Source organism: Equus asinus, chromosome 13, assembly GCF_041296235.1.
Source record: "Equus asinus isolate D_3611 breed Donkey chromosome 13, EquAss-T2T_v2, whole genome shotgun sequence".
NCBI classification, from domain to species: Eukaryota; Metazoa; Chordata; class Mammalia; order Perissodactyla; family Equidae; genus Equus; species Equus asinus.
This window is the reverse complement of record NC_091802.1, coordinates 36592625-36663153: the sequence shown is the minus strand read 5'-3', so window position 1 is coordinate 36663153 and position 70529 is coordinate 36592625. Positions and strand designations below refer to the sequence as shown.

The 70529-nt window shown below is 46.0% G+C and overlaps 2 protein-coding genes across 9 annotated transcripts; one reads left to right on the top strand and one right to left on the bottom strand.

The window, feature by feature from the left end:
- The first annotated feature begins 11250 nt into the window (after nucleotides 1-11250).
- Nucleotides 11251-43137, top strand: KAT7 (lysine acetyltransferase 7). 2 transcript variants are annotated; one of them, XM_014833562.3, is made up of 15 exons: nucleotides 11251-11475; nucleotides 13941-14088; nucleotides 16401-16577; nucleotides 18249-18488; nucleotides 22332-22414; nucleotides 25947-26036; nucleotides 27463-27561; nucleotides 30160-30270; nucleotides 31771-31962; nucleotides 34340-34429; nucleotides 34663-34803; nucleotides 35920-36013; nucleotides 38031-38177; nucleotides 39185-39291; nucleotides 39937-43137. In XM_014833562.3, exons 1-15 carry the CDS (start codon nucleotides 11461-11463, stop codon nucleotides 40036-40038), a joined length of 1836 nt encoding a protein of 611 aa, XP_014689048.1. In that variant the 5' UTR covers nucleotides 11251-11460; the 3' UTR covers nucleotides 40039-43137. The 2 variants fall into 2 exon arrangements, with proteins under 2 accessions (XP_014689048.1, XP_014689049.1); XM_014833563.3 differs by lacking the exon at nucleotides 25947-26036 and having other exon boundaries at nucleotides 11277-11475.
- Nucleotides 43138-49220: 6083 nt separating this feature from the next.
- TAC4 (tachykinin precursor 4) lies at nucleotides 49221-57383 on the bottom strand. 7 transcript variants are annotated; one of them, XM_070483047.1, is made up of 5 exons: nucleotides 56879-57383; nucleotides 53808-53846; nucleotides 52066-52098; nucleotides 50827-50886; nucleotides 49221-49541 (listed from the first exon to the last, which is right to left on the bottom strand). In XM_070483047.1, exons 1-5 carry the CDS (start codon nucleotides 57303-57305, stop codon nucleotides 49360-49362), a joined length of 741 nt encoding a protein of 246 aa, XP_070339148.1. In that variant the 5' UTR covers nucleotides 57306-57383; the 3' UTR covers nucleotides 49221-49359. The 7 variants fall into 7 exon arrangements, with proteins under 7 accessions (XP_070339148.1, XP_014689051.1, XP_070339150.1 ...); XM_014833565.3 differs by having other exon boundaries at nucleotides 53753-53846; nucleotides 56820-57356; XM_070483049.1 differs by having other exon boundaries at nucleotides 49276-49653; nucleotides 56820-57383.
- Between the last annotated feature and the right edge of the window lie 13146 nt (nucleotides 57384-70529).

Here is a 70529-nt window from a genome sequence, read left to right as displayed (position 1 = left end):
CTGGGGGACTACCAAGGAGGAAAGGCTTGGGGAATTCTAGAAGATCAGAAGATCAGCAGGGAGGCCTTATCCTGCTGACTACTGAATTAAGAGAAGGCTGGGGTCGTCATAGCTGAGAGAAGCTTTCCAGTTCTGACGGTGCTGCCAGGCCCTACTTCCAGGGCACTTTGACCCTTGTCCTATGCATTTATGCCACAATAACCAACAAGATTGGGAATTCCAAATCACCATTTTTACCCTCCAGAATCTGATACTCAGTAGCAATTGTCCAGCAGAGAATAGAGAAGTATTAATATTCCTTGGTACCCGGGGGACTCTCTCTGAACTTCCTGGTAAATGTCTAAATGCTTACATCTTTGACCCCTGGGTTCCAAAATAAAAAAAACAGAAAATAAGATGACGCAGACGCACAGCGTCTCTTTTCCGACCTACCTCCTTTCCTCAGCCTCTGTCTGAAATGTCAGGCCCGGCTCCTCAGGGAACGAGATCCTGAGGAAATGGGGTCAGAACTGAAGAGCGGAGCAGCCTGAGAGGGATCAGGAAGGAGGGTTGAGGGAATGAATGAGGTTATGAGAACAGAGTAGGGAGGGGGTCCTAGCCCTCAACATCTCTCCCATTCATGTCCTCCCTCTCCCTATATCCCTTCCCTCCTACTCCCCTGGTAACCAGATGGCCTGGATTTTGACCTTCGGTACTTTGTCTGACACATTTTGTCCCTTGCTGCGGCCCACCGCTTTCTGTCTTCTGGCTTCGTTATCTCACTTGTTCTTTCTCCTTCATTCAGACTGGATGACGTTCACCCCTTACCTCTTCTTTTCCTCTCAGTGGGAATTGAATTTTCTTGCTAAACTGCAGCCTTTTTCAAAAGAAGATTCCTCATCCTTAACAATAAAGGGTATGGTAGGAAGCAGCTTGGCCTTGCTCCTTCCATGCTACTCTGAGAATATCACACCAGTTGGCACCCTCCCTGGAAGTCTCACCCAGAAGCTCCTCCAATTCTCTGACCTCCTGGGTGTTTGCCCAGAATGTCAAGTGAGGCTTTAGATACCAACTCTCTCGATTTCTTAGCCCTATACACCCAATTCTGAATTCTTCCCCAAACAGGTTAGAAATCCTGGGATCCCTGAACCCGTGGTGGGTCTGCATTCCTCAGAATGCCCAAGAAGCCTGCACCACCTGTGGAGACAGTAACACCAGGGCCCCAGGAAGGAAGTAATATAATCAGGATGCTACATGCTATGTGTCCGTTCTATACAGCATAGAAGAAAACTTCCACTGACCGGGCGCTTACTATAGGCTAAGCAGTTTGCACACATAATCTCATTTAATCCTCAGTCATGGTTATTATACCTTATAAGAGGGTATAATTATCCCTATTTCACAAGTGAGAAAACTGAGGCTTAGAGAGGTTAGGAAATGTGTTGAAGGTTATAGAGCCAGAGGCGACAGGTCCACCTGCTTTCAAAGACTGTGTGTCTAACCACTGCTGGGGGGCTCAGTGGACTAGGTTAGAGGGATGCAGACCTAGGGGTCCACTCCTTACCCAGAGGTTGAAGGTCAGGGTTAAGAATAAAGGCCACAACCCAGTCTTCTGCCTCCTTGTCACCTCCCCCAGCTCTACACTCTCAAGAACTCTGACTTTGTTTATATTGCAAGGAAGCAGTGCTCAGAAATTATGGAGGTGAGTCTGGCAGGTTCCAGCTGTTCCTGGTGCGGGAGTTGAACTTTTTTGGAACTTCTCCTTCGCAAAAGCATGCCTCTCCTTCAGTGGAGTAGCCTAGGACCAAAACCATTCCCTCTCTCCAAGCTTCCTACCTTGGGGGAGGACAGAGAGATGGGGAAGCTAGGGGATTTCCATTAAGAAGAAACCAGAGAAGATTCGAGGAGGTAGAAGGATGATACTGCCCTTTAAGGAAGCCTGCCAGAGCTCTGGAGCCAGGACTCTTAAGACACTTCTGTAGTGTGCCAGGTAAAGTGAGAAACCTCTTTGTGGGGTCACAAGAGAAGCTACAAGAGGAGGAAGGACTTGGCAGAAGAGGGTGGCTAGGAGGTAAGAATCTATCCAGGATTGAAAGTGTGTTTTAATTCTGAAACTACCAAAATCAAAAAATAGAGACTCACCCCTGGACTCTGTCTCTTCACCTCTGGTAGGGAGAGGGCAGCTAAATAAGGGAGACTGTTCCTGTACTGTGCTCTCCATTGCCAGAAAACACTGGCTGCACTGCCTGCCCAGCCTGTGAGAGCGCAGCTGGAAAGTGACTGACCGCTGCATTTGGTTGATAAATGATGGGCACCCCTGCCTGCTGCCCATTCTCTCTTTTCTCCCTGCTTAGTTTGCAGCCTTCTCCCTGGCAGGGAGCCCCAGAGTAGGGGATGGGGAGGAAGGGTCCTCCAGACAGTGTTTAATACTCAGTGATTTATAGGCTGCTGGAAAGGGAGGTGGGGAGCCAGAGAGGGGAAGCCTCTGGGACTAGTTTCCATGACGCATCAGCACACCATTGACAAGAGTCAAAGTATTTTCTTGATGTCTGTGCCTTCAAGCACAGCTTTGGGACAAGATATCACCCTCACCCGTCCTGGGGCCCAAGACCACGGTATCGTCTAGGATGAGCCCAGTGGAGCTGGCTGGAGTGAGGCTAACGGACACACATCCCAATCGTCACCCTTTTCTTTAAGCCCCGCACTGCTGGGAGAGGGAAGAAATAAGTGAGGTGGAGCAGCTCAATAGCTGTTTTTGGAGGATTTATTTTTTTAAAGTACAAGAATTCTTTTGAACCCTCCATGGCTCCATGACAAACTATTTGAAATGTCCCTGCTTAAGGGGCCAGGGGGTTAAGTGCCAGGGATGGTAGGCTAAATGCCAGGGATGCTGGTTGCAGGGATTCTTGGGACCTGGGCTAATGGCCTCCCTGCTGTGGGCCCAGGAATACCAGGCCCGGGCTCTGGTTGCCCTGAGAGATGCAGCCATTTTTACTTCTGATTGAAGGGCACCCCCTTCTGGGATTTTCCCTTCTCTGGTGAAAACCAGAGTAGAATATGCCCAGGGGACCAACAGGGCATCTGCCCAAGAGTCTGGAGGGCACTGACAGAGATAACACCGTGAGGGAGGGTGAGACCAATGCTTTATATACGTAGTTTAGAATTTGATCCCTGCTGGTAGAAAGAAGATGTGCTTTGTGAGAGCCTGTGGTAATTGCCCTTCGTAAGGATGGTCTCAAAAGGTCAAGGGATGGGCCTTGAATAGCCCTAATGTCCCTGAAACGGTCTATTGTATAGCTATTGTCTCTACATGGAAAGGAATACTTGTCTTTTTTTGCCTCTGTGGTTTCCTAAGTGAATAATTACATACTACCTTATCTCCAGACCCAACTCTACCTCCTTTAAGCTTCAACAACAAAAGAGTTCAACACACATTTCTTGAGCTCCAACTATGTGCCAGGTATCAGGCTATGTGCTGGGGATACAGAGGTGAATAATACACAGTCTTTTCTCTGGGGAATCCACAGTCTAGTTTTCGAAAGATTTTCCTTCACGCTGACCTTTTGGCGTTTTGTAAACAAATCTGCATCTAGCCCCTTTATATTTTCGTATGCATGGATCATATCCTTAGCCTCCATCTTTACAATCTTCTAAATTTTGCTTCATCTGCTAACCGCTGCTTTTCCCTTGACCAATTTAAATGACTTTCTCTGGACTCTGGTACATCTTCCTCTGGAGCTAAGTGACCAGAACTAGGCACTGTATTTCATATACAAATGCTGTATGAATGTGTGTACAAGAGTAACACTATGTTTTCTAACTTTGTTTATCTACTTGCCATTTATTCATACATCCAGTAGTGACTGAGTGCACACCGACCACCATGCACTGTGCCAGGTGCTGAGGGTGCAGTGGTAAAGTAAAATGGACACTGCTGTAGAAGGTAAAGAATCCAAATAAATGTCACACCAATAGATGCATAGTTACAAACTGAGACAAGTGCTATGAAGAAAAGTACAGGGTACTATCAGAGTGTAGGAATAAGGGCCTTGATCTAGTCCGGAAGCCTCAGGGAACATTTCCCTGAGGAAATGACATTTGACCTGAGATCTGAAGGATTACTGGAAATAGGTGAAAAAGAGTATGGGGGAAGAACATTCCAGGCAGAATAAAGAGTATGTGCAAAGGTCCTGAGGTAGAAGGAACCAGTACACTTCTGGGGAGTTGCAGGAAGGCCAATGAGGCTGAAGCACAGAGAATGAGGTGGTGTGGGATGGGCTGGAGAGTTAGCCAGAGGACAGATCAGGAAGGACACTGCAGGCCAGGTAAGGATTTCAGTCTTCATCCTACAGAAACACATGGAATGAAAGTCTTTACAGAAGAGCCGAGAATGATTCTTTGATTCTTTTCCCCAGATTACTAATGCTGCTTATACTTGTCTTGAAGGAGAACAATTACAACGGTCTGAACAGCTCGGAACTTTCCCAGTGTCCCAGCATGATGTGGCTGTGTCTGGCTGGCACTTGGGAGGCCAGCCCCAGCCTAGCAGCCCTCAGGTGAGAGATGGCCCCCACCAGCATGGACAGAGGGGCAGGGGTGGAGGTTGGGTGGAGTACTTTCCCTGAGTATCAGCGCCACAGTGACATTTGGAACAGCCCCAAGACGATGGCTCTTGTTCTAGATAACTCTATCATGTGTGCCCCCTATTTAAATGGCCTGCTCACTCTGCCGCCTTCCTTCAGCAGCTGTGCTCCCCACCCAATCTGGGGAAGCCCCTGAATAATAACTCTGACTCTGCCCAGAACCTGGGGTCTTGACCTGCTGAGTTCAGGCCTTAGTACTGTCTGGAACCATGTGTATTTACCTATCCTTGATAGTTTGCCAGGGGTATTAATGGAAGCCATGGGAGAAGAGGGTCACGATGGTTGGCCTTGGCCTTTCTGAAGCCCTCTCCATCCTTCCAGGCCCTTGGAGAATGTGGTTTGGTGTGGTGACATCTACTGGCAAGGCTAGGCAGGTAAGAAAATGAGCAGATGCCCACTCATCCTCACGTAATTTCCAGACTAGTAAGGAAATCATCCTTACCCCCTAAGACTGGGTTGGGATTGGTAACCTCTGTTGGTTAGAGCAAGACTATGAAGTCCAAGGCTGTGGGCTTAAACCACGTATGTACTGGTTTGCCATAAACAGAGAAATGTTTTTCCTCATTGTAGCTTGCATCCCTCACCTTGGTCAGTTGATTAACATTTGGGTACAGATAGTCACAAGGGAGATTGGGTAAGCACGTGTAAATGACTCAGAGGGACCCATTCCTAGCCCCCATTCCTTGGAAAGCATCTCCCAACAAAGAAAATGACCTGCAGTTTACAAATGGCACAATACAGTGTCAGTTTTCATCCTCTTGAAGTTGATTTGGGAAATTTTTTTCTGGAACTCAGTTTCTCCTAGGTCACTAAGAAAATAGTGTCCACAAACCATCTTCGAGCTTTCTCTAGCAGCAAGAGTGACTAAAGCTCTTAAAGTGGCCTCTCAACTCTTGCTAAGGTAGGATACAACCTGTCTCCACATTCTGTTCACAATCTCATTCTCTTTGTCAATAGCACTTACACCTGACAGAGTTTACCACCAGACGTAATTGGGGAGTTGGAGTGAGAGTGAGGAGAAATACTGGAGAAATAATTATGAAGCAAATATTCTGCCTTCTTAATAACACTGACTTTATAACTGAATGTGGCTCAGACAAAGCATCTATCTATCTATCTCACATTTAAACTTAAAATCATCAAGACCCTGCTAGAGAAATGCGTAACAAATAAGATTTCAAAGAAGAGGAAACAGAACTAGTAAATAAACACAGGAAGATTGAAGTATGTCCTAACTAGAAATAAAATCAAAAGCACTTGTGAGGTATAGTTTTCATTTTTACTAAAATTGCAATATTTTATTAAGTAGTAATACTTAGTTCTGGGAACAATGTCTTTAAACTGGCACCATCACACAATGATGGTGACATTTTAAATTTGGGCAAGTCTTTGGGGAAAGAAATAAAACCATATAGAAGTGGTATAAATAAAGACAGGAGAGAGCTATGGAAGCAGGCAGACGCTCAGTGCAGCATTATCTGACATAAAAGACCCTCAGTGACCCCAATATGAGAATGAAAGCACATCATGTCACAGTACCACAATGCAATGTCACACAGCGGTTAGAAATACAATTATGAAGACTACAGAGAAACACGGGAAATGTTGAGAATGTGTAAAAAACATGAAACTTCATGTAAAGAATGAGTGCATCTATACAAAATCATGCGTGTTTAATAAAACGTATGCATGTGGAGAAAAATTGGAAGGCAATATGCAAAAGATAGAAATAACTTTGTGGCAGCAGTAAGATTAAGGATGTCTTTTATTTTCTCAAAAATGTATTTAGTGTTATTCACCGGATTAATAATCTTGGAAAAAGTGGAGAGGGGTGGGACAGGTGAAAGTCATACTCCCCTAGCTCCCGCCGGTATACATTTGTCCTACATCATCAGCTCTAGAGGGGAAAGACCACGTCTGTGTTTTCACCGTGGGCACTCGGCTCCCAGCCCAATGCCTATCACTTATCAGATGCTCAATAAATATTTGTTGAATGAATAAATGAAAATGTCTGCAGTCTAAAAAGTTCCAACCCATGATCACTGGGTACATTCTATCCTGGGGAATAAAGAGGAATTTGGTTTCGCTGGAATAAAGAAATGAGGTCCCGTCCATAATGGCAATTCCTTGGTCTTCTTGATAAGTGAATTTGGGCATGGAGAACCCAGGGAGAGACAGTCTGTTAAAGCAAACCCAATTACCACCCAGGAACATATGTTGCCCTGAGGCCTTTGCTGCCATAACAACATTGTGTAACTATAACTACAGCCCTGGAGGGCTTTGGCCCCGTCAAATATGGAAAAGGATGTCTTCATCATATAATGGTTTTGTGCTCAGATTGACTTCCCTAGGGAGCTTGGATCAGGGAGAAGAGGTAGATAAATGGAGGAAAGGGGGAGGTGAAGGGCAGGAGTGGGAGAAGAACTGCTATTGAATCAGGATCAGAGTAATTTTTTTTAAGCAATTTTCAAATGCGGTTATTTGACTGTTTAGTTTTTGTGGTTATTTATAACCCCAGCTGCAGAGGCAGGGAGCTGTGCCTGAGCCTGCTGGGATCTGTCCAATACCTTCCCCCAGGGAGGGGCTAGGGGTGGGTGGTGGATAAGGGTGACACAAGAACCAAATGAACAAGTGGCCAAGAAGGTAAGAGAAGATCCAGGCTATCTTAAGCAAGAGTAAGAAAGGAGGGACCATTAGTGACTGTGCTGACTCTATATTTAAAGCAGATGTAAATAAAAAGATTTAAATATGAATTGTGGTCATATCGGCAACCTCTCAGATTTTCCCCAAGGGATTTTCCCAAAGACTAGGCCAATACTTTTACTCAGAAGTTATAAGACTGGCCTGGCTACACTAGCATTGTCTTAAAAAGGTCAAGACATGCTTCCCCACCTTACAGGACAGGTATCTGCACACAGAGGAAACTGCTGTCCCTGACCACCCCCCCTCCAAGGACATCACGGGTCAAAAAGAGGCTTAGAGGAGAGAGGACAGCGGGTTCTGTGCAAGTTGTTCCTAACTGAGCCAGCACCTGGCAGTGGCCATCCCATTTACTGAGCCCTTTAGATGCCAGGCAGCAAAGGAGAAGCTGGAGATGGTATGGTCAGCCAGGCAAGGCTCTCAACCTCTGGGAGCTCTCAGGTCTTTGAAGCAAACAACGGACAACTACACTTTGTGTCTGAGTATCTATCATTTTACTGGCAAGGGGAGCATTTTAAAGGAAATCAAGGGATCTTTTAGGCAGCTTACAAATGTAAGTGAGGAGACAAGATACAGATACAAGAAAGAAAATGCACAGGGACATACACAAAAGATTGCTCCCACTATCCCTACCCGGTTCAGTTCCTCCTCAACTCTGGGTAAGGTTATTACCAGTCTCCCTGACACTCTCATCAGTGCCCCACACAGCTCCCAGAAAGAGATCTCTAAAGTGAAAGTCTGGTCATGGGACTCCTCTGCTTAAAGTCCTTCAGAGATTCCCCATCCCCTCCAGCCCAGGCTCCTTAGCAGGGTGTTCAAGTCTCTGCATGAACTGCTTCCCTAAACCATTCCTGCCTCTTCTTTTGGCCACCACCCGAACTCCACCATGCCACTGGTCACCCCCCATACACAATGCTGCTCCACACGTCTGTACATGCTGTTCCTTTTGTGTGAAAAGCCCTTATTCTCCTTGTCCACTAGCAAACTTATTTGTCCTATGAAATTCCACTCATTTCACCTCTTTTATGAATCCTTCCCTAAACCTTCCAGACAAAATACTCCACTTCCTCCTCTGTATCACTTCTGAACCTTGCTCTTCCTTCTATCTTTCCATTAATACTCCACGGTGTTTTGGAACAACGAGCTTACTGGCCTGGAGAAACACAGTGTTTTGTGCATACTGGTGTGACTCAATGCCTGGTATACAATGCCTGGGTAATCATTCTGTGTCTCTTAGCGGAAGTGAGGTGAACAGACAGAAGCAAACCACCACTGAGACAATGTAAAGATATATTCACAAACATTAAGCTGTTAGTCCCCCAGCCATGGCCAGGGGGACTAGAATTATAAACATCAACAACAGCCATTTATTGAACGCTTACTCTGTCAGGAAACGTACTAAGGGCTTTACAGCAATCATCTCCTTTAATCCTTACAACAACACTGTGAGGGGGTTATTAGTGTCTCCACTTCATAGATGAGAAAACTGAGGCCCAGATAAATTTAAAAACTTGTCCAAGAGCAGTGCAGATAAAAAGCGACAGAGCTGAAATTCACATTGAGATCTGACATCAAAGCCCTGTACACGACACTAGTAGAACTGACGAATAAAATAAATAAGAATTATGTTCTATTATTCATTTGGGAAGGAGAGAGGGGAATAGGACATCTACTAAATTGTATAAGGAAAAGTATAAATATGACAGTAATTGCAAAATAATGTGTCACTATGCCCTTCTACCTTAGAAAGAATAAATCAGGAAAGATTTTTGGAAGAAAGTAAATTTTAAAGAAGGTTGGGAGACGCATCCAGGCAGGAAGAAAAGCCTGTGCAAAAGCATCAAGGCAAGAAGAACAGCAGAGCCACCCACGTGAAGTCTTGGCGGATGAGGATGGGCAGGGGGGCAACGGGTCAAAGGCTTTGAAACCAACATCAGCTCCTGCTTCCAGAGCTAACTGTGTCATGATGCAAATGACACCCAAAGATTATATTTGGTTCAAAAAGAGAAAGGAAGAAAGAAAGAAAAAAGCTTTTAGGAGTCCCCCTTTCCCATTCTAAATATACCTAGCTGTTTTACTTTCACCTTAAGTATATGCGTTCCTTATGATCGTATTTCTATCCTATTGGTTAGTTTTTTCATCTTTCCACCAGAGTGTACACTTTCCAAGGACAAGAACCATGTTTAAAAGAAACTATAAACTCTTTTAGCGTTAGCTGCAGTGCTTGAAAATCCAGTGTAAGAGATTAACCAGTGTTGAACATTTGTAATGCTGGTATTTGTCTGATGAATGGTTAAGTGGGGATAAGATTCTAAAATACTAATTTCCAAGGAGGGATACTTAACCATCTTTGAGCGCTATACACTCAGAGACTGTGAAATGGGAAACATATTCTGATTGACTAGCAAGCATTTTCTGTGGGTAGAGCACGGTCTGGGTGCTATTAAGGATGGTATGAAAGAATTGATCCATGCTCTTAACGTAAGAGCCCCTTACCACTAGTCGAGGAGCCAGAACATCCAAGAGTGCCCTCAGGAATACACCAGTAAGTGCAAAATAATAGTAATAGTGTGAAATTAAATGCTTAAGTGCTGAAGGAGTACGGAAGAAGAAATGTGAACACTTTTCAAAGAAGTTCTTAGGTGCAGTTTAACCTAAATAGGTTATTCAAAGCTATTTATACTAAACACTAAAAGCTAAATACTAAATACTAAAAGCTGCTTGTGTTAACACCAGCCCAGGATATCCCCAAGGAGAGTGCTGGCTACGAGTCTGGAACTTTAACTCTTCAGAGGTCTCTGTTTAGCACATCAATCAGATGTTTACCTTCGGCTGCTTTGCTCTTTAGCTCTGCTCCAGGGGGAAATCTCCATCTTAGTTGGTCTCAGGTGGAACTGGGGTCTAGGATCCTAACTTAATGACTGAGCTTGCCTGGATTCCACCCAGTGGCTCTTGGCCAAGCTTTGGTCCTCTCAAGGCTTTTCCTCCAGCGAGGTTAAATCCTGAACGCCTGCTCTCCACTTCCCAACGTTTGCTTATGGCTCTTCTTCCGGCCTTATTTCCTTGACTAACCTCTCCTTTCCAGGTCCTCTCAAAGCAGGCCCTATCTGTGCCTCTTTTAGCTGCAGCTTCACTAAAAATATTTCTTCCTCTTCTTCCCTCCCCCAACTCCTGGTTCAAGCATCTGGATTTCCCGAGGTCACTTGGGCTAAATGGGGTTCAATGCTTTTCAGACTCTGGTACGACACCCACCGCCACCCCCGCGGGCCGCCCAGGGCTCTCAGACCCACACAGAATGGGGGAAAGAGGTGGGTGCTTTCCACAGAGCTAAACTGGGAATTCTTTGGAGCTACGGCTTCTGGAGAATGATTTTGCCTCCTTCCGCCATGCGAACGACTAACTTACTTGCTGTTCGCTAAGGGCAAGGACAATGTCTCCTCTACCAGACAGGAAACTTCCTGATGATGGACACTACCCTTTCGTTCCTTTCACAAGCCCCCATTCCCACCACTTTGAGACACAGGATGGTTCTTAAAATACAGTTTCTTGAGCAAAACATCCCTTCCCAACTTAGAATTTATATGATAAACGGAGACGTCCTTTAGCCAATTAGGCAACGAATGGGTTAAATCTCAGCAACCTGATGGATTCTGGGGGTTTCTTTCCTCGACTTCAGAAATCAAAACGACCGGGAAGGGGAATTCTTGCCCAAGGTAAAGATGAGAACCGTTAACTTCAACTGTCAGGCTTCTGCCCCAAACAAGAATGGCTACCCACGCCCACAAAGGGCCATTCCCCTACCTAAAAATGGCTGGCCCGGGTTTCTTCAATCGGTGCCACTTTCTGCCCAATTCCAAAATGGCGCTCACTGGCGTCACCCGAAGGAGCAAACCTCCCAGCACCCTCTCTGGCCCGTAACGTCAGGTGACGCGAGCCCCAGCCGGAAGTGAAGGAAAAAGCGCCTCAGCCCGCGGCGCCTGCGCAGAAGGCTCTAGACGCTGTGAAGCAGGAGGCACTTGGGATCGTCCGCAGACTTGGGACTGCTACAGAGGCCGCCACGGAGCCCGCCGGAGCCACCGTTCCTACTGCTGCTGCCGCCGCTGCCCGAATCGGAACCGTCGGGCCGCAGCCGCCGGCAATGCCGCGAAGGAAGGTGAGAGGAACGGGACGGGAGGGGTGGCGGGTTTCTAAGGACGGTCGATTGAGCAACGTGACGCAGTTGGCCACGCCTCGCGCTGGTTGGGTTCCAACTTCCCGCTCGCCGGAACCCAGATCAGCAAGCTTCTCTTATGTCCGTACCCAACGGAAAAATGTGGGCCCGACCCTGGCCTCGGCCTATGCCTGCGACTATTCCCGCCCTCTGCTTGCCTGGCTCGGAGGCGTTCTTCTTGTTAATTGGTCGCTGCAACGCCTAGGAGCATATTGATTGGCTGGTGACACCGCCCATTTGGGCCCAACGGTCACCTCCCCGCGTGCGGGGGCAGTGTCTCGGCCCGGCCCTGCGGCGCTCGGACTGGCTGTAGAGAACGATCCCTCCTTGTTGATTGGCTGCGCTTGGCAGTCTGTCCCGTGGGGGCGCGGTTTCGCGGGACAGCGATTGGGTGGCACGAATCGCGGCCCTTCCGGCTGGTGATGCTGATAGGTGGAGGGGCGGGGTTTTGGAGCATCCTTCCTTTCCGGGCAGGGGGGGTACAACAAAGCAGAGGACCGGGTGGTAGGGAAGCAGCGCCCACTCCCAAGGGATCCCACTCTGGCCTGTTGCCCCTAAGCAGTAATTTTTCCTTATTTGCTTGGTTGGACAGCGCCTAGAGAAATGCAGTTCGTAAAATCAGCAACTTTCTAGAATTGGGTGGGACTTATGAGATCACCTAGGGACACCCTCGTCCCTTCTCTTTGCAGCTAAACAAACAGAGGCCTAATGGAGTGCTTCAAGCCGCTCAATTAGGCAGTGGCAGAGCCAGGACTACAGAACAAATCTAATTCAGTTCGACAAATGTTTATTGATTTCTTGCTACGTGCTGGTTGCTGGGGATTCAAAAATTAGATTTGATCCTTGGGTTAAGGAAATCACAGTCTCATGGAGAAAACAGACATTTAAATAGCTGTGGAAGGATCTAGTAAATTTTCTCCTTGGAAGTATGTATACATAGCGTTATGGGAGGGAAGTGAGGGAGCGATGGTCTGTTCTGGAGTAAGACGGGAAGTAGATGGTGAAAGCCTGAGAGAAGAGCTGAGTTTGAGAGTCAAGCCTGGAAGAGATGGTCAGAGATGATTGGGGATTCAAATATTTGGGTAATTGGACTAGGTGACCTTTAAGACTCCTCCTTCATCCTATCAATTTTCTGTGACTCTTTCTGGGGCCTCTGCTAATTTCTGGGCAGATTACTCTTGACATTTGGAAAGCTGGGTGGTAGTCTTGCTCATTTTTACAGAAATCTTTCTCTTCACAGAGGCTTTCAAAAAAATATTTACCCTTCTTAATATCTCTTAAAATGATCTACACTGGTAGGTGGTATTTCTATTAAGGCTCAGCAAATGCAGGAATAGTATTGGTGCCTTGGAATAGGTCCACTAGTCCCCTTTCTGCAATTCCCAACTACAAAGAGCTCTTGAAAATGTAAGTTTCTTTAGTAATTTATTTGGTGGCCAAACCTATTCTAAACTGTCCTGAGACTACTTAGAGTTTTTGTGTGTCTCATTTACTGTGATTCTTTCTATAATCTTGCTGCAGAAATAGTAATATGTTTGATTCTGGGTGTTATTTGCAGAGTATTTTCTTTCCAAAAACCTAAAAAGTTATGAATTCTAACCACAACTGGCTCTGAGGGTTTTTGAATAAAGAGTAGGGGACTTGTGGTTTGAATCTTTGTATTGTTTTTTTAGCAAATACTCTTCCTTTTCTGGTTTAGTAAAGAGTATAGTGTTAATGCTCAATTGGTAAAAGTTATCTTTCTGGCTAATCATGCCTCGGGAGGCAAATAATTGACAAATAATTTTTAATAAAAAGAAAATAAAAAAGCCCTCTGTGTTTGAATACTTACGAGTCTTCATGTGCGAGCTTTTTTTTTTTTTTAAAGTATTCATGTAGAGAAACTACAAAGGTAAATAACGTAAGAAAGAATTTTACTGTTTTTCTGCTTATGTTCTTTTGTGATCAGAGTTGTGGACCATGATATTTTGAGTTTGTGTATGGTTTTTAAAAATGTGATAGCTGTTTATGGAGACTTTGAACAAAAGCTACCCTAAAGTTAAATGGAGTCTAGCACTAACATTTTTCTCACTACCTTGGACTTTATATAAAGTGCATGGTTACCGTCAGCCAGACTATTTGGAGTTAGATACTTTTATTTCCAGTTTGTGGTACTCGCCTTCAAATGGACTTGTTTCAGAATTAGTGATAATACAGTAAAAATTAATTCTCTTTCTTCATTTATTTAATAAAGGTGCATTATTTGTAGGTTGTTCCATTTAAATGCTCTCAGTAAAGGGAAGTTGGCTGTGGAATCCTTCTTAGGTTTGAACTTGGTGTTTTGAGCATCATGGTTGATATTTCCAGTGTTAATACAAACCCGCAGAGTAAATGCTTCTGTGCTAATGTCTGGATCTATGGTGTTACAGAGGAATGCAGGCAGTAGTTCAGATGGAACCGAAGATTCCGATTTTTCTACAGATCTCGAGCACACAGACAGTTCAGAGAGTGATGGCACATCCCGGCGATCTGCCCGAGTCACCCGCTCCTCAGCCCGGCTGAGCCAGAGTTCCCAAGGTAAAAGGCTTCCTTCTTCCTGACGGTGCCTCATAGCTCACTGACTGGTCATCATATTATTGTGCTAGTTAACATGGAAACTGATCCCTTGCCTCGATGTAGATGACAGAATCTGGTAAAATGCAGAATGAGTGACTACAGAAGTATCAGGTCTTTCAAAATAATGGGAGTGCTGTCCAGTTTGTAGACCCAAAGAAACTATGTCTGGTATAATGGATGGGTGTCACATGTACGTCTTGAGTCATTTAATTTTTCTTAGATTACAGTTTTCCTGTCAGTAAAATGGGAATGTTACCTTTTCACTTTCTGTTACAATGGTTTAGGCTTAGAGACTTAGTCTCTTGAACTTTATTGGAAGAGGCCCAATATTTCTAAAACTGTGTTTAATTCTGTAATATAGTCAGATACACAATTAGTAGATGTAAATAGTTGAGCCAACTATCAGTTGTAAATACCCCAAATTTTGCTTTGGTAGTAAAGAATAGAGAGTCTCGGTCTCTTGGAGGTTTCTCTAGTCTAATTGGCCATCTGGGCTTAGATTGGAGGGTACCCCTGTCCCCTCCTGGCTTCGCTCTGGGATTCCCTGGGGGAGGAAAGAAGGTTGCAGTTAATACAAAAAGATGGTAATCAATAGATGATAATGGATTAAAGGGGAAAAAAGTGTAATATACTTTGAGCTCTTAAATAGTGCTGCTTTGGTTACTGTTGTGTGCACATGTTGCAAAATGAGAGAGAAACATCAGTTTTTCAAGCAAGAAAGTGGTAACATTGTCTCTCAACAACTGTTTCTAACTTTATTTTTGAATTTAACATTTCAGCTAAAGTATAGCTGTTGTCTTTTGATTTCTCAACTTTTTTAAATTTTTTAGCACAATGGGAATATTAAATGGCTACTATAATTCTGAGACTGTGCTATGTACTGGAATGCCATGATAGAACAATCATAGTTCCTGCCCTCAAGGAGCTCACAGTTTAGTGCGAGATATAGAAATATAAACTGATCACAGTAATGCATTGTGGTAAGGGCTCTGAGAGAGGTTTGCATAGAGTACTATGGAAGCCCAGAGATGGGGCAGCCAACTTAGGGCAGATCTCCTAGATGGAAATCTTAAAGAATCTAGTAGGAATGTATAAGTTGAAAGATGGGAAAGTGTTCTTATAGGCAAAGGGAACAGTATATGCAAAGGAAGGGGCATAATGTTCTTAGAAAGTGTAATTGACCAGGCTCTGGACACCTGAAAGTTGTAAATATTTAGGATGTCTAGGAAATACATGAGCTCTGGGTCTCTTTCTAGTTATTTTACTTCACGACCACAGAGTTACACAACCCCTGGGGGCACCATTTACAGTGTGTTCTGTGTAAGGGGTCCCTCTGTAAGCGAACGTGTGGACTGCATTATAAAGGGAGCCCCCTGGAGTGTGCGTACTGACAAGCTAGCTGTGTGCTAATTTCACACAAGTTTGAGGATTCCACTTGTTTTCTTTGGAGAATCTGTAACATTTACATATTAAGATTTTTTTATTGTTTAAAATATACTTTAATTTTGGCTTCGATTTTCTTTTATTCTTTGTTTAAGCGTCATCACATTGGAGATGTAAAAAGGCTACTTGGGCGCTTCAGAATAGGTTTTGCCATCCAAAAAAATTGTAAAAAGCTATGTTCTTGCCTTACCCTTTGTGAATCTATTACGATTTTGCTTTGGGGTGTCAGAGAGGGTAATCAGGAAGAAGAAAAGATATCTCTGAATAAAGGAACTATTTTTATGTTGTTACACCTTTAGTAGTAGAATATCTGTGTTATGGTGGATTAGAGTAAGGGAAGAAAGAGAGGATGCAGCTAATATTTATAAAGCACTAGATCTACATTAAGTGCCTTCCATGAATTAGCTCCCTTATTCCTCACAACAGATGTATGAGGAATGTGCTAGTAGTATTTTCCTGTTTTTATAGCTCAGGGAACAGGCTTGGAGGGATGAGCTTGCCCAAGATGCCACGGCTAGTTGGTATGATGGAGTGGGGTTGAATCACGTTCAGTCTTGGTTCCAGAACCTAAGCTTTTGATTCTACACTATATTACATCTCTACACCTGATCTAGGTTCTTTTGCTTATATTTTACGTAATAAATAAATAGGATTTGTTTATTTTATCTAGCTAATAGTAACTAATACTTTATTCGATAAAAATAATTTGTTGGATTTTGTGAAATATAAAGAGGAAGGCCTGCATGCTGATAAATCATATGGTTGGAAAATAAAAGAGATACCCTTCTTTTTTCTTTAATTATTTTATTATTTTTTAAAATCGGGATCAGATTCCAGCCCTGTTCGAAATTTGCAGTCTTTTGGCACTGAGGAGCCTGCTTATTCTACCAGGAGAGTGACCCGTAGTCAGCAGCAGCCTACCCCAGTGACTCCGAAAAAATACCCCCTTCGGCAGACTCGTTCATCTGGCTCGGAAACTGAACAAGTGGTTGACTTTTCAGATAGAGGTGAGTGGGTATGGTATGATTTGCACCCATTACAGAGAGAGTGTGGTCAATTTCCTTTTTTTTTTTTTTTTGAGGAAGATTAGCCCTGAGCTAACAGCTGCTGCCAGTCCTCCTCTTGTTGCTGAGGAAGACTGGCCCCGAGCTAACATCCATGTCCATCTTCCTCTACTTTATACGTGGGACACCTACCACAGCATGGCGTGACAAGTGGTGCCATGCCTGCACCCGGGATACGAATTGGCGAAACCCAGGCCGCCAAAGCGGAACGTGCACACTTAACTGCTGCACCACTGGGCCGGCCCCTCAATTTCCTCGTAAGGAAGGCATGGGGCCACTGCAGGTAGATGCCTAATACTGACAAAATCCAGCTAGGTGAATGCTGTTTGCCTGATTCCTTTCTTATGTCTTGCTGAGGACAGTTTGGTACTGGTGTATTCTTGAGGGTCAGAATAGCTAGAGTGTATTAGATGGGACCTGCAATAGGCAGAAGAGACTGGGGGACCTCTCACCCACAGATAAAGAAGGCTTGAACCAGATTTTCTTACAGCCATGCTTATCAGTTCATTTATCCCTGAATTTCTGAGGAAGAGTGACCTTCAGTAATGGGGAATGGCAAGCCCGAATCAGAGGCCTTAGAGCAGAGGTTACAGACTGGTGAGCTTCTAGCCTGCCAACATGGTCGGTTGGTTTGCTTGCATAGTACTTACATTAAAAAAAAAAATTGTGGGGCCGGCCCTGTGGCCGAGTGGTTAAGTTTGTACACTCCACTGCCGTGGCCCAGGGTTTCACTGGTTCAGATCCTGGGCACGGACATGGCACCACTCATCAGGCCACATTGAGGTGGCATCCCACATGCCACAACTAGAAGGACCCACAACTAAGATATACAACTATGTACGGGGGGGATTTGGAGAGATAAAGCAGAAAAGAAAAAGAAAAGAAGATTGGCAACAGATGTTAGCTCAGGTGCCAATCTTTAATTAGAAAAAAAAAGAAATATTTGTTGCCAGTGTTTGAAAATACAGCGATTTCATATAAAAACATGGGTTACTAGTTTCTTTTAAAAAGTGGAAAGATCTGGGAACAGTAGGTGGCCTTTCACCCACAGTAATAATTGCTTGCAGCTGAGTAGTGGTTGTCACCTGGAGATGGACAGTCAGCTCTCTATTTGGCCTTGCTCAGTCCCTGTAGGCATTTGGTTTGCAATCCCTGCTTTAGAGTCGAAATTCTTAGATTACCACAGCTAACTCAAGAGTCAGGCACGTTCAACACTCTCACACCAAGTGTGTTCAATGTCATCCAGAAAGACAACCATTTGAGTTGTCTTCCATCCTCTGTATCTCCTGGAAGGAAAGTGGATGGTAATGCTTTTTAAAAATTTATTTCCATCGGTTTTGATTACTCATGATTGGGAGCTTAGGAGAAACACAGATAAGTGCAATATGTATTAGGTAAACTCCAAATTTAATTTTAGTCAGAATGTAAACTTGCACAAAAGGAATGATGTTAGTTTCTGTTCCTTTTCCATTTAGCCTTAGAGCAGATAAATGGCTAAAAGTTACTGGTTATATGATAGAAAGAGGATCTGGGAAGCCCATAACGTCTTTTAAGTGATAAACCTTTAGGTAAATGAACCCCATTCGTGAGTTCTACCAATTGCTTTTACCATAGAAACTAAAAATACAGCTGATCATGATGAGTCTCCACCTCGAACTCCAACTGGAAATGCACCTTCTTCTGAGTCTGACATTGACATCTCCAGCCCCAACGTGTCTCATGATGAGAGCATTGCCAAAGACATGTCCTTGAAAGACTCAGGCAGTGATCTCTCTCATCGCCCCAAGCGTCGTCGCTTCCATGAAAGCTACAATTTCAATATGAAGTGTCCTACACCAGGCTGTAATTCTCTAGGTAAGTGTGCCCCAGCTTTATGACACGTGTGTTTTGTGGTTCTCTATCCCTCTGGAATTGGGATCACCGAGAAATGTTTAGTGTTCTCTTGCAACCTAGCTTCTTAGGCTCTTCAGTGATCACATGCTCAGAGTAACAGTGGGTTGCCTGCTTGAATAAAAGCATTTCTGCTTATTGGCCTATTGTCCATAGTAATAGATCTGGGTGCAAGGAAATTAACTGTGATGCACCATTCAGTTTATTGAGAGCTTTTCCCAGTGAAAAATTCTCTTTCCAGCAAAAACAAAGCAGAAGACCAGTTATCTCCAAATACCTCATTGCATGGTACATAGTTCAAGCTTAATGAGGACTAATAGAGCATAAGCTAGTGCAGAATAGTGGTTGGCCATACCTGTGGAGAAAATGAGAAAAACAGATTTCTCCTCAAGAGGGTAAGACACTGAAAGAGTACAGATGAGACCCTGGCCTTTTGTGACTTCAGTAGCTTTAAGTCTTGTGGCTTTGTGTACTTAGGAAGTGTCAAGTAGATAAATGTTTCGTCTCAGATAAATGGACATTTCATTGTTTTCTTATGACTTTTACCCCCTTACTGAGAGATTTTTGTAGTGGTTTAAACCTTATTGCTCCTTAGGTAAACTTAGGTGCAAATGTGGGGCTTGAGCTTTTGTCTAGAGTTGGAAGGCGGTGATTGAGAGATAAGGGGCCTTTTACTATGGGTCTGCATCTCAAATTTAGCCTTAGAATGTGGTCCTCAGACTCAGAAAAAAGGTAGAACAGAGTAAGTTGCTATTTTGCAGGGCACCAGTACATTGTCCCCAGTATTTTACTTATTTGGATCCTTTCCTGGTCTTAGCAGCAGTTTCTCAGATAATTTCAGCCCATCAAAGTGCATAAATAGAGTAGGAATTCCCCTGAACGCCATGCCAGTCATCACTCACGGTACTTATTTCAGACCTAAGTCAATTTCCTTGGGATAAATCATGAAAAACCAAGAACAGATGACTTCATTGTATAAACACTAGTACAAAAGATAGCTAGTATGCTTTAAGAGGGCAAGGGGATCTACTTGCCACAGAGCAAGGAAACGAGCCTTATCCCTGCATCCCTAAATTGTTACTTTTATGTACTATGTTTAATCAGTCATTTAATTCTTACTGAATATTTACCATGTGCTAGACACTGTTTTAAGTCCTGGGGATGTCGTTGTGAACAGGTCAAAGTCTCTACCCTCATGGAGCTTGCAGTCTAACTGGGGAAAGCAAAACAGATAGATGCATGATACATCAGCTAGACATATGTGCTATGAAGGAAAATAAAGTAAGGAGTGCAGAGAGGGTAGGATATTGTGCACGTGCACACACACACACAGTAGATTAGGAAAGCGACTCTGATATGATGACATTTGAGCAGAAACGTGGAAGAAGAGAGAGACTGAGCCATTTGAGTATTTGGGGGATAAGCATTATGGGTAGAGGGGACAACAAGTGCAAAGGATCTGGGGCAGGAGGATGTGTAACCAGTTTGAGGCATACTTAGTGCCAATATGCCTGGGGCAGATGGAGATGAGGTCAGAGTAGGGGCCTGGTTGTGTGTTATTTGTGCCCAGGACTTAGCCTCCTTAATGGGGTAGATGAGAGGGTAAGTGTAAATCTGTTGCATCAGAGGAAAGTTTACTGTGACTTTTGGTTTTAATGTACTGGTGAAGTTTGAAAAGTATGAACCTGACCTTCCAAAATTATTCTTGATCCTATTCCACTCCTTATCTTAGGAGAAACAATGTCATTAATTTTTCTTGATAATTTTGGTATAAAAGTATCATGTGCTTTTGATAAATTAAAACCCTACAGGAGGGTTAGAAGTGCACAAGTAAAAGTTCTCCACTCACATGCTCAGAATCATGCCCCAGATGTAAAACTACTGTTGGTAGTTTTTTATGAATGCTTCTAGTAAGTTTCTGTACATATATAAGCACATGTTTATATACATATATTTCTTTTTTGTTATTCATAAAAATGAAACTATACAATGGTTGGTTAGACATCTTGGATATTTTACGTTATTAGCACTTAGAGGTCCATCTGTTTAAAGGATATAGAGAATTCCATTATGTTGCTAGTTCATAAATTATTTAAATTGTCCCATATTCTTTGACTTTTTTTTTTAAAGATTGGCCCTGAAGCTAACATCTGTTGCCAATCTTTTTTTTTTCCTTTTTCTCCCCAAAGCCCCCCAGTACGTAGTTGTATATTCTAGTTGTAGGTCCTCCTGGCTCTGCTATGTGGGACGCCGCCTCAGCATGGCTTGACGAACAGTGCTAGGTCTTCACCCAGGATCTGAACCGGCGAAACCCTAGACTGCCCGAGTGGAGCCCACGAACTTAACCGCTCGCCATGGGGCCAGTCCCTATTCACTGACATTTTGATTATTTCTCATGTTTAGTTCTTTGAACAGTACTGTAATGGATAGCCTTGTATGTACATATTTTGGTGTCTTTCTAGAAAATCTGTTGGATAAATTCATAGCAGTGGAATTACTAGGTCAATTGATCAGCCGTCATTTTTTAAACTTTTAATATAGATGCATTAGATCGGTTTTAGCTTACATAAAATAATAAGACATGACTGGAGTAGTGTGCTTGGAAGTGTAGATGCATGATACCTCACAAGGTGTGCTGCAGCCGGGATCTTACATTTTACATGCGGTCTTTGATTTCTGAGGGTAGTTTTTTGTGTCCAAAATCAATTGTATGGATCTCTGAAATTACATTTCTAGTAATACACTCCCAGAGAAATGGCAGCCTGTATATCCTATATTAATTCCCCCCTCCCTCAGTGCTTGGATTATTTTTGCCCTTTAAAGCTTACTCTATAAATCATGTTGTATAATTTTTAAATCCCAATGTCTCCTTTATCCAAAATTGTCTTTTTTCCATGAAAGAAATGTGAAGATTTTTGTAGACTTGCAATTTAGGTTAACTAATTTATCTTCTTATCTCATTAGCATTGTCTCACCATTCCTCTCAATCTTAGGTATTTTATAAACCTGCTGGTTGAAGAGACATATAAAAAGGAAATAATGTGTGTTTATTCAGTTCCCTCTGTCTTTTCACAAACCACATGAAAAACAAAAAAATGAAGAGATACTCCTTTAGATAAAATGAGCTTTCTCTATTGTTACTCCTAACACTTTCCCCTCATAAGAGGGCCTGGTGCAAACTGCCTGTTTAAAAGTTTGATTATAGAAGAAGCCTAAATCTTTAAACAAAACCAGCCCCGCCTCCCCCCAAAATGAATATATTTCATCTGGTCCAAAATTATTAAAATGTATTTACTAATATGATAGAAAAGGCCATTTCTTTCTCCATTTTTCATGAGGTGTTTTTGATTGTTAAAAAGTTCAATTCAGATTGAATAGCATTGCAGAATAGAAAGGAAAGTACACTTATTATACATATGACTTGATCACTTTAGCATAGGAATGTTAAAGTCCACCAAAAGAAAATAATCCTGCTTGTAATTTTGTGCCTTTTTTATAAATGTATGGCTTTATAATATTTTGGAATTTGAGAAATATATCATCCGAACAGAAGGAACTACAATTTATATCGAACATACACGAGTACATTCAAAGATTGCCAGATCCAGCTTGTGGAAGAAAAGAATTTATTGTTGGTGCAGGTTATGGCCCTAACAGCAGTTGCCTTTGATGGATTCAATCTGTGATCAGACATATATTTGATAAAAATGATAGAGCAAAGAAAGAGGTTTGTCATGGAGAAAAATATCACTTTCTAAGCTTAAATCTTGTTCTATCTTGAGATTAAGTTTTTCCCTCCTTTAACAGGACACCTTACAGGAAAACACGAGAGACATTTCTCCATTTCAGGATGCCCGCTCTATCATAATCTCTCAGCTGACGAATGCAAGGTAATTGTATTCTCATTTATTCAGCATATACTTATTGAGTGCTTACCATCTGCCAGGCACTTTGCTAAACCGTGGGGATATAGTGTGAACAAAATGGGCAAGGTCTTTCTTACATTCTAGTGGAGAAAACATCATAAAAAACAACTTTTTTTTTAAAGAGCCAGTTAAACGGACAAATAAAAGAATTATAATACGTAATGGGTGCTTTGAAAGAAATTAACAAGGAGGTTAAATATGAAATATTTGCAGCATCACCTTCTAGTGCATTGATACTTTCCATTGAAAATTAACTTCAAAGACTGCTAGGAACCTTTTCCACTAAGAAATAATTTGCATAAATATATGATCTCGATATTTACGTATTAGCTTCTCTTCTTATAAATCTATGAAGACATTTTACTTTTAAAAAGTTTTTCATAATTCTTCTCTTTCTCCATTTATTTCTGCGGAATACTTTTCCTTTTTTGTTGTTACTTTCAATTACACCTGCTCTTGGCTTATTCTTGTTTTAAATTCTTGAAAAACAGAGTCCTGGATAACCTTTGGGTTTTTGGAATAATGGGTTTAGGAGTAGAGCCTAAGATCCTATTGTGTATGTTCCTGCGTGGGTTGCTGCTGCCAAGGATAGAACCAAAAACTAATTATGGGGAAGCAAGAATTGAAAATGTTATTAATTAAATGGATTGCTTGGGTTGTATTTGGACAGGTTATCCAAGCTGGTTAGACCAAAGTATTAATTGTTTTTTTTGTGGTTGTTGTTTTGCTAATAAGGCCAGGGTCATGGGTTTGTTCCTGTCTGAGCCAGTTTCATCCTGCGAGGAGTTAGATTCCCCAGCTAAGGTCAACTCTCCCTGATTCAGGAATTTGTTCTCTTGTTTACAAGTAGACACCGTGATAGAAAGTTTGTGTGTTTAGTGTTTCAGCAAAGTAGTGTATTTTCAGTGCTTATGTGGATTTTAAGGTTGAGGACACTTACTCTTATTCTTCATTCCAAATCTCTTGTGTAAACAAGGCAGTTTCTTCTACTCTGTGTGAGACTAAGTGGTAGGGCTTCCCATTGTCTTCCCTTAGTCTGAGACCACATAAAACGGAACAGCTCTGCGGACATCTGCATCAGATGCTGACAAGGTGTTAAGTACTTCTTTCTCTGAAAATGACTGTGATCTCTGTTTTTTGAGAGTTGTTCTCCAACACTTCTCTTTAAATCTAACCATCTGATACTGTGGATGGTTTTACGTAAAAGTCTTCGTAAGGTCTAACTTTAAAAATTGTTGGCGGGGCCGGCCCCTTGGCTGAGTGGTTAAGTTCGCACGCTCCACTTTGGTGGCCCAGCGTTTCGCAGGTTAGGATCCTGGGCGAGGACATCGCGCCCCTCATCATGCCATGCTGAGGTGGCATCTCACATAGCACAACCAGGGGCACTCACAACTAGAATATACAGCTGTGTACTGGGGGGCTTTGGGAAGAAGAAGAAGAAAAAAAAAAGATTGGCAACAGATGTTAGTGCAGGTGCCAATCTTTAATAAAAAAAATGTGTCAAAAAGCTTGTTGGCTTGTAGCAATAGGACCATGTTACCTTGAGCAATTTATTTTTAAAAAAGAAAAAGAAAAATTTCAGTTTGGGCAACAAAAATCTGAAGAAAGGAAAGCATTTCCTGAATTTTTCCTCTTTTGTGCTCTCTTCTTTACAAGGGGAATCAGGGCAGCGTAATCCATCTTTAGCACTGGAACATGTGCTTGGAGGATCAGGAGAATTTTCTGAAAGATACATATTTTTATTACATTTGGAACCCCAGTGGAAAGATTAGACTAATGATCCTCACATTTATTAAAAGCTCTAGAATTTTTTAAGTACTTACATGTACATGATTGCTCTGAGTTTCCTGGTAAACAATTACAATCAATGATTTTACCATTTTTATTCAGTCAGATTTCTGTGACTGTATGTGCCAAACACTGTACAGGTATCTGAGGATGCTGTAAATGAGATGAAAGACTGCATTCAAGGAGCTTACATTCTCATGGGGGAGGTAAAATCAACATATGAATTAATCAGTAAATGCGAATTTCACGTAGTGATAAATCCTGTGGGGAACAAACAGGCTATAGATACAGAGAGTGACTGGGGCTAATGGGGCTATGGCATTGCTTTTGCTTGGGTCGTTAAGGAAGACGTTCTGGAGTCGGCATTTGATCTGAGTCATGACTGATGGCAAAGAGGCAGTTTGGTTGCGTCAAGATCTAAGAGAAGAGATCTAAGTAGGGTGAGCAAGTGCAAAGGCTGTGAGGTGGGGATAAACTGTTGGGTTTGGGGGACTGAAAGTATGCCTGTGTGGCTGGAGCATGATGGGAAATGTGGAAGCAAGATCCAGGTCATGAAGAACCTATAGGCGTTGGCACAAGGTGTATGTTTTTATTCTGGTGGCAATGGGGAACATTTGAAGGGCTTCAGCAGGTGTGATGTAATTTCATAAACACTTTTTAAAATCACAGCTTGCTTGTATGTGGGGAATGGACTGGAAGGGGCAAGAGTTGACCCAGGGTAGACTAGTTGGAAGGCCGCTCTAGAGTTCAGGTAATAGATGGTGGCCTGGACTAGTGTTCTATCAGTGGGGATAGTAAGAATTGATTGGATTCAGGATGTATGTTAGAGGGAGCAACCTAATAAATTTGATGTGAGGTGTGAGAGAAAGAGAAGAATCAAGGGTGGCATTCAGGTTTTTGACCTGAACAGTTGTTTAGAAGATGTTGCTGTTTATTGATACAGGGAAGATTTGGGTGGAGTAGATTTGTGGGAGAATATCAGTCATTCTCTTGTGACCATGATGAGTTTTAGTGTTGAAGTTGAATAGGCAGTTGGATATGAGTTCTTCACTTCTGAGAAGATGAAATTGAAACTGTTGGAGAGCTAATGTAATTTAAGAACACATAACTACAGATTTAAGTTTCCCTATAGACTTGACCACAGGTATTCAACCTTTTCTTTGTACTCTTCCCTCTGTTCTTGCACTTCTCACACTGTTTCTTATCCCTTGTACAGTGGAAAGAGTCCAGGCTCAGAGTCATCAGACTTAATTAAAATCTTAGCTTGACCATCATTTAGTTGTACAGTCGTGCGCTGCATAATGATGTTTCAGTTAACAATGGACCGCATGTACGATGGTGGTCTCATAAAGTTAATACCATATGGCCTGTGTGTGATAGGCTAGCCCATCTCGGTTTGTGTAGGTACACTCTGTGATGTTCAGGCGATGACGAAATTGCCTAATGATGCATTTTTCAGGATGTATCCCCATCGTTAAGTGGTGCATGACTGTAATTATTTCACTTCTCTGATTCTCAGTTAATGGCTGAGAAAACAGAATGTGAAGTTTGCCTTATCTGTTTCTTCTAGAGATTGTGATATAAGTGTGAAGACCCTTTGAAAGTAAAAGCAGAACACAAATTCAAGGGATTACTATGGTATTCTTATGCTTTAAGTAAACATAGTCTTAGAAGCAGGTGGATTTATTGACATTATTGATGGTTGCAGGTGAGAGCACAGAGCCGGGATAAGCAGATAGAAGAAAGGATGCTGTCCCACAGGCAAGATGACAACAACAGGCATGCAACCAGGCACCAGGTATGGGCCTTGTTAAAGCTCTGGCCGTTCACAGTTTGAGAGCCAAGTCTTGGCTCTCCTCTGCCCCATGACTGTCTTTAGGTATATCCATGTCTCTTGTTTCCTATGGTATGTCTGAATGACTGGTCTTCAGTCATAAACTCAGAATCATATTTGTTTTCCAAATGGTAAATTTTAATGAAACAAACACTTCTACCTCATAAATGAAGGAGTCATGCTATCTTTAGTAATAATAGTAAGAGAATAATTATAAAGGATAATCCTGATTAGTTGAAAGATTGCACTTGCTGGTTTATTTCTTCATTTTGCATCCACTTTTTAACCCATTGTAGTTTACCTTCAGACCCTTCCACTCTGCTGGCATGTTTCCAAGGTCATCAGTGGCTTTTCCTTAGCATTTGACACTTGTTGATTATGTCATTTGTCTTCCTTTTCCCTCTTTACTAGGATTCTAAGATGCTGCTTTGCTCTAATCCTTCTTCTCTGAACATTCATGCCTGTTGATTACACTTAATTCCTTGTTCCTCTCTGAATGCCTTTGGTCTTTGTTCTTGCTGTTTTTCTGCCTAAGACTCTATACCTGTACCAAGAAGAGGTTGTATTTATCCCTCAAGGTCTTGTGCAACTCTCCACTGTTGTAGGAATTCTTCCCAAATCTTCTCCTTCCTCATGTATTCCCACTATAATGTTCTCAGAATGTTAGTTTAGCCCCTGTCACGTGATATATACTTAGCTCATCATATGGGTGTCTGTTGTGGTTAGATTATAGGTGGATAGCACAGGAAACATGGTGATGAGGGAATTTGGCTTTGGAGCCAAACAGATCTGGATTTGAATACCGTGACTCTGTTATTCTAACTGTGTGGTCTTGGGCAGGTCAGCTGACCTCCCTAAACATTATTTCCTTGTTAATAAAAAGAGTAAATAATACCTCCCTGGTAGGGTAAATTATGCACATAAAGTACCTATCTGCAGTGCTTGGCAGGGAATAAGCACTCTTTAAGTGGTAGCTACACTTTTCTTCATTGTCTATCTTGTGTTCTATTCATAATCAGTTTTTAAATTTTTATTCATTTTTGTATCTGTACTTGGAAAATGGTAAGCATTCAATAAATGCTTATTGAATTGAAGCAATCTTTATTTTATTCCTGTTGCTTTGATGGGAACTTGCATCCTTGATTTATGTTCTGTTTGGGTTAATATTAAAGTAAGTACATTCCTGAACTCATATTAACTGACAGTAAGGGTAGTGGTCTAGGTGATGGGGGAGCCCAATTTGGAATTTTAAAATTGCTATAGTATTTACAGGGTGGTTGTAACACATCTGGCATCCCTGCCTCCTGCTTTTTGGTTGCTTTCATTTTGAAACTTAATTGCACAATGGGTTTTCTAGCTAGCTTCTCAGTTTTCTCCTTTTTCATTTTAGGCCCCAACAGAGAGGCAGCTGCGATATAAGGAAAAGGTGGCTGAACTCAGGAAGAAAAGGAATTCTGGGCTGAGCAAAGAACAGAAAGAAAAATACATGGTGAGAAAAAGTTAAATATTTAATTAGCATGAACTCTTGCTCTCACGTTTGATTCGTTTTGGTTTCTAAGCTTCTGCTTTTCAGATTTGCCCTTTAGTATTCTCTATAAATAGAAGGACTCTTCTCTGGCAGTTAGAGTTTACTATAATCCCCCAAAAGTGGGTTGTTAAGACTAGAAACAGGAGGTCTTTGAAAAATAAAATACTGTGAGAATTTAGATGAAAAAAATTCAATCCTCTAGTTGTTTGTAAACCTCACTATAGCTTTAAAGGGTTAAATTCACCCTCTCCAACAAATATTGGAGATGTCTGTACAAGGAAAAATATTCAAGTGAAGTGGTAGTCCACTTATTTTAAGGAAAAATAATATTTCTACATGATAAAAGGTATTAATTGGGTAATATGTTCTATAATAGATCTTTTTGTAGTATTTTAACTTTTTTTTCTAGTTTTAAAAGTAATGCACATTTGTAATAGAAAATATAGAACAGTTAAGAAAGGCATACAGAAATACACATTAATTCTACTACCTAAAAATAACCACAGTTAGCATTTTGGGATATATCCTTCTGGCTTTTTACATAATGCCTTATTTACATAATTTGAATATTACTATAAGTACAACTTTGAATTCTGTGTTTTCACTTAAATATTTTGAACTAATTTCCTCATTTCAATTAAAATCTTCAAGAAATTTTTTGCATAAAACTTAATTTTTATGTAGAGATTTGTTTTGTCATAAATGTGTTAATAAATGCTTACTATTGAAAATACGGAAAAAAGAGAGAAGAAAAATTCCAAGGAAAACCACCCACCAAGATATAAACCACTGTTACCATTTTGGCTTGTGATCTGTCTTTTTAATGATGTGTATTTTTATTTTTTATTTTTTCATGGAGTTAAAACATTTGCTTGTTTAGTCATTAGAATAATTATGAAAAGTATGTTTTGTGGATACTTAGTCAGCATGGCTTCCCTAAGACAAAAACAGGTCAAACTATGTATTTACTTTTTTGGTAGTCATCACTGTCTTGAAAATGATAACCTTATGAGTAAATGGAGATGGGCCAATGTGAGATGGGTGGTGTGTTGTGGGGTGACTTTGTTGGGTGTGTAGAGGGAGGGCTCTAGTAGTGGGCTGTGGGGTGCAAGGTTGTATGCTTCCTCTGTCTTGGTCAGTTTCTACAGATTGGGTAGAGGGGCAATAATACGATAATACCATTTATTGAGTGCTCATATGCTAGACACTGTGGTTGTGTTGCTCATCATCTTTGTAACAAAGATGAGTGGTATTTCACCTATTTTATAGATGGGAAACTGAGGTTTAGAGAGGTAATTTGCCCAGAATCATATAGGTAGAAAGAGTGTCTGAGGTAAAAGCTGAAATTTGTCTTCCAAACATCTGCTTTCCAGTAGTTTGGGCTAGGTTATTGGACCCAGCCTTCCTGGTAAAAATGCTGGATAGGACTTTTTTTTAAGCTTTAAAAAAAAAAGAGTTCATGAAACTAGAAGAAATAATTAATGCTTAGAACCTAAATCTTAGGTGAGAGTCCAAATTAAACAAGATATCCATCAGATGGGCACGGATTAACTCAAAGAAATTTTACTAGGGATAAAGGCATTGGTGAATGGTTTCTTCATATGCTAATATGTGTGTGAAATCTATAATGTTCTTCCCGGGGATGAGCCATCCACTCCACTTAACCACCATTATCTCCTATTCTCTGGGTGGGAGGTGGAGTCTAGGACGGAGTGGGAAGGGCTAGAATCAAAGGTTTAAAAGGGAAGTTTCCACTGTGGAATTTCTTTCCTGTGGAAGGATACCTGTAGTGGCTGCCATGGTAAGATCTGATAATTATTTAAAACTGGATTATTTTTATGCTTCTGATTTTCTGTGACTATTCCCTCTTTTGTTCTTGCTTGATGTTTGGTAAAACATTTTTCAAAAAGGCCAGCCTGTTCTATGCACTTAGGCTAGAGGAGTTCTAACGTGGTAGCATTACAGTGCCTTTGGCGGACAGCGTCATGGTGGGTGCAGCAATTCAAGTGAGAGAATTTACAGAAGACTGCCTAGTCCAACTGCCCCTTCTACCTGCAGATTGTCCTTTTGTTCTAAAATCTTAGACTTAAGGCTTACAGCCTCTGTGTTTTGTTTTGTTTTGTTTTTAAGTGGGGAAATATCTACCAGGGTTCCTTGCGGATCTCAAGATTCTCGGAATTTGTAGTGCCTTTTGGGTTTGTTATATTTTATTTATTTGTGCTGTCGTGCATATTTTCAGAGGAAGAAATGGAGGCGTAGAGTTCTGATCCTTGAGGTGCTCATTTAGAGATAGAAGAATGAAACTCCCTTTTGGAGAAGTTGTAAGAGCATTTCCTTTGCAGATTCACTAGGGTAGGTAGTGGGTGTCTTCTGGCGTTAACCTGCCTGATAAATAGTCTGTCTTGTGCTCAATCTCTGTTGCCTAGTGTAATGCCTGGCATATAGTTGGCACTAAATAAATAGCTTATGGTTCTGCTTGGCCCTCCGGTTGGCAGAGACTGAAATGAAATAGATAAATTCTTAGAAGCAGAGAGTATCATGCTCTGGTTATTTTCCTAGGAACACAGGCAGACCTATGGGAACACTCGGGAACCTCTCTTGGAAAACCTGACTAGCGAGTATGACTTGGATCTTTTCCGAAGAGCACAAGCCCGGGCATCAGAGGATTTGGTGAGTATGAAAACCTCCAAGCTGAGGACCACTTGTGAAGGACACTTGGAACCGCCAAGAAAAATGACGAGCAATCAGTTTGATGGGAATTGGATGTGCCTTGCTGCTTGAATCTCTTTCCCTTTCTCCCAGCTATCCTTATTTGAGACTGTCTTCCTTCCCATTCTTATTTAAAATCAATTACCCCTCCTCCCTTCCCGTGTCCCTTACAGTTTTCCCTCTCCACCTTCACTCCTGGAAGGACCTGTTTGGTGGAGGTGGTAAGCTGGATGAAACAATAGGAGCCACTTTGTCTCAGTTGGGTAATTTGCAATTCTGAGAACCTCGAGACTGGGAGATACCCTCTCTGTTGTCCTCTTAACCCAAACAGAAACTCCCCTTTGCAGGGTCGCCGCAGCCCTGCAATACTGCTGTAAAAGAATAAAAAGAACGGTGAGGAGCAACGATGGGAAAGATTGTCGTCAGATATTTTAGAGTTAATCTTTGACACAGCACAGCCAAGTTTTATATATTAAGATGGTTTTCTGTTAGTTAACATTGAGTTTTGATACCCTAGCAGAATTTTCAACAGTTTTGCTTTAAGGAAGTTGTGATTGAGTTTACCTCTGATTTCATGGATTAAATGTGTTCCAGGGAAGCTTAGTTTGTAATGTGAATCTCATCTTCCCTTTTTTCCCAAATGATGTTGAATACTTAATTTAAAAATCCTCGAATAGACTCATTGAAAGTTTTGTGAGAGGCAGGGTTTGATAGCTGCCGTTGGCTGGCATGGGCTGTTAACTGCTGGTTTTCTCTGTCCCACTCTGGAACCGAGCATTTCCTAGGCTAGTCTTTCACAACTCTCCACCTGGGTGTGTTAAAAACGATTTCTATAGCCAACTCGTAGCCACTGAGTGGGGATAGAGATCCCAAAATAATTTCTACTTTCTAGACTTTAGATTCCAGAATTAAAGCATCATCCACGTTTCAAAAATATTTTTTAAAGGACCTAAGGTGAGAGGGTGCCCACTGTGGGGGTGTGTCGTACAGATCTACACAGCTTTGTAAAAGCTTCTGCAGATACGTAAAATACATTCTAGGTAATCTTTTTCTGTTTAGTTTTAGAATGTTTTGTAAAGATGGGGAGTATTATTTGTGGTAGATTGCCTTTTATAATTCAGTTTGATTCAGGCTGATAAAAACGAAATTTTACCAAGGACCCGTTCTGATCTTCAAGAGATGAGGCGCCCAGTGTGGTAGGGAGAAGAGAAAAGCCACCTTCTGTTGAGACCTGTGCTCTGGGCAGTGTAGATAGTAAGTTCTCCGTAAGCCTTTCTGATTATCCGTGCCCATGTAGCCCTCTTCAGTGCAGATTTTTCATGAGTTAGAAGCCAAATCTGTCTTGATTTTTTCCCCCCCATAGCCCAGCGTGGTGACATGCATTTAAGCCTATTACAGGCTTCTAGAAACAAAGATGATCAATTCTAATTCTCCTTTGACTTGATTTCTTCTCTTCATTAGGAGAAGTTGAGGCTGCAAGGCCAAATCACAGAGGGGAGCAATATGATTAAAACAATTGCTTTTGGTCGCTATGAGCTTGATACCTGGTACCATTCTCCCTATCCTGAAGAATATGCACGACTGGGACGTCTCTACATGTGTGAATTCTGTTTAAAATACATGAAGAGCCAAACGATACTTCGCCGACACATGGTAAGTTGTCTGGGTTCCATAAGCATCATGGTGATAAGCTATAGGATCTCTAGATTTTGATGTCTGTCAAGATGATATCTGTCCAGGCATCTCTCAGTGGTCCACAGTAATGGGATGAAGGCATAGGAAATTGAAAGCCACATTTCAGGCGGAGAGTATACAGCGTATGGCATGGCTAGTACTCACCTTTTACCACATCTTGTCATACACATCTCCTTGTCTTTTTTCTTGCTGTCTCCTCTTCTCATTTCTTCTTGGGATATGAATTACCTCTGCCTATAGTTTTTCTGTGTCCCAAACTAGATGAAAATAAATGGACTTCATTAGGTAGACTTCATTAGACAGGCAGGGACAACGTGACTCACCTTTGTATCCCTAGCGACTAGCATGGGTAATAAATATGTGTTGAATGAACGCTTATTTAAGGGAGACAAATTATGAAATTTTGGTGCCTTTCCCTCTTGTTTAGTGCTTTCTGGTTCTGAACATTCTTCCTGTTAAAATAGAAATAGAGACTTGAATCTGACTTTATTATTGACAGATAGGCTTACTAGGTATTTTGCAGCTTTAAGCCATTTTTCTTTCCCTAGTCGTAGAATGAAAAGTCTTGTCTTAAAGGGAATTTCTGCCATGGAGTAGGGGTGGGAAAGGGTAAGGCGTAGAGATTAGTCTCTTTTTTTTCTTGTTTCTATAGTCACAACATAAATTGACTCAGGCCTTTTAGGAGGTCTCTTCTTCCTTCCCGTTACAGCTTCATTTCCCAGGATTTCCATGTGCTGCGCGTCTACAACCAGGCGGCTTGTGCTTTTTGTCATTAAGCTTTCTCCCCGGTGTGGCAATGCTGCTTTTTTGTGTTCCTGGCTCTGGAGCACACAGTCTGTATAGCGTTGTGGCCCAGATCCACCACTGTGAATTAAGCCCTGCAGACTCCAGCTTTATTTGGGGTGGGGACAGAGTGCTGGAGGCGAGGTGATGGGCGGGGACTGATGGGGACACTAGAGCATAGGGGGTGATAGTATCAGAAAGGCTGTCCCCATGATTGTAGACCATGGAGCGAAACTAAAATATGGTTTTGCTTTTTGAAAGTAAGACTTGTATTTTTATTGATGTGAACTACTTACCATTTATGGCCTTTTTCTTTTTGTTTCTGGTTATTTAGTGGCGCTAACCAATAAAATCGCGAAAAAGGGCGAGGAATAGTAGTACAGGGAGAAAACGAAGAGTCTCGATAAGTCTGAGGATCAAGTAAACATTCTGAATATTTGAGGATCCTCCTGTGTTATGAGTCACAGAAATTGAGTTTCAGGAAATGAAAACCTATTTTACTCGATACCTCTTTTTGATTCCTTTTGCTTCAGGAATAATCACTGAAATGGGCTTTCTTTGGCCATTTGGCCAACAGTTTGGCTTCTGTTTCTAAACAAATAATTGTTGCATTAGTTTGGTTATTGTTGGAAAGAGCAGCATGAGTAAAGGGGTGGAGATAGGAACAAACTATAGGTGGAGCTTTCTTGAAGCAATTCCAGTTAATAGATATTTGGCTTTACATGTGACAAATTGGGGCATGATTCTTGAGTTGATCAGAAGTCACAACAAAATTTACTAGAAAATGCTTCGTATGCATATGTATGCTTTAAATGTATTTGCATAAAACTTTTCAAGAATTCACCTATTTACAGCAATGGCTGTCTAGCTGCGTTGAATCTTAACTAGTAATCCGGGGTGAGGAAACAGGTATCTTGTGCCCCCTTGTGGCCAAGTGCCTCTTGGCTTCCTGCTGCTCCACCAAGCTGGCTTGTCTTTTTATTTTTTTTTTTTTTTAAGCCACGGAAAAACTCGCTCCCATTTCCTTGTATAACAAAGGGAACATTCGGGCGGGGGGATGGTTTTTATCACTGTAGGTCTATTTTCTAATCTGAAAAAAGAAGACCATAGTGGTTAGGTGGTAACAAGCAGTCACTGGTAAAGGTGAGCGGAAAGTACTCCTGCCTTTACTTAGCAACTCTAAGCTGCTCCAAGTAAGCTGCTTAAGAATTTCCTGTTGGCCCAAGGCATTTTAATAATAAGCAAGGGTATTTTTTATTTATCTGGCTTTTACGTAGAGATGATTTTAATCTGGGTTGAAACGTTGCCAGAATATAATCCAGAAAACTTGTTCCAAACTTCTATAAAAATACCTTAAATATATTACAGTGACTTTGGAAGCCTTTAATTGTTTTACTGGGGGGAAAAAAATCTGTTTTGCTGTATGTTCTCAAGTGTGTCCAACTGTCTGTCGCCTCGGCTAGTTTAATTTGCCCCATGATTCCTTCTCCCTTTGAGCAGCAGTGTTGTTGGGAAAGTGTGTTTCCCTGATGTGGGTTCCCTTCTGTTGCAGGCTAAATGTGTGTGGAAACACCCACCTGGGGATGAGATATATCGCAAAGGCTCAATCTCCGTGTTTGAAGTGGATGGCAAGAAAAACAAGGTAAAAAGTGATGACCGCAGAAAGAGGGGTGGTAATGTTGTATATTCGCAGGTTTCAGAATGAGGTTGTTTTGTCTCCATCTCACCTGGTAAAGAAGATAGAACTCTTCTCTTGGCCAAAATACACAATTTCTGCTTTCTTAACAATAATGGTATAATCTTTAAGTTTAGGCCTTTACCTGATAAGTTTAGGAATCACTGGCACACACATGAGCTCTGTTTCTCCGCTTCCAGATCTACTGCCAAAACCTGTGCCTGTTGGCCAAGCTTTTTCTGGACCACAAGACGTTATATTATGATGTGGAACCCTTCCTGTTCTATGTTATGACAGAAGCAGACAACACTGGCTGTCACCTCATTGGATATTTTTCCAAGGTCAGCAGGATCTGGAGATTAAGAAGCTAATGGGCAGAGCAGGGTGATTGATGCTGGCGCATGGGGACTCAAAGCACTGACAGGAAGAGGCAGTACCCTGGGTGATGATGACAGCCCTTCCCTTTAAAAAAAAAAAAGAAAAAAGGGCAAATCCATGTATCAAAGATTATTTAATGAAAACGTGCAGTTCTCTATTAAAAGCTTCTGGTTTATTTGTTTCTGGACTTGTGGGTGGTGCTGCCTATTAATTACTGTCCAGGGCCCTGCCTCCTAACCCACAAGCTCACATCTTGCAGTCAAGCCAACTCTCCTGGCTTTGCCCTCCTCTCTGTTATTAGCTCAAAACCAGGAATATATTCTTTTGCCTGGTTTTCTAGCTGAGTTCCTTCAGTCATAACACCACTGTGCCTTTAAAGACTCAAGGCCACATTTTGCCTATGACTTTTTAATATAACAGCTTTATTAAAATATAATTCACATACCATACAGTTCACTCATTTAAAGTGTACAATTCAGTGGTTTTTGGTATAGTCACAGAATTCTGCAACCACCGTGCAGTCACCACAGTCAATTTTTGTTACCCCAGTAAGAAACCCCATACCTGTAAGCAACACTCCCCGTTTCCACTCAACCCCTCCCAGCCCTTCTTTTTCTATAAATTTGCCTGCTCTGTGGCTTTTACATAAATGGAATCATACCATATGTGATTTGACTGTTCTGTGACTCACCCACCCACCTTTCCAGAATGGAGACTTACTGTTTGGGATCCCTCACTTCTCCAGTAGGCAGCTCCCTTTTGAAAAATTGCTTTTAAATAGAATTCCTCTGGGTTGACTGAGCAGTCTCAACATTCTTGCCCTGCTCTGTGACTGTAAATATTCCAGAGTCGGCCGCCTTAAAATGAGTCCGGAGGTCTCAGGTGGGGAAACCTTGGGATTAATGGCCTTGGCCATCATAAAGGGTGGGGACGTAATAGCTCTGAGCCTGATAGCCACTCCCCCAGGACTCGTTAGCCAGATATTTTGCAAGCAGCCTTGTTTTCTATCTCTGTTGGACTATTGACACCTTTGGTTCCAAACCCTCGTGACCTGCTGATTTATTTGCTCTTGATTTTAGGAAAAGAATTCATTCCTCAACTACAATGTATCCTGCATCCTTACCATGCCTCAGTACATGAGACAGGGCTATGGCAAGATGCTCATTGATTTCAGTAAGTGAAACTGCTAAGTTACAAGCTCCACAGGCAGGAACTGTATGAATATTGTCTGTCTTTTTGTCCTATGGTCTCCACAATTCCTGGCATGTAGTGGATGTATACTGATTTTTGTTAAGTGAATGAGTAAGTGGGAAAAACCTGAACGTTGTCTGCTGACCTGGTAACGCGTTGAACACTCAATGAATATAGGACCCTGAGTTGGTACCTGATAGGAGATACAGAGGATAGTTAAGTAAGCATTTTAGGATTATCCCAGCTTGAGACTTATGAACAGCATGTACATGTATAAGGCTTCAAATCTGTTCCTGGATATTAGGGATTTCAGTTGTGTAAGGACTTGTCTAGAGGCAATCCGTATACCTGATGGAGGCTTTAGGCCTCATTAACCGTGGATTCTGTATTTGGGAATTTGCCTACTCAGTAGAATTTATTTGTAACCTCAAATCAATACTCTTGGCACTTTTGCAGTCCTTCACAGGCACGTGCACAGCAGCAGAAAATGTCACCACACGTTCCTGGCTGAGGTCAAACAACGTGCCTTGTTTCAGCTCTCTTAGTATAAGCGGGCGTCCTTTTCATGGTCCATTAGTGCCACATTTTTCATATTTTTATGCTTTTTTTGCTGATTTTAAATGGCCCGAGTGTAGTGTTGAAATACTGCTGGAAAGTCTGTGATATGCCTTACAGAGAAAATATGTGTTAGACAGACTTCGTTTAGGCATAGGTTATTGTGCTGTTGGCCATGAGTTGAATGTTAATAAGGCAACTACATATTAAGGTGGTGTTAAACAGAAATATATAAAACAAGATTACTTATTGATCGGTTGATGCAAATGTGATCAGAGGCTCGTAGGAATCCAACCTTCTGTTTCCCCTGGAAGCACTGGTCAGTGTTCAGTAATTCTGTGTTCACTTTATAGAACATAGCTACTGTAAATATGAGAATCAGCTGTGTTTTATTCAATGTCCACTGTCATATGACATATTTTAATCAAAATTAGAATTCTTAGAATTAGCCTTCCAGTCCTTTCGTTTTTAAGCCACCTGGGAAAAGATGAACTAGAAAGTGGCATAATCCACTGAGGGGAGCAGAGGACTGTATATCTTTGAATAGGTAACATCTGTTTGATAAACTTAGTTTTATGGAAATTTTCAAACATACACATATATACAAAGTAGAATAATAGTATATAATAAAACTCCCTGTGATGAGTACCGTTTTATGGCCGGTCTTGTTTTATCTATATTCTCACCCTCAATTATTTTGCTGTCTCTAAAAGATAAGGTCTATTACACCTAAAAAAACAAAAAATTCCTTAATATCATAAATTATGGTGTTCAAATTTCTCTGATTTTGTTTTAAAAAAAGTTATTTTTACTAAGATCTAGATAGAATTGATATATTGGGATTGATAGATGTGGCTCGTAAATCACTTTTAACCTGTTCCCATTTCATATCTTTCTTTATTCCTTGCTGTTTATTTGTTGAAGAAAGCAGGTTAGTTTTCCAGTAGAGTTTCCCAGAGTATGAATTTTGCTGACTGCATCTCCATAGTGTTGAATGTTAGATGTTTACATGTTAGAACTGGAGGCTTCATGAGATTCGATTCCCCCCCACCCCATAGGTGGTACTGAGATAATCTATTCTGAAGTTCAAACGTTTGAAAAATGTAAAAAGCTATGTATAATGAAATGGATTCCATCTTGGTTCCCATCTATCCTGTTGCTAGCACACAGCTACAGGTAATGTTTATTAAAGTTTCTAGTGAAGCCTTCCGGAGGTTTCGAATATCTGTTATGTGTCCATGCAAATGGACATTCTTCCCCTTTTGTGTGTACAAAGGCAGCATGCTCTACAACAGCCACAGAACAATCGCCTGAATGACTGAACCCTGACTGATACTGCAAAGGGGGCTGCACTTCTTAAACCTCCTTCCATATTGGCACATTGTTCTTTGCTATTAGCATGAGATAAAGCATTACTAGAAAAAGTCTCTTTGTTCCCTGGCAGGTTATTTGCTTTCCAAAGTGGAAGAAAAAGTTGGTTCCCCAGAACGTCCACTCTCAGATCTGGGGCTCATAAGCTATCGCAGTTACTGGAAAGAAGTGCTTCTCCGTTACCTGCATAATTTCCAAGGCAAAGAGATTTCTATCAAAGGTTGGTTTTTGACTCTTTAGAATAGTTGTTACCCAAGATGTTAACTCTGCTGAATATCCTGACTTTTCTACTTGGCCCTTTGCATGCTTTGTAACCTTTAAAGATAATACCCCATTCTGTGTTTCATCTAAATAGGAGAAATGAAGGCATACTGAATATGGGCCTCTGCGGAGACCCTCACTAAAGGTGCCTAAAGATTCCAGAGCATTTGGCTCATCAAATCTTGGGTTGCTGACACTTCAGTTTTTAACAAAAGTCAAGAAAGAACAAAAACGTTTTCAAGTCTTTTGGCACACACAGGAGCTTCTAAGATATCCCTGTGTGTGTGTGTATTTTTTTTTCTGAGGAAGATTGGCCCTGAGCTAACATCTGTTGCTAGTCTTCCTCTTTTTGCTTGAGGAAGAATTGTTGCTGAGCTAACATCTGTGCCAATCTTCCTCTATTTTATGTGGGATGCCGCCACAGCATGGTTTGACGAGTGGTGCTAGGTCTGTGCCTGGGATCTGAACCTGTGAACGCCAGGCTGCTGAGGCACAGCGCACGAACATAACTACTACTACTACACTAGGCTCGCCCCCTTCCTCTTTTTTTTTTTAATGTGAGCTGCTGCCACGGCATGACCACTGACAGATGAGTGGTGTGATTCTGCACCCAGGAGCCAAATCTGGGCTTTTGACGTGGAGCACACCAAACTTCAACCACTAGACCATTGGGGCTGGCCCCATATCCCTGTATATTTATGCAACAGTGGAAGAATTTAGTTTGGTCTGTCCTTGACCTTGATTTCTGTGGAGGCTAAGAGTGGTTTCTTGCTGTAATATCCCTCTTCTATAGCTATTTGGACTGGTCAAACGAATGCTTCATAAACTTTGTGAACTGATTGGGTTGAGTATCAAAGATTCCAACCATTTGGAGTCTGTTTGGATTTCCTCTGAGGGAAAAGGGGGCCTTGTAGAGGAGTGAGGATCTGTGCTTTGGCCAGGTTCTCAGAGGCTCTTCTGTTTCAGAAATTAGCCAGGAGACAGCTGTGAATCCTGTGGACATTGTCAGCACTCTGCAAGCCCTTCAGATGCTCAAGTATTGGAAAGGAAAACACCTAGTTTTAAAGAGACAGGTAAAGTGTTTATCAGCTACTTGCTCCTTGCTGAGTGTCCCCTTGAGGCCTAGTGGAGCACAGCGGGAACTTAAGCCCGCTAAAGGTAACCTTCCCTTCTTAAAGGAGTTTTACTCCATGCACCTGCTACTTGCTCTCATTTCTTTAGCGAGCAGGGCTGCCTTTGTTAGGATTATCTCCTACCTTGTCCTTATCAGAAGCTTTTGGTAAGCTCCTGTCTCAGATTTGGATGACACAAGTTAAGCAGCTGCAGTTAAGCAGCTCTATGTTTCCCTGCACTTCTGTCGTTTGAGGCCTGTCTGTGGAGGGGAATCTTCTAAACGCCAGGGCTTGTGGAAGTGGTTTTAATTCCTTTAACAAATGCCATTTCAACTCATGCCCATTTTTACTTTTTGAGTTGACTCGTGTAGTAAGGGAAGATGAATAATGATTTTCAGGTCTTATTGAGGGCATGGTAGAAAGAAATGGATTAGGTAGGAAAGCATTTTGTAAATAAAAAGATAATTTTTTCACACCTATTTTATACCTTAGTATGTTGTTAAACTTTTGGCAGTTTCTTCTTTGCTACCAGTCATTTTGGAATCCATGTATAAAGACATTTTAGTTGAATATATATAATAATTTTTTCCCATTGTTCTCCCTCAGGACCTGATTGATGAGTGGATAGCCAAAGAGGCCAAAAGATCCAACTCCAATAAAACCATGGATCCAAGCTGTTTAAAATGGACCCCTCCCAAGGGCACTTAAAGTGACCTATTACTCCGAGCCAGCGAACCCCAGCAGTAGGAATCCATACCCTAGGGATCTGTCTGTCATTTCTGTTGCTCTTGTGATTGGCAAGTACAGTATCCTTTGGGAAGGCCATCCCCCTCAGGACTGTCCTGGCTCCGACCTTCATGTACACTGCAGACGCTGGTTCTGAGGAACTGTTGTTTCGGCCTCAGTGAGGTTGCCTGGATGGGATCTATATTAGACTTGAGTGCAGATCCCTTGTAGCACTGACCCAAGGTGTTCTGTTTGGTACTGTACCTGTCCAGTCACTGGTTCTCTCCTCATGTTCTCTAGCTCCATGAGGTTGTGTTGTGTCTTCTAAACTTTGTAATAGTGCTTTTTGCCACCCGGTCACCAGACCTCCGAATACGGTTGCCATGACCAGGACCTTTCCAGTTATTCCTTACTGTGCTTTTTGGAGGGACAGGGCAGAGGTAACACTTCCGAGTGTGTGTGTACTGGGAGGGGTCTGTTCCCTTTGGATTTCATCTCACTTTAAATTTTTTCCTCCATTTTTATTGAAAGACCTGTTTTTGATCAGTATCAGGCTGACCAGAGTCAAATTCTTTTGAAGATTTTCCCAGGGATTAGTCTTGGTGACATCGCATAGTCTATCTGGACGAGATGGAGAGAAGAATTAAGAGGTGGTGATGCTGTGTTTGGTTTGAGTTCACCTTGGGCAGTGGGCAGTCTTCTGGTGGAAGGGAACGGATACTTTTGCCTTGCCAGAAAGTGTCCAGTAGTAAGTGCTCTCTTCTCTCTTTATTCCCTGCCCCTTTTTACATTTGCAGGTGCCAAAATAATTTCCAGTTCTCCCCTTCATGCTGCGTGTTAACTGGTTAATTATACTGCAGAAATCTTTTCAGCAGTACCAGTCTGATGTAGCATACCTAGATTTCCACATAAGTTGCATTGATTTTGTCTGAACATCCTCGGAGAAGTAGAAAATGATTGAAAATGACTTCTGTATCTCAGCCCATGACTCAGCAAGGCAGAACGGTCACCCCTGCCGAGGTTTGCTTCTCTTTTCAGCAGTGCTTCGCACTCCCTCTAGGACTGAAGTGCTAATGCCCTTCCAAGAACAACTCCTCCACTTCCTTTTTGGGATTTGCCACCATCCCCCTATTCTCTGGTCTATTTTTGGTGTGCGAGTGAAGGAAGAGATGCTCCCTCTAATTTCTCTCTAGCCCATCATAACCTGCTATCTTGGGGCAGCTTTTGATGTATGACATGTCACCCTTCCCAACTTGGTCTCCTATAACACTGTCGTCTTCATGTGGAGCCGTCACCACAATCCCGCCTCTGGTCATCTGTGCCTTTCTCTTGTCATCTCTGTACACTACTTATATTCACTGTGGGTTGGGGGGAGCTAATTTTAAGCATGTTCAATGGCTGCTCCCTGCCATTTTCAGTGTCACTGTTAAAATTTATCCAAAAGCAACTTCACTGGGGATTTTCTTAAGGGGTAAAGGCCTTTTACAGAAGCTACCCTTCCCCACATGTGGTAGAATGTGCTGTTCTATATCTACTCCTCAATAAAGCATGTTCTCTGCTCAAGTCTGTTTCACCCAGGGGCTCTCATTTATGTATGAAAACGATGCAGTTGACCTGCTACTAATGGTAAATGCATTGGGGATTTATTTTACCTAGCAGTAAACTGACTGTTGAGGTATGTGGTTTGTGGCTGTGGAATTTTTTTGTCTGTGCTGCAGGCCTTCTATAGAAGGACTTCTTACTCTGAACTTGGCTGGTTGGTGGGTTAAATTCTGTCTGCCTCACTTTGGTTTCAACTGATAGGTATGCATAGCAATGACGAGTTAGTAGTATTCATTCTTTCATTAAGTTCCTTTTCTTCTGATGTAAAGGCAAAGGAACCAGCAGAAAGTTGGGACAGATGGGTACAATTGATGTTGTGGGAGGTGGGAACAGGTATATCCCTTCTCATCTCCAAGCTTATCTGCCACTAGTGAGGAGCAATACCACTTCTCTACCCGGGAGAGTCAATGATGAGGTGATTACTGAAAGTAGCTGATGTCTGCAAGTAATTTTCCTTTTGTATTTACCCAGTGCAAGAAAAGGAAGGCCAGACACCTACCTGTATAGAGGAAGGAAGGAGGGTGGAAATCATTTGCTGGGGTGGTTTTTCTCACCGTGGCTGGTAGTGGTGAGAACCTATCTCAGCGGACAAGCTAAGGGTCCTCCTTTGCAAGGTTAGAGTCCTGTGCATCACTTACTGGGGGTGGAGGATGGGATGGAGAGAAGCTGAAGGTTATAAAAAGACCCCTCTTACACTCATCTTAGAACGTGGGCCCAAATCTCTATTCTAAATATTTACATCAAAGGGAAAGTCTGCTCTCTCACCTTTTGAAAAGATTGAAGTAGATAATAAGGATCACGGGAATGGAATGCTGAGAGGTCAAGGCACCTGAAATTTTGTGCACAATCTGGGTCCCAAGCCTCCACTGATTGCTGCCCCCTTTCCTCACCTAAAAATAAAAGGAAGGTTTCTCTGGTTTAAATCCCTTACAGGTATGGGAACAGTGTTCACTTTCTTGGCAACTTTGAGTAAGACAGACTCTGTCCCCTCTGACTCCTTTTTACCTGCACAAAAGAAGCTCAGCTGCTTAGCCTCCTTCATTAGAAGAGCAAAAGTCTGGAGTTATTCCTGGATCTAGCTCCTGAGACCCTGTCAGTGGAAGCATCTACTCTATTTGTGGAGGAAGAAGAGAGCCCTAGCACATGCTGGTTGCTTCCGCTATGCTCAGCACTGAGCTGGGTGCTTCCACACTGCCTCGTTTGACTCTCGTGTTAGCCTGTGCAGTAGGAGTTCACCTTGGTTCTGCAGAAGGAAACCTGAAGCCCAAGGTGACCCAGTGAGCAGCAAGGCCGGAATCTCACTTTGGTCTGTTCAACTTGGGAACCTACACCCTCCCCTCTACCATTTGCTTCCTCAGCTGTTTGATTCCTTAATGATTAATCATCCTCTCCCTTCTGATTAGATTTCCTTGCTTCAGCCACAGGCCCTCATGCTTCTAGTGGCTTCTGTTGCAAGAAATATAAATTGGTGGAAACTTTGAGACAAAAGACTGCATTATAGTAGATCCTGTAAGCAGCAGTTGGGGGCCAGAGACCTGAAGCAGGAGGCAGATGTGCCCCGTTCTGCCTGTGCTTCTGATTGAGGGATAAGCTGTTTAGGAAGCACTGTCCCTTCACTTAGGCGTTTCCTTCGGTCCTCACCACAGCGCCACTGTAACGTGTGTATTCTCTCCCTTCCCACAGGAGAAAATTTGAGGTTCGGAGGTCTCGCTGCTGGGTTATAGAAACAGAAAGAGCACCCTGCTTCTCTGATGCCAAATCCCACACTTTTGACAATGCTGTCCTGAGTCATCTGGTGCCTCTGTGCCTGTTTTCCCATTTCTCACAAGGGAATAGTGAGTCATGTTAAGTAATTTTTAACAATATGGTATACCTTTTATATGGAAAGATGATGCTTTGGACTTGTCCTCAGCTTTGGTTTGCCCCTGTAGTTCTGGGCAGATCGCCCTGGCTAGAGTTAGGAATGGCCTCGAGTGGAGTTCATTTGAAGCCAGTTGGTTGAGATCAGGGTGGGGGCTACATAGGAAAAGCCAGTACAGAAAAATAGACCACAGCTTGCTTACAGTACACATTCCTTCTGGAATATGAAACGCATGAAAAGCAGCTTTTTGGATGTATATTAGTAACTTTCAAGCGTGGTCATAAGTATGCCCTGCCCCTTTGAAGAGCAACTGGTAAGCCAGTGACATTGAGGACATGTGGGTTTTATGAGGTGCTGTGATCAAGCAGCACAGCTCACAGTCATCCTTATCCTTTTTTTTTACTTCTGATCTTTTGAGAATCTATTCAAAGCATTGAGGTTTTTTATAGCAGATTTTTCCCTTTTTTTCCTTCTGGAGAAGATTGGCCCTGAGCTAACATCTGTTACCAATCTTCCTCTTTTTTTTTTCCTCCCCAAAGGCCCAGTGCATAGTTGTATATCCTAGGTGTAAGTCGTTCTAGTTCTTCTGTGTGGGATGCCTCCATAGCATAGCTTGACAAGCGGCGTGTAGGTCTGCACCCAGGATCCAAAGCAGATCATGTGAACTTAATTAACCACTATGCCACTGGGCCGGCCCCCTCAAAGCACTGAGTGTTTTTTAATGCACATAGTGTAAATATGCACCCATTTGTCTACAGTTCAGGAAATTGAGCCTTTGAAGTCCGGTCTTGGACTGCGGTTATGAATTGAGAACTCTTGGTTTGAGAAAGCCCCAGTGGGAAGACAAGAATCCTGCCTTCTGCCTGCCTTCACTCTGAGCCAGGGCCCTAGGCTAGTTCTTTGTGTCACAGGTTCAGATAACAGCTTCCATCAAGTGAGGTCAATGACAACTGAAGGAGAAGGCCTGGCCCACTGTGGCCCCACAGGTACATATATATACAAAATGCTGTACAGGGCTTTGCATATTTTGAGAATAAAGTGAAAACTCCCTTGCTAAATAATATCTTGCCAGAAATTCTAGAAGCTATCTCTTGCTATTCATTGGGACCATGGAATTAAGAATTGGATCTCCACTGGTTTTGTGCCAGTACTTTTGGCTACAAACTTGTATGACTGCCTCTTCCAGACTATTTCCTGCTGATGGGGGCAGTATAATTGCCCACTTCCTTTGTGGTGTCTTCAGCAAAATGCCAATGAATGTCACTAAGCAGGGAGCAAAAGACGGTCCAGTGGTGAAAGATGTCCCTGGCGCTGAAATATCGGTGTGTATCCTCTGTCTTGTGCAACACCTGGAGATGCAGGTCATGCTGCTGCCATTTTGGGGTTTAGGGGTTGGTTTGTGCCCAAGAGTGGAGAAAATAACCTGTGCTGTTGCACGACTTTGGCTCCATTGCTCCTCCCAGATGTTCTATGTGAGATGTAAACACCTTTATTCTTGAACTCCTGTTCATTCCAAGAAACCCCTCTGTCTTCTTAACCGGGTGTTTGTTTCTGGAAACAACTCACCTTGTATTTACTATATTCCAGGTTATTAGAAACTCCATTATTAACCTCACAGAAAAAGAGGTGTGGTGGGTCATCAGGGATGGCCACCAACAGTTTCTCCCAGCCCTGGATGTGTGTGCTGCTCTTTCCAATAAGAGATCTATTTTTCCCTTAAGTGTGGACTGGACTTTCGTTTTGACTAATTGGATGTAGCAGAAGTGATATTCTGGCAGCTTCCACTTTTGCTCTTGGAAACCAGCTGGCATGTTTCCAAACCAGAATCTTGAGCTAAACTGAATAGTGAGGGGTGGGTATCCTGCCAGCCTAGAGAATCGTGAAAAATACTGTTTTCAGCCATTAATTGTTTTGGGGTTGTTTGATACACAGCAATGGGCAAGTGGAACAAGAACTTTGAAACTCAAGGTCTAGAATTCAGTTTGGCCTTGTAGGTCCCATCAGTTATTGCCTGTGATGGAAAGCCAGGTGTGCCCATGGGAGGGCCACCACCTTGGGTAACTCCAGGGAGCAGTATTCGTATAATACGTAATGGCACCCTTAGAGCCAGTTGGTCACCTGTTTGGTCATTCAGCTTGGCTCAGCTGTCAGTCAAATTGGTTCTGAGGTCCCTGCCTGGCCTTGGCATTCTTAGCCACCTCCTTATGGGAGTGGATTAGGGAAAGCGGAGAGTCTCCTACTGTCAAGACTGAGGCCCATCACTTCCCTGCTCAAGAATTCATGTGGCTTCTGTTTTCTGATTGCATTAAGTTCACGTTTATCCTGGCTTTCAAGTCTTTCCGTAAGCTAACTCAGCCTACATAGCTTTCATCATTCCCCCACACAGCTTCAACATGCAGCTGGATTGGTCTCTATTTCTTTTCCTGTTTTTACTGGGAAAGCCTCCACTTAAACTCCTCGAAGTGTGTCCCGTTAAACACAAAGTAGTGTGGATCGAAAGGGTACTGTAGTCAAACTTGGAAAATACTGAGTTAAAGTGAACACTCAGTGTATTTCTTGACTTCAGGGCTTCTCAAAACCTCCCTCCTGGGATTTTCCCATGAGGGAGACACAGAATGTAACACTTCCTAAAATGATTTCATCTGGAAGGAGCCTCGAGAGATAGAAATGCCGCGGGGCTGGGTGGGGCCATTTGGAAGTTTCTTTCCTGCCTGTTGAAATGGCCCAGCTAAAAAGGAATTCCTCTTGAAGTTTTCATAATTCCACCTGAGATTTATCTATACGACTATAGCATAGACCAAGTGTAGAGGTTGAGTGTGTTTGGAGTGAAGACACCTTGGCTCAAATCCTGGCTCTGCCATTGTGTAACTTCAAGCATGTGGCCTATCCTCATCTGCAGAATGAGGATAATTGTGAAGGTAAGTTGCCATGCAGAATGCTGATACATACACAAATGGTTTGTACATAAAAGATGTGGAACTTGCAATCTCCTGAAAGAGATGTATTAAATGCATATGATTTCTAATTGTGAGCAATACTATGGATGGAAAAGGACAAGGTGTGTAAGCATAACTGGAGAGAACTAGTTGAGCTTGGTTTTTGAGGAAGCCGTGTCTGAGGAAGGACCTTTATTCTGGAACGTGAATGGTGAGGAGTTGGCCAAGGGAGGAGTGGAGGAGCTGGGGCAGTGTTTAGATAGGGAAGAGCCTGAGAACAGACCCCGAGGAAGGCAAGCACTTGGTGTGCATGACGGACTAAGACAAAGCCAGGTGAGGAGGTAGGGGGACCAGAAAGTACAGGGCCTTGGAGGCCTCAACAGCAATGTCAGTGTATCGTAGGAAACCAAACTGTGGCCAGTAGGGCATGGACATGATCTGATTGCCCGTTTTAAAGCGTCATTCTCAGGGAAGAGAATGGATGGGGCTGGTCTGGCAGTAAGATGGGAATCAAGGAAGCCTTCAGGAAACTGCCCTCCAGGCAAGGGAAGACAGTGGCTGGTATTAACAGTGGTAGTGAAGGTGGAAAGAAGATGAATTTGAGATAGATTTGGGGAGAACCAACAACCAGGTGATATATTTGATGTGAGGAGCAAGGACTAGAGGGTAACTCCAGATTTCTGGTTGGGCAGCTGGATGCGTGGAGGTGCCATTTGTGGGGATGCTGATGATGGTGAAGAATAGCTTTGGGGCAGTAGGTTAGGAGCTCAGCGTTTGCACATGCCGAGTTGAGAAGTACAGGATATGTGTTCAATGAGTGGCAGCTGCTATTATTTCAGTTACTTGTATTTAAGTTTGGTTCCTTCATGGCTCTCTAGAGAGAGACTCCCTGAGGACAGGAAGTGCGAGTCCGTCAAAACTCTCCAAAGACCTCTTGTGTGCTGAGCACTATCGTTGGCACTGGGGTAAAGATAAATGAGGTCCATGTACTTTAGAAACCCTGTTTCTCAAGTTGAGGAAATAAACTATTATAACAACATCTATTAAGTGCTGTAATGGAAGAATGTGCAAGGTGCTCTGGGAACTTGGAGCAGGGAACGAATGGGCGGGTGCCGGATTGGGAAAGCTTTAGAGACATTGACCCTCTGAGTAAGAATTCACCAGAATAGGAAGAAAATGGCATGTGCAAAAACCAGAAGGTTGAGTGAACATGCTGGGTTTGAAAAGGATCATTGGAGAGCAGGGTGTGGCTTTTGCGCAGAGCAAGGACATTTTGACTCCCCTCTAAGGTCCTTAGGTCTTCCAGGACAAATTCCAGTCTCGTACTTTCATACACCCAGTCCCATCTGAGTTCCTAGTGAAGTGCCAGCACATAGAGGAAACTCATGAAATATTTGGTGACTTCAGTTTTTCTTATTTACTTATTTATTTATTTTGAGGAAGATTACCCCTGAGCTAACTGCTGCCAATCCCCCTCTTTTTGCTGAGGAAGACGCCCTGAGCTAACATCTGTGCTCATCTTCCTCTTCTTTATATGTGGGACGCCTACCCAGCATGGTGTGCCAAGTGGTGCCATGTCCGCACCCGGGATCTGAACCGGCGAACCCCAGGCCGCTGAAGCAGAACGTGCACACTTAATCGCTGTGCCACTGGGCCGGCCCCTGACTTCAGTTTTTCTTAAGTGTCCCAAACTTCAAACACAAGAATAACATCTTCAATCCTCTGCTGATCCTTCAAGTTGGATTATTACAGTGAACCACCTCTTGAGATCACAGCACTGGGTGCGGTGAGGTGGGGAAGACAATGGGCATGCTAATGGGTTAGAGGTTAGGAGTGGATGGAATGAGAAATACGCTAACTGGGAAATTCCGTGGTAGTGGCGAAGAGTTGTACCGTCTCCCACCCCCATGTTTCTCACTAGGCATGGATAAGGGGTGAGAATGGAGAAGAGAGGCTTGAGGTTTATTCAGGGCTCAGGATGAACCGTCAGTCTTAGGACAGAGACTTGCACTACAGGTCAAATAGAAGAACCTTGCTGGTTGTGCTGACACTATTTGGCCTCTCCTTAGAGGCCTCTGCTAAAACTCCTCAGCACCCAGATGAAGGGTCTGCCCTCTCCACCCATGCCTTCTTCCCCTCCTTTTAAACAGCTTAGCCACTCCCTGCCCCCAAGAATCAGTTGCCCCAAAAAACTTAGAAGGCGTTTCCTTCTTTTTGGAGAGGGGCGCAGGGAAGCTACGTGTTCTGTAGCCTGGTGAATTAATGAACCCACACAGCTCCCAACTCAGTCCTTTGTTCAGCACCTCGATGCTTCTTACCTAAGTTTGCCCGCTAGTTTCATTCTGGCTGATGTGCCACTTTCTACGCATCTGGGGGGCCTCTGTGTCCTGCCTGCCCATAAACCCCTGGGGCAGGGACGGTGGCCTCCCTATCAGACTGGGCTCCCTGAGGGTGGGAACAGCTCCTGTGGGTGCTCAGGGCGAGTGGTGCTTAGGGAGTGACTGACACCTGTGTCCCAGAAGCAAAGCCGTTAATCGAAGGGCCGCCTTATACATGAGAATTGATGAAGGGCCTGGGACCCGATTCTTCTCCACGTCAGAAGACACTGGGTTTGGGTCCTTGAGATCCTGGCTGCGGGTAGGGAGAGTGTTTTCAGGCTGGGCTGTTGTCCTTACCTGTGTCCCAAGCCTGTTTTCCCACCTGAGAGTGGAGACCAGGCTGTTTAGTATTTCCCTTTGCAATTCTGGAAAAGGCCTCCTGGCCTGCTGACATGCCAGGCCACATTCTTGCCCTCTGCCCTGTACCAGAGAAGAAGCCATTCACTGTTCATTCATTTATTGAGCCCCTACTGTGTTCTGGGCACAGAAGACAAAGAACTGGGTGAGAGACAACCCTGCTCTGTAGTCAAAGGCGAGCTCTGAGTGCTGAGGGAGAGATCACTCCAGTTTGCGACTGTGAGAACAGTATATTTATGCACGACCGTTGCTTGAGACTGAGAGTCCTGGAGGGAACCCCAGTGAGTTCAGAGGGCCAGGTTGGACGCACAGGAAACACGGAGAAGAGGGTTGGCCTGGCTGGCTGGTCGGCTGTAATGTCCAGGTAGGGAGAAAGGGGGTTTCATCCACTGGGAAACGTGCGGTAGGGGCTCTCACTCTGACCCGTGGTCCTCGTCCTCTCTTCCTGGGAAGAGTTCTGTACCTGGACGGTGGTTAGGGGAGTCTTGTCTGTCTCCTCCACCCATGGAGGCCCTCCCTAGTCACTGTTCCCGAGGCCCTCCAGGTCCCTAAGTCATGTTTCTCCGGCTATAGATATCTTGGGCAATCAAATTGAAGGTTCATGTGCTGTATCTGCTGTTACTCAATCGTCAATGCCTCCAGAGCAGGAACGAGCCAACCCTGTTTTCCTCTCTAAAGGAAGGGAAGTGGTAATCCTGTATTCACAATCCCAAATGCCCTCCTGGGGACGTGGAAAGTGCCGTGGATTGGGAAACAGTAGGCACAGCTTTTAGTCTTGGCTCTGTTATTAGCTCACTGCATGACTTTGGGCAAGGTGTGTTCCATCCCTGAAAAATGATGACTTTAAGATTCCCGCCCACACTGCACGGAGGGCATTCATTTCTATTTTGTATTAGGATGACTTTGATGGCCCTTTGAATGGAATGGCTCAGACACTTAGAAAAAATCTCGGGGGAAAATAGAGGACTTTCCCATCTTTATGGGAAGAGCCTGTGTTGGAAGGAGCAGGTGTTCATCAGGGAAGCTAGAGAGGGGTCCAGAAGTCTGCAGCTCTTGGGGGAGAGGTCAGGCACTAGGGAAGGCAAACTGGAGCTCAGCATCTTTCCAGCTGGGACGCCCCCTACCCTTCCTCATGTGCTGGGTGGCTTGAGCTATTGATCTTTCCCTCAGCCTGATTCACTTATCTACTTTCATGCCTGTTCATCCATTTATTGAGCATATAGTTGGGCCTTCTTGGGGTTGTGGCCCCTGCCAGAAGGTGTTAGCTGATACCTGCTTAGGTTATTACTCACCTGGGTGATTTGCACTTATTTACAGTTATTAAAGACAGAAAATATCTTAAGACTAAAGGCATGACTCTCTTAACAATCAGTGATTAGTGAGGGAATAAGGAGTATGTGCCAGGGTCGGAAAAACTACACACCATTCTCTGTGGCGTCAGCTGGCCCCTCCTGGATCATCAGAGGGACCACTTCCCTGCCCCTCAACTGCTCTCTTCTCTGTGGCCTCTGCCTAATGGCTTGTGGGGAGCCTGTTCTGTCTGTCCAGCTGCATGGCCCCCACTATGGAGACTGGCAGCAAAGTATCTGGCCCCTTTCCTATGATACCTTGCAATCCACTAGAGGCTCTCACTTACCTTCTGTAGATGGTCTTCCCTTGCCCAGGAGGTCTGGGACCACTTGTCCTCGCTGATTCCCTGGTGATAGAGAGAGAAGAGACAGAGAAGAAAGACAGAGTGCAGCAGAGGAAGGCTGCTTTGGGAACAGGAAGGGCAGGGACAGGGCCGGAGCTGGGGCGTTGTAAATGGAGTCGTTTCTTAATCATCTTGGGAGTTGAGGAAAAACTATGGATTGGTTCATTTGTTCACTGATTCATTCATTGATTCCTTCCTCTTTCTCCTCCATTCTCCTTCCCTTCTGCCCTTGCTTTCATGAACACATAGTGGGTACCTCTAATAGAAACTGCTGGGTGTTGGGGATACAAAGGAGATGGCAGACCTAGTACCTGCTCATGAGGAGTTTCCAGTCTAGGGACACCAGCTGTGTGACCCAGCAGTACAGTGCAGTGCAATATGCCAAGGACAGCATTGTGCCCAGGCCATGGAGACGAGCTCCATCTGGGTAAGGCAGGCAGGCAGGGAAGGAGAGATGGGGCTGGGAGTCCAGTCAGCGAGAGCAGCCCCAGAGGATGCTGGAGTCATGTTCAGGCATTGGACTTGATCCTGAGGGCACTGAGGGGTGGTGGGTAAAGGTTGTTTGTTTGGATTTTATCTTTTCACTGAAAGATTTTGGGCAAGGTACTGGCTACTCAGATTTGCACTTTTAAGATCCTTCCATGGGTTGGGCCGGTGGCATAGTGGTTAAGTTCACGCGCTCTGCTTTGGTGGCCCAGGGTTAGCCGGTTTGGATCCTGGGCACAGACCTACACACGGCTCATGAAGCCATGCTGAGGTGGCTTCCCACATAGAAGCAGTAGAAGGACCTACAACTAGGATATACAACTACGTACTGGGGCTTTGACTAAAAAGCAAACCTTAAAAAGATCTTTTCAGATGCAGTGTGGGAAATGGATTGATTAGTTTTTCTCAAACCATGCTTTAGACCTGAGGTAATCTTGAACCTTTGGCAGAAGCAGATTCATCCCCATTTCCTCCTTATCTCTGCAGCTACTCCCTGGGCATCATAGACCACTGCCCTCAGGCAACAACCCGGAAGCCTGGCATGTGGCCAAACCACACTGGCCCCACCCTCTGCAATGCCAGCCTGGTGTGCCCCTGGACACCACATCTTTTCTCACTTCCCTGACTTGTTAGTGGCCAAGACAACTCGGTACTCCCCAGGGAGCATGCTGAGGGGAAGGTCTGAACAACACTTACCCGTTCTTCTCCCTGGCTGGATGGGAGGTACTCCTGGGGGAAGGAAAGAAGGAATGAGGACCGCATGGCTTTCCCCAGGGGCATGGTGAGATGGGAAGGGCTCAAGGCTCTTTGGGATTTGGTGCCTTTGTGGGTCTTCAGGGAAACTCCAGTCACTCCCCTTTGTCCTCATGTGGCTGAGCCACTCAGCTGCTGCTGGTAGGAGGCGGTGTGGAGTAGTGGGAAGTGCACAGACTTTGGGGTGATTGGCACCTGAGGTTAACGAAGGTTAACCTTCGTTAAGTACTTTAAAATCTGAACCTTCGTTTCCCTACTGGTGATAAATGGGATGTTGTTGTGAGATCTAATCAGATGAGAGCATAGTAGGTGCTCAAGAAATATTTCTCTTATACCCACATCCCTGCTTCTTATGGGTTGTTGGATTTGGAAGAAAGCTCTGCAATGGCCCAGTCCAAAGCTTGTTTTGTGGAGGAGGAAACTAAGGCCAAAAGTGTTTGGTCACAGGTTGGTTTTCTCTGTTTTTTTTAATTACAAAAGCAGTCCTTGAATACATGCCCACTATAAAAAGAATCAAGTAATATAGAAGTACAGTAAAAATTAAAGTTCGTCTTTACTCTCCCTCCCTCACTTCCACTTCCTATTCTAAATGTAACCCCTGTTGACAGTTTGATATTTATCCTTCCAGGATTTTCCCTATGTATTTGCATATATATATGTGTAAGTATGTAGTTTTCTTTTAAACAAGTAGGCTCCTATCATACATATTGTTTATAAGTTGCTTTTTCCACTTAACCAATATCTTGGAAATCTTTCCATATCTTTCCACAGATCTGCCTCATCCTTAATGGCCACAAAGTCTATGGATGTGTCTAATATATTTTGATCATTCTGTACTGATATTTCTATGTTGTTTCCAAATTCTTACCTTTATAAGCAAGTTGGCAATGAACACTCTGGTCCAACTGTCTCAGGGCTTATGTGTCAATAGCATTTCTATTTGATAAATTCTCTGAAGTGAGGCTCTTGGTGAAAAGGTATGTGTATTTCCAACTGGGATGGATATTGCCAACATGTCCTCTAAATAGACAGTGTATTAAAGCACCAGTTTCTTCATACCCTCACCAACACCACTTAAAAATATATGTAATGTTGACAATAAGAAAAGAGAACACTGTTCTCTGCCCCAAACTGCTCTGTCTCCTTGAACCCCTAGGACGTGACTACCGCACTGAGAGTGCCCTCAGGGAACAGAGGTTCATTGTAATAATTCTATGTGAGCCAGAGTCCACTAGAAAGCTTGGCCCCTGGCTTTGCTCACATCTAGATCCTGATCTCTAGCTTCACCACTGCTCTTCAAAGTAGTCCATAGTATTGAAGGCAAGGGCACCAGCCAGGGTGCAAAGCACCGGCCAGCACCTTTAGGGTGACCATACTCTCCATATGCTAGAGACAGCCTGGTTTATAGCTGTTGCCTGGTGTAATTAACACTCTCTGAGTGTACTGGTTTGGATGATAATCTATATGGGCACTACCCCACCCCATTGCGTGGGCAACCCATACCAGACTAGAGTAATGGACCCTGGATCCTGGGCTTTAAGCTAGGGCCCCTGCTTGTTATAACAGAACCCACTCAGAACCACTCATTGCTGGGTGCCCGCCTGCCTCCCCATCAGCCCAAAGAACTCACCTCCCACCCGCTTCCCCATCAGCCCAAAGAACTGCCTGGCTTTGCCCCTCTTCACCTCCTGAAGCTGGAGCTGAATGCTGGGAATGACGCCTTCCTGAAGAAGCAGAGAGTTCATTAGAGTTAGAGTTGGGGGGAGGTTGGCAAGGAGACAGGGCAGCCTGAGCAATAACAATCTCAATAACACGTGTGGTGGTACTGGGTTCTTTTACATATTTTACACAATACTGCGCATAATAATAATAGCTAAATTTCACCTACGATGTTCTTGGCACTGTTCGAAGCACATGAATATATTAACTCATTTAATCATTACCAAAACCCTGTGAAGTAAATACTATAACTGTCACCATTTTACAGATGAAACACTGAGGCACAGAGAGATTAAATAATTTGTCTGAGCTCACCAGCTAGGAAGTGAGAGATGGAGCCAGAACCTGAAGCCAGGTCATCTGGCTCAGAGGCTCAAACACTACGTCATGATCTCATTTACTCTTCACAACCACCTTGTAAAGTAGGGATTGTGATTTATCATCATTTTCCATGTGGGGAAACTGAGGCTTATGGAGGTTAGATGACTTGTCCAAGGTCACACAGGAAGTAAGAGAGCCAAGATTCAAACTCGGGAAGTCTGACTCCAGAGCATGGGCTCTGCTCCATCTTAGGAAATGTCTCTAACATAGACAAGGAGGGGGCAGGTAATGGACTTAGGGTGGGCACCCAGCAGGCAAGGTGGGACAGCTACTCCTCTAACCCCACTCTGACTCTGGTCTCACTCCTCTTCCCCCACACTCCCCTCATTGTCCCAGATTTACCCTTCCCTAGAGCCTGGGCCTCCCATGGGGAACATGTTCTGGACCAAGGGCTGTGGGTTTAAGCACTCATGCTTCCATTAGCCTCTGTGACTTTGGCCAGAGTCCTCTTCCTCTCTGGCCTTAACTGGAGCCCCTGAAGAAGGGCCTGCTCAGCTCTGCTGAAAGAGAGAGAGGCTCTGTCGTGGGAAGAGTACGGTAAGTGACATTCATTAGACTGTCTTCACATCTCTCTATCTCTGTGCCTGGCATAGCGTCTGGTACACACAGGAGCTCAGCATGTGTGGGATACATATGCTCAATGAAGGCCCTTGCTCTGGCAGTCTGGGGATAGGGAAAAGGATGGGGTCTCCTTTTCCAGGAAGACTGAGGACAGGCGCACAGAGTCCTAGAGTAACACAAGCCGCCTGCCCGGAGGCTGGGAGCTGGTGTTGGATCAGGGGTTTGTCCTTCCATCCCCAGTTTCCCCAGGGGCGGTGCTGAGCTCCAGAGGCCTGGCTGGGGTACAGTGGAAACCCCTTTGCCTCTCATAGCCCGTCTTGTCCCAACTTTTGGGATCAGGAGTAGATTGTTTTCTAAGCCTTGGACTAATTCAGTCACTTCCAATCTGTCTCCTCTCCAGGAGATCAATGGCTAGGGCAGCTGTCTCGGGCTGGAGTCACCCAGCCTGGTCAGGAACGAGAAAGTCTCCTTGGAGATTTGGACCTATTTCTGAAAAGCTCATGAAAACCACTTTGCCTTGGTAAAAGGTAGCTTTCAAATGCAAGCTAGAAAGAACGGTTATTTATAAATTAAATAAGACTCACCTTTTCTCCTACCCACTGGGTTTCTGGGGGCCCCTTAGAAGACTTCATTCCCTTTCACTCAGGAAGGACTCCTGCCCCAACCTGAAGCCCTCCTTATCCAGTGACCCCAAGTCCACAGCTCCAGGGGTGACTGCAGGTGGGGATCCCTGAGATCTGGGGCATTAATCAGATCATCCCTGACAGTGCCACCATTCCTTCCATCACCTCACTCATGTTAGTGGTTCCTGTGTTCCATGCCCTGTGTCTCGGGAAGCAGAGGGATGCTAAATGAGAGTGAAAGGAGAATAAGCATTAGACCCAGCCGCAGCTCTAGTTGAAATTGATGATGTTTCCCGTGTGGCTGTGTAGCAAGCTCCCCGTCACACAGCTCGGCTTCCCTGTGCCTGGGCCAGGTCCCCTGAGTTTGGCACGGACCCCGTAAAGCATCTCAAAGCTTGAAAGAACGCGGGGGATCATGTTCCCTCTCCCCCCATTTTGCAGGTGAGGCAACTGATGTCCAGGGAGCATCAGTGATCTTCCCAAGGTCACATGGAGTCAGTGGAGAAGCAGAGAGTTGAACCTGGGTCTCCCCAGCCTGCCGTCTTCTCAACTGCACACATTTCCATGTTCAGACAAACCAGGAAGAAAACTCGCCACAAATGGCTATTCATCTGATGGCTCTTCCTGTGTCCTCACCTCCCAGGACCGGAAGGAGCCAGGCTCGGCCTTGTCTGTCTGCCTTCCTGCAGGCCTTCCTTGTCACTGGTCCTGTTTGTCTGCCCCCTGTCAGATTGGGAGCTCCCTGAGGTCAGGATCCTTTTCTCCCTGATCAGATGGGGTGGGGCACAGATGCCATGCTCTAAAGTTTAGATTTGTCCCCAGTGACAGCACTCAGTTTAGTAGAAGAGGCCGGCAATCAAACCAGTACTTGTCAGGAAACAAAAGTTTCTACATGTGTGATAAAACAGTGATCCTGCCCCAAGGTGATCCCCTTGAAAGGAAATTCTGGAAAATCTCCTCGATGCACAGAAACACAGAATCAGACCTTGGGCAAGGTGTGCACTTGTGCTTTTAAAGCTGTGTAACCTTGGACAAACTACTTGACTTCTCTGTGCCTCAGTTTCCTCATCTGTGAAATGGGAATAATAATTGTACCTTTCCCATAAGGTTGATATGAAGATTAAATGGGTTAATATTTATAAAGCATTTAGGACAGTGTCAGAAACATAGCATGTGTTAAATGTTTGTTAAATAAAACACACACGCACACACACACTGTGACTCCCATGTGCGGGTGCCCCTTTGGAGGTCAGCCAGGCCAAGTGCCATGGCCTTGAAGCTACGCACCGAGGGGAATCAGACAACCTGCCTTGCAGTGTACAACCTGCTCTCCCGGCAGCCATGGAGGGGATCTTCTGCCCCCTCCACCATGGGTCATCCCCTGCTCTGGGCAGAGCCTCTCCCCAAAAGTACCTCCAGGGTCACGGTTACCCAGGACCCTGCTTCGGCGCTGAGTGTCAGCTCCTCATCACCTGCCACGGCGCACGTAGACAGCCCCATCAGGAGAAGCAGGGTGAGGGAGAGCAGCATGGTGAGCTCTGCTGTGTCCTGGGACCCTCGGGGAGCCCCTCTCAGCCTGAAGACGCCTGCCTCCTGCAGGGCGGACCTCTCTTGGGCTCCTCTCGTGTAGGTGGGGGAAGCTCCACCGTTCTCTGTCCTCCCGGGTACCCTGCGTATTCCTTCACTGCTGCCGGCCAGCACTTGATCCCAGGGCTTAGCACTCTGATGCAACACCCGCCTCACTTTTGGCTGCATTCCTTCCGGTGCCAGGTGCACAATGGGGCAGTGTGTGCCCTGGCTGGGAGCCGAGGGGGCCTTGTCATCTCGGAAATGGGGAGGCAGACTGACTCTATGGCTCCTCCCTTCCTGGGGCTCTGCTCCCCAGAGCTTAGCCAGCATTCTACCGCTTGTCTCTCTTTCCCGTCACTGAGTCCCCCTTCCTCAGTGTTCCCCTCTGTCAATAGTCTCCATGTGTACATAGAAATACTTCTTGCCCTAAGAGAAATAGCACAGTGCTTAGAGAAATGAGGCTCTCACAAGTGGGAATTGGCATTTGCTAGAAGAATGGCTTCCTGCTCAAGTGTCATTGGCTCTAAACTCTCTTCCCACTGTTGTCAAACTGATTTCTCTAAAGCCCCAACCTGACCTGTTTCTCCTTGCTTACAGCCTTTTGATGTCTCCCCACCATCCTTGGAATAAAGTTCAAGCTCCCCAGCACAGCATTCAAGGCCCTTCTTTGCTTAGTTCCTCTCTCTCTTCCACCCACTCATCCATCCACCCACCCATCCATCCATCTGTCTGTCCATTTGTTGGTATAGAACAAGGGCCTTGTGGTCAGAGAGACTTGAATTCCAATTCTAGCTCCACCACCAAATAGCTGTGTGACCTTAGGTGCATTACTTTGCCCAGCTAAACCCCAGAATCCTCATCTGTAAAACGGGATTAATAATGGCACTTATTTCCAAAGTTGTTTGAGGATGAAATGAGGTAATGCCTGTGGAGCACTTAGCACAGTAGGTGATGTTAAATATTTAATACCCGTTAACTATGATTATGGTTACTATTATTGCCACTGAGTGAGATGAATAAGATGCCATCCATGTCTTACAGCATCTCCCAGTCTCCAGGAGAGGAGACCTCTGGTTGGCAGAGAAGCTGTATTCTGTTAGGTATGTGCCAGCATAGAGATGGGAGCAAGGGAAGGGTGCGCCTCCTTCCCAGTCTGCCCCGCAGCCACTCCCTGCCCACGGACGTACTGCCCCACCTGCTCCCAGAACAGGCTGAGACTTCCTGCCCCCATGCTTTGGCCTTGGCTGTTGCCTCTGCCTGGACTTCTCTTTCCACCTGGCAACCCCCCGTCCATCCATAAAGGTCCAGCTTAACGGTCGCCTCCTCAGTAGAGCTTTTTGGTCTCTATTCCTGTCTCCAGCAAGAATTAATTGGCCCCTTTCCTGGCTTTTCCAAAATCTCCCACATATGTCTCTTGCAGCTCTGCAGAGGCTGAGGTGAGAGGTCATGCAGGCTATCTCCTGCAAAGAGGTGGCTGCCGACGGGGAGTGTGGAGGTGAACCCCGGCTCTCATTCTGCTCACTAAACTACACAGCCTGCTGTGAGGCTGTGCACCCCTGGAAGAAGATGCTTTGCTCCATTTCTTCCAAAGGGGCCAGCTGGGCTGAGGGCAGCCCTGCCAGTCTGCCGTATGGTAGTTGATTATGCCATGAGCTCTCTGAGGGTGGGGCCGTCATATATGTGCGTAGCCCACAGTAGGTCCTTAAGAAATGTGCCATCACTCTGAGTCCAGGCCAGCAAAGGCAGAAATGAATGAGGGCAAGTGTGGAGGTTTGAGGGAGGACACCCGCCTCACACACATACCACCTCCACCCCCTTCCAGGAATCTTTTTGGTGGATCCCAAACCTGATGGCTTCAGAATCCCTCCATTTGCTAAAATGCAGATTCCCTGGCAGCCCAGTTCTGACCCAGCCCTCCGTGGTCTGGGTTTGTCTCAGCACTCCAGGAGGCGGGCACACAGCCTCCCACTGCACTTTCCCAGGGCCGGATGCTTAACGCTTCCCATTCCATTTTCGGTTTTCCATTGTTAAGCTCTTCCTAATGGGAACTGAGTTTTGCTTTTCATCCCTTTCATTTTACAGATGTGGAAACTGAGGCAGGTTGGGCTTGCTGTAGGTTACATTGAGAATTGGTGGCAGACCAGCATTCTGGACCCCCAGTCAGTCGCTTCCTACCTCCCACTGAGGCCTCAGCCCACAAGGGCAAGCTGCACAGGGCTGGAGGAGAGTAACAGCATGGGCCTCTGGGCCGGGGAGGTGGTTTCCCAATTTGCAGGTCCAAACAGGGTGACCTTAGGACCTGAGGAGTCTCTTTGAACCTCAATTTCTCCATCTGCAAATTGGAGCCGACCCTCATCTGGTGTTGGTAAAGATTTCGTGAATTCCCACCCTTAAAGCGCTCAGCACGGTGCCTGGCGCATAGTATGCACTCAATCCTAATTTAATTTTCGTGATTATTAGACCTCTGGAACGCTGGACCTCGGTGCTGGTCTCCTGGCCCTGGCTGCACGTCCCACGCGCCAGCGCAGGAACCATCCCGCGTGGGACAGGATGTGGTGGGTGCACAGGGGGGAGGAGGCAGGAGGAGAGGGCGGCGGGAAGAAGGGAGAGAAAATCCCAAAGGTCCGGAAGGCCGGGAGGGAGGCCGGGCCCTGGCTGGAAACCGCGGCTATTTGCAGCGTTGCCCTCGGGCTGCGGTCGGGCTGGCGCTCGCAGACCTGGCGGCCGGGCCCGCCGCCCCGCCCGGTGCCCTCGGCCACCCGGGCACGGCCCTGGCCGCGCGCCCTGCCTCACCCTGTCCTCGCGGCCCTGCTGGCTGACGGGTTGGGGCTCCGCAGCCAGAGGAAGGACGAAGCCAGGCAGACGGGAGCGGGGCAGGGCGCGACCCTTCGCTGGCTGCGGGCGGGCGAGGGACGTCGAGGCAGGGGGCGCCCCCGGGTGGTCTGGGGGTGGGCGAGGGACGTCGAGGCGGGGGGCGCCTCCGGGTGGGCTGGGGGCGGGCGAGGGATGTCGAGACGGGGGGCGCCCCCGGGTGGGCTGGGCAAGGTGGCGGTCTGGCCGCGGGGTGGGTCGCTGCCGTGGCGAGGCTCCCTGGGCGCCGGGTGGGCGCGCAGTATTGCTAAAAGCTGCGGTTTGGCTAAGATTGCGGAGCCAAGAAGAGAAAGGGCGCAGGAGGGAGGGATTTAAAAAAAAAAAAAAAAAAAAAAGGGAAAGCGGAGGGAGAACAGAGAAGAGGGAAACACGAGATGAAGGCGGGTTGCGGGCAGGAAGCTGACGTTTCCTGGGCGCCCACTCCGTCCAAAGTAGGTGGGGTGACTGGCCCCATGTCACCGGCCCGCTGGGGGAGGCTCGGTGCCTCGGGGAAGGCCGCCAGCTGCGGAGCTGCAGAGGCGGGATTCGAGCCTGATCTGACTCCCACCTGCGAGGTGCTTCACCTTGACCGAGAACGCAAACGGGAACGGGAGAGGGGTGTCGCGGCGGGTGACAGAAAGAAGCGGAGCTGGGAGGGGAGGCCGGAGGGAGGGGCTCCAGCGAGGGGTCGCCGCGGGCCAGCTGGCGATCTGGGTTCCGCCACCCTAGAGGACGCCGCGGGGGCCCTGCTTCAGGCTTTCCCGCGCCCTTTCAGCGCCCCCATGTGGAAGCTTCTTCTCAATCCTGATCTCCGCTCTAGAACGCCGAGTTGGCGGATCCAGGCGGGGCAAGAGCTGGACTCGACGGCCTGTCCCTTAGATAGAGGGACAGGAGGTAAAGGAGGTGTTGGGCCGCCAGAGGGAGCGGGGGAGTCTCCTCGAGGCGGGCAGCGCGGTCCTTCCAATGGCTGGGGAGGGTAGTGGGTAAAAGTCGCTTGGAGTGCCTGATTGGGACAATAGTCTGCACCCTGTACTTGTAGCTGCAATGGCTTAAGACCTCTGAAAAAGGCAATTCTCCCCCAAGTCTTTGAGGTTACAATCATGTATTCATCCATTGACTCTGGATTTATGGAGCACCTTACAACATGGGAGCTGCCTCAGAACAGGGGTAAAAGAATCAGACCAAGCATTCTATTTTAAGGAGGGTGAAAAGTGCCTTGGCAGGGGCATTTGGGGAGAAATGAAGAATCCTGGACTCCCTTTACCCACATTTATAGCGTGGGTACACTTTGGACACTTGTCCCAGACAGAACACTTCAGCTTTGGAAAAGCAGGTCTCTACCCCCAGAGCACAGATGGAGCAAACAGCCATTGCCCTCTGTGCCCAGGGGTTGTGTGGGCAGAGTGCTCTGCCCACAGTCATGGCAGACAATGGGGCCCAAGCCTGCCTTGCTTTTGGCTTTCCTAGCCTCTCAGCTGTGCCCCTAGTGTCTCTGGAAGGGCCTGAAGGTACTGCCCAGTTTCAGAAAGAAATTCTCAGAGTCCTAAGAATGATTCAAAACAGTCGCTAATGTTGCCCTTGTCATCAGGCACCTCCCCCACCATCAAAGGTGCATTCTGGCCAGGGGCCCAGGCCCCGGGAGCTTCTCTGCCTGTCTCCCTTCCTTCTCCATCACCCTTCTCCAAAGCATCCTGGGACCCGCTCACCCACGTCTTTTTTGCAATTAGGCTCTATAAGGAAAGACAAGCGTGCACAGTTAGGGGTATTTGTCCTCAAGGATTTCAGTCAAGAGTAGAAGCAGTGCACAGCAGAGTCGTTAAGAATGAGACTCCACATTTCAATTCTGACCCCAGCACTTACCATCTGTGTGACCTTGGGCAAGTTATTTAACCTTTCTGAACTTCACTTACCTTATCCATAAGATGGGGATAATAATATACTCACTTCAAAAGGTCTTTGAGACATTTGAATGAGACAATGCATAAGAGAACTTCATGCAGCCTCTGGCACACTGTGGGTCTTAATAAACGGTACCAATTATTATCGCTATTAATAGTATAATTAAACAATAGCACTCATCCATATTTTACGGGAAAGCCCAGATTAAGGAAAGTCATTTTAGGCATTCTCTGATATTTTGCCATCAGGGTGAGAGTTTCTAAGGACAGGAACTGGGTCTTTCCTGTCAGACTAGGAGCTCCCTGCAGCCAGGTCTCTTAGACAAGGTTCAGTGTGCTGGACCTTGTAGGTAGGGGTCAGAGGCTTCAGGCCTGAGGGCTGAGGGAAGCATGCAAAGCCCCGTTTTGGGGGATGTGGGTTCTGGCCCTCCCCTGCCTCCAACATGGCCGTGAAGAAATGTCTCTTCTGAGTGCTTGCTTCTCTCCGAGCCTATGTACAATAAAGGCACCCAGAGTCTGACCCCATTAGCGGGAGAAGACAAGCTCATGATTCAGATGGGCCTTTCCTTCCTGGATCTTGGTTAGCTAGTGTGGGAGAAAAGCGACCAGCTAATTGAAAATATAATTATAATGCACTGTCCTTTGTCTACCAACTGGAGCCTCCAGACCCCACTGTCTGCAGAACAGTTTGTTTCTTGTGTCGGGGAGGACTCCGGAGCCAGCCACTTGGAGACAGCACCCACGGGTTGGGTAACTTGGCTGGCTGGGGCTCGGAATGTGGCTCAGGAGTGAGCCCCCATCCTGCTCTCCCTGACCCCTGTCTGGAACACCTGGGCTGACGGAGCTCCCGGAAGAATGCTGAGTTCAGCAAAAGCCTGTGCCTAGGAATTAGAGAGGGAGAGATGAGCCTTGAATGCCGGCCTGGGGAGTGTGGATTTTATCCAGCAGACACGGGGGAGTCACTCAAGGTTTTAGGAGTTATGTGGGATTTTGGTTTTTATCCCTTCATGGTTTCCCAAACCCTCCTCCCCTCAACAAGGTGAAGAGGAGGAGGGGCTGGAAGTGGGGCGGAGCTGGAGACAGGAAAGCCTTTGGGGAGGTAATTGTGATAGTCGAGAGGAGACATGGTGGGCCTGAGGCTGGGGAGAAGAGGCGGGGTCGATGTCACTGCAGAGGGTGACAGCAGGTCTGAGATCTGGAGGGACAGAGAGAGGGAGGCCTGGGATGAAGAGGAAGAAGAGCAGACTCCCAGAGGGTGGGGAGGAGCTGGTGAGTGTCAATTTGGACAATCTGACAGTTTGAAATGTCTGTGACTGTCCAAGGGGTGGACCTGGAGGTGCTCGGAGGTCAGGGGACGAGGTGGTGGAGCTTTAAGGTCAGTGTAGCAGGCTGGGGAAGGTAGGGGACTCAAGATAGCCCAGGGGAGTTGAGAATAAAAGGGCTGAAGCTGGAAAGCTGAGCAGCCTCAATATTTAGGAGGCAGGTGATGGATAATAGGGTGGAGTGAGAGAGACTGAAAAGGAGAAATTGGAAGGATGGGCACATCAGGAGAGAGGAGAGGTGCAGACCTGGAGGTGGGAGGTGCTGAGAAAAGATATTTTTGTATATAAACGGACACGTCCGTGTTAACGCCTAGAAAAAGGACATCAGAATACACAGGCTACTTTGGAGATGGCGGTAGGTAGAGGGAGGTTTCCATCATCTATTCAATATCCTATATTATTTAAAAATTTTACAATGAGAATATGTGTATGTATTACTTTCACAGTTTAAAACAAGATAAGAAGTATCCTAAATGTCCACCAACAGGAGAATGGATAAATCAGGCATGGCAGTGGAATACTATACAGCAATGAAAATGGATGAATGATTGTGTGTATCGGTGTGGATAAAACTCATAAAATGTTGAGCAAAAAAGCAATTTGCAGCAGAATAACTACAGTATGATTACATCTCTGTAGAATTGAAAACCATGAACAACATATATCCATATTATAAAAGGATACAGACACATGTGGTGAATGTATATGATACTCATGGGAATAATTGGTAAATTCAGGAGAGAACTTACCTTGATTCCTTTCTTAAGCTGGGTAATGAGCATTCAGGCTTGCTCTACTATCATCTAGATATTTTTATGTGCCTGATATAATTAATGCATTTTGAAAAAGGAAGACTAGAAGAGAAATCTGAAAAACCCTGGGGGAGAGGGGTTTTAAGAAAGAGGGAAAGTCAGCAGTGTGAAATGAGGCAGCAAGTCCTGCAGTGAAGTCAGGGCTGGGGCAGGAGCTGGGATGCCCCAGGGTAGGAGAGTGCCCGCCAGTGTTCGGGGCCCACAGGCAGAGGGTCTGCTTCAGTTTTCCTGCTGAGAGTCCTGATGGAGAGCTCTAAAACCCCACTACCAGCCAGGGGCCCCCCTGAGGATTTCCCACTGTGTCTGGGCCCCCACCTCCTTTGAGACTCATGAGGGAGCACAGTGGGTCTTTGCTGTTGCTAATGACGATACAGTGAAGCTGTCCTCATCTCTGCCCAAAGAGTAAATAGAGTTGTCACCCTGGGAGAGACTCCTTTGAGGACCCGAAAGGGCGACAGTGGCCCTGCCATCAGAGTTGCTGGAGGCACTGATTGGCCCTGAGGCAGGGGGATGACCATGCTGACTTCGGCAGGAGTCAGCAAGTCTCTGGCGCCCAGGGGGCAGGTGGGCGAGGGCAGTGTTGAGGCTTGAAGTTTTGGGGAGGCAAAAGCCAAACCCCGGTGCCCAGGCATGGAGAGTGGGCGATGCCCAGGCTTGGCAGACAGCGGCTGAAAGATGCAGTGCCAGCTGGGGAGGGGGGCAGCCAGGGCTGGAGATCAGAGGAGCGGATGGGGGAGGGCCAGGGCACTGTCAGGGCTTGAAGCTGGAGGCCGCCAGGGGCAGGGTGGCGGTGGAGCAGAGTCTGGAGGATCAGTGAAGCCAGGGGGTGGCCGGGAGGAAGTGGGTAGTGCCAAAGGAGCAATGGGAAGGAGTCAGTGCCAGCTTGGGACTAGGGGGACGAGGGAGCCCAGCCCTGGTGCTTATTCTTTCCCCAGGTCTCACTGTGTTTTGAAACAAGAACAGATGCCTCTGTTGGTGAGCTGTAAAACCCTAGAGTTTCAGGGTTCAGAGGGCCCTTTGGGGTCACCTTTTCCAATCGCTTCTTTGTGCAGGTGGGGACAATGATGCCCACAGTGGGGGACTGGTCTTTCCAAGGCTACCCAGTGAGTCTAGTGACAGGACCTGGACTGAACCTGCCTGTGTGTCCATGTCTGTGCCACACCTGAGGGGTGTATGGTGGGGAACTGGGAGGTGAGGGGTTGCCAATAGCAAAGGGCTCCAGTCTTGACCAAGGGAGCCAGTGGTCTTTTTTGGGGAGACGAGGCCAAACACATGCAAACCCAGCCATCAGTAATGCCACTGGGGAAATCTGCAGGGGCAACAGCGGAGTGGACCTCCTGTGAGTTGGGGCCTTTGGGAGAAGAGGTCCTATGGGAACTGTAGCTTTGGCAGAGCTCCAAAAAGTGGAGAGGCATTTCAGTCCATTAAGAATTTATTTTCAGTGGAAATCAAATGTCCCACGGTACGTTAGGAAAGACTTTGAAAGACAAAAATATACCATGAAGGTGGATTATTGCTGTGTGTCTGAAGCTGACCTTGGTTCCTCAGTTGTTCCGGGGGGTCAGAGCATGGATCTTCTGATCGGCAGATAATGCCGAGGCCTGTGTGTCTGTTGGGGGACAGAGCCAAGGGCTTTCTCTTAGCTTTCATCAGCTGCAGCCCTGAGAACACATAAGCAGAGGTCAACTGGGAAGTGCCCCTGGGGGACGTGGATGGATCCCCTGTCCTCGTTTTACAGTGGCACTGGCTGAGGCCCAGGGACAAGTAACATAACCTCCAACACAACCATTTTTTCAACTTTTCATTTATTTCCAAGATGTGTTTGGGGCCTTGCATGTGACTGAAGGAGTGCTTGGCATTCTGGGAAGGCGTTGGCCTGAGCTAGGATGCCCCAGAGGGCAGGAAATGCTCCTAGATGGACGCTCAGGGGAGTGGGCCTGGCTGGGCAGAGATGGAGGGGTGGGGATCTGCCCTGTTGTCCTCTGGTGGCGGGAGGGGCCAGTGGTGGCCTGAACCTTGGGACCCTCCCCGCACCCTGTTTGTCTGGGAGTGCCTGACTGCTTTGGATGGGCGGCCCACCGTCGGGGGGAAGGGTGGGGTGTCCGGCAGCTCCCGGGGGCTGCAGGATGGGACCCATTTAGCCTCCACAGTCATCTGACCCCCATGACTCAGGCCTGGCCCTGCCCGTGGAGGGCAATGGGCCAGTCTGAGCTCATCACCACTGCCCGGAGCAGAAGTGGTAAACAAGTTCACCCTCTGCCTCCTGCCTGGGAGGAAGCGGGGAAGAGGGGGAGGTGGGGGCCCCCAAACACTCCGCCCAGCCCAAGCCATCTGCATAACACAGGTGCATGTCATAGGTGTCCACGGGGCCTGCCGGGGATGTGCTGTACTCTTGCACCTGAGTCATGTGTGCGGAAGTGTGTTTACCTTCACACATGTCTTTGGGGGAGTAGTGGCCTACCTTTTCCAGGGACCAGGTTGGCCCCGGCTCATGGGGACCATCTCACCCCATCCCTGGTGTCTAGGGCCCACAGTTGAAGGCTGGGTCTGAGCAACACCTGGTTCGACCTGCTGGATCTTGGCATCCTGGCCTTCAGGCCTCATGGCTCACACCCATGTGCTGGGGGGTCCCTTACGGCCTCTGAGAGGCTGCAGACAAATGTTCTTGGGCTGTCACCCCAGCCTGCCAGGCCCAGGCTTCAGCACCTCCCCTCTTGCTGTGAGCCCCCCGGCCCCTTCTCCTCTCCTCCCATCCCTTTCTCCCTCATGCTTGTCTCTGTCTCCCTCCTTCCCTTTTGCACCCGCTTTCCCCATCTTTCCTCCCTCTCTCTTCGCAACCCAGGTAACTAGCATTGCTATTTGTAGCCACCAGATGGCACCAGCACATCACATGTCCCCTCTTTGCTGGGGGTACTGCCCCTGCCCCCCAACCAGCGGGGGATGATTAACAGCCCTTAACCCTTCACAACACCCACACCCTGTCCACGCCTTCCTGGAACCTTAGACAGGGAGGAAAACAGAAGTAGCAAAATATGAGCAAGGCGGGGGTGGGGGCCAGGAGGTGCTCTACTATCCACCACGCAGAGCGGATCGGCTATGTTACAGCATTTACCCCTCGAAACCTGTGAGGTCCTACTGAGCATCCCCACTTCATACACAAGAGGACGAAACCCAGAGAAACAAAGTCACTTGCCCAAGTTGGGACAGCAAATGTGTAGGGGAAAGGAACTCAGACCCAAGCTTTAGGTTCCAAAACCCACCCTGGGTTCTGGGGCTGGAAGGGGGTGGGGCAGGGGTCCCAGGCAGGTGGGCACTTGAGCACTTTCTCCCATGCTAAGGCCCCACCACTGTCCCTGGGATGTCTCTTGGTTCATTTCTTTCAAACCAGACTCAAAATGCTCCTTTGCCCAGGGAGATGCCCATGATTACCTTAGTGCCTGGGCCTTTTCCGAATTTAGGCATCTTTATTCAAACTGGTTTCCCTTTTCCCCGTTGGTCTTCCTATGAATCTTCATGCTCTGTTTCTTCAGTGAGGCTGAAATGTAGAAGCAGCAGCCCCTCTCTGCCTTATGGGAGCCCCCAGGCTGATGGCGAAACACAACCCTGACCCAGGAGCCAACTGAATGGGGGAGACAGAGACGCAGCCTTCTGGGAGCCCCTACTGGTACTGAGCCACAGCCAGGTGAAGGTAGTCAAGGCAGGCTTCCTGGAGGAGGCAGGGCCAGGGCTAGGGGAAGGTAGGCTGAGTAAGGGCCATGCCTGCTGTGGCAGCTATCAGGCTAGGAGCTGCTCAGTGATCCTCATGCATGGGGAGCAGAGCGGGTGTGTATTTCAGCTCTGGAGTCAGGGGAGGGGACCTTGTTGGCCCCGACTTGGGCTAAGCTCCCCTACTGACCCATCCCCCACCCCGCCTCCTCACTCTGTCCCACTGGGAGGCCGCCTGTGGGCTGGGGACAGGAGGCCCAGGGTGGGGTCCCTTCCCCAGGGCCTGAGCAGGATCCTGAGCCGGCTGTGGCAGTGCCCAGGAGCCAGAGAGGAGCCGCCACCCCCCACCCCCTTGGGCCCCTCTGTAATTAGGGCTATTTTTAGGCCCCTCTTCCTTCCTATTTCAGGCCTCTGGACTGGGCTGGAGAGTGGGCTGTCCTGGGGCCCGAGGGCTGGAGCCGCTAAACCGGGCCACAGCGTGGGAGCTGCAGCCACAACGCAGACCACAGCCCGAGGCGGAGTCCTGGGGGGAGGCGAGCCCAGGACGTGGCCAGGCCTGGGGCAGCACGGGGTGGGGCGTGTCTTGGCTCCTCTGACCCCTCCCTGGGCCCCTTGCTGATCAGCCCCATGCTGGCCCATCTCTCTGCCCTGGGCCCCCAGCCCTCCTGATTTGATGCAGTTAGCCCTAGGCCTGAATCCCTCTGTGTGTCCAAGATTGTGCAACCCCAGCACCTTCAGGACAGTGTCACCCCAAGAGGGGTGCCCAGAATGTTCATAATAACGATCAGCATTTATTGAGTACTTACTGTGTGCCAGTACTGTCCCTGCACTTTACTGTATTAATTCATTTACTGTGTACAACACTATAAGGTCAGTGCTCTTTTATCCCTATTTTACAGATAGGAAAACTGAGGCTCAGAGTAGCCCATTTTTCATGCGCCAGACTTGGTCTCACACGGCCTGCTTTCAGGGAACATCCTTGTCTCTTTGATGCAGGGTTGGGGAGAGGGAGGCCGAGAGACATGGCTGTCTTCGCCATCTACTTCCAGGCTCTACTGTGCCGATCCTAACACTCTGTCAGGCCTGGCTCCCAGGCAGCCAACTGGGGACGATCTGCCTGTCCATTGTCTGATGGTCCCTGGCCTGTCCTGCAGGCGGAAGGGCGGGTCTTGCCCAGCTGTTTCCAGTTAGGCACAAGAAAGCTGGCGAGGGGTATATTTAGCCCTGGTTTCTGGAGGAGCCAGAGGTCTTTGATCCTTGGAGGCACTGGCCACAGTGGGACTCAGCTTGCCAATGCTGGGCTCAGGGGCTGTAGGCGACAGGCAGGGAGTGGGGTCAGGGAGGAGAAGGGGCAAACGTGACTGTGCCCACCTCTGGGGCTGCAGGGGGAAAGTGGTGATGCCAGCCAGGGCAACTGAGGTCTGACTGCCACACTCGGGGTGTGTCTCTATAGGCTCGAGGGCTCCTATGGGTATCGGAGGGCAGGCCCAGGGGGAGACCTGCTCTCTGCCCTCTCGGGCCCAGGCCCAGCCTAAGCCTTGCATGTCCATGGCATGGGGCTTATTCTTGGGGTCTCAGCAACCGCCTGGGAGTCTGGGGGCCTGTTGTTAGTCAGGAGGGGCGGGCAGGGGGCAGAGTTCAAGGAATAGGAAGGGGGGTGGCCTTTCTATTCTAAGGAGACTGACATGTTTGGGCGTCGATGTTTGGAGAAGGTGGGAGGGTTAGGAGCAGGTATATGCGTGCAAGAGAAAAAGAAACAGGAGCACAGAGAGGCAACCACGTGGTGCCAAGTGGTGCTACGTGGTGTGTTCGGGTCTGCGGAAGGTGCCCGCGGGGCTGACTCAGCGCCTCATGCTCTGGGCAGGGGGTACTCACTGAGCACGGTGGGAGGCGGCTGGTGGGCTGGGACCCTGTGCGGTGTGGGTGATGTGTTGCTGGGTTCTGGTGGTCTGTGGGTGTGAGACGACCCACGGGTGACCGTGGCATTGCCCCATTGTGAGTGACTAGGACAGCATGTGACCCCATCGTGATGTCTCTGGGGGGCAGCCTCTGAGTATGGTGGGAGATGAGGGACTGGAGCTGTGTTAAGCTGTGCAGCTGTGATCTTTGGGGTTGTGTAATTATCCCCCTGGACGTTGGTCTCTGTGTGTGAGATTGCGAGTAAACACACGTGTGGATGCAGAGTTTGGGCTGTGTGTGTGGATTGTCATTCTGGGTGTGACTGGGTGTGTGAATGTGTAGCTGGGCTATCAGCCACCTGCCAGCTTCCCGCTGCAAACAAGACCTGCTCCCGCGGAGGGTCACGCCCCATTGCCCTTCCAGGGACCCCCACCCCAAAGCCGCAGGCCCTCTGGGCCTGAGGGAGGGAGCCCTACAAGTTGTTAGTGCCTGTCTCTCCCCTAATCCTCTCCCCCCACTCTCTCCGACCATCCCCACAGACGGCAGGCTTCTACCTGCCTGGGGCGGGAGGCAGGGGAAAGCAAGGGGAGCCCGCCCGCCCGCCCGCCGCCCCTCTGTCGTCTCAGCTCTCAGACAAAGAGCTCACCCTGGTCTCTGTGGGCGTCTGGGAGACGCTGGGGGGATTAGCTGCCCGCGCCGCCCTCTCCCCACCCCGTGCCAGCCCACCCGGCTGGCACCAACACCTTGGAGCCCGGGGCGGCGCCCTCACCACAGCCTCTCCAGCTCCGGAGTGTGTGTGTGTGTGTGTGTCGTGCCCTCAGCACTACGTTGGAAGCAGAGGTGCAGCCCACTGAGAAGTGGGTCCTGAGGCACACACCTTCCTCCGCTGGCCTGGCCCAGTCTCCCTTGGTTTCTCTTTCCCTGTCTCTCCAGCGTGTGCTGAGGTGCATCTTTGTTGGCACTCTGAGGTCTCTGAATCTCTCTCTGGGCCCTTGCACCCCTCCCCCACTGTTAATGGCAGCTTCCTTGCTTCCTCTTTGCATTCCTGGGGGAGGGCATGATTAGGCC

Coding starts and splice junctions, on each gene's coding strand:
- TAC4 (XM_014833565.3), bottom strand. CDS start 57,305: ATGCTGGCTAAGCTCTGGGGAGCAGAGCCCCAGGAAGGGAGGAGCCAT. Junction 52,099..53,752: donor GATGGGGAAGCGGGTGGGAG/GTGAGTTCTTTG, acceptor TCCTTCCCCCAG/GAGTACCTCCCATCCAGCCA. Junction 49,542..50,826: donor GGGAAGACCATCTACAGAAG/GTAAGTGAGAGC, acceptor TGGACATTACAG/CCGACCAGCCAGCCAGGCCA.
- KAT7 (XM_014833562.3), top strand. Junction 27,562..30,159: donor AACAGAAAGAAAAATACATG/GTGAGAAAAAGT, acceptor TTATTTTCCTAG/GAACACAGGCAGACCTATGG. Junction 34,804..35,919: donor TCATTGGATATTTTTCCAAG/GTCAGCAGGATC, acceptor TCTTGATTTTAG/GAAAAGAATTCATTCCTCAA.